The sequence below is a fragment of the Crocuta crocuta genome, unplaced genomic scaffold, assembly GCF_008692635.1.
Source record: "Crocuta crocuta isolate KB4526 unplaced genomic scaffold, BGI_CrCroc_1.0 scaffold7, whole genome shotgun sequence".
NCBI lineage: Eukaryota > Metazoa > Chordata > Mammalia > Carnivora > Hyaenidae > Crocuta > Crocuta crocuta.
Window position 1 is genome coordinate 8,579,343 of NW_027531904.1, and position 71,713 is coordinate 8,651,055.

Consider the following 71,713-nt stretch of genomic DNA (forward strand, 5'->3'; position numbering starts at 1 on the left):
TTCTATACAGACGCTTTCTTTTTGGTCTTCAGGTTCTTTCTTTGGTTCTGAAATCTTCCTTTTATTCTTAGTCTATTGAAGTATATTTGCACATTTTAACCTTTTATTTCAGACATTTCATGTTCTCTAACTTTAAGGGCCAACACATTTATTGTCTGGTTATTTCCTTTTTTCCCTAGGGTACCTCTATTGCCTATACGGACTTTTTACTTGTTTAAAGGTCTGGAATCATTTTTCTAGAGAGTGTCAGCCCATCCTCTGTGAGAGGCCCTAGCCATCATTATTACACTTGTTCATCTTCCTGAAGAAAGTTACTGAAGTACTTGTACCAGTCAGAGTTCTCCAAAGAAATGGAACCAAACAACAATGTGTATCTGATGGGGTAGAGCGGCAGGCTGGAGACTCAGAGGAGAGTTGCAGGTTGAGGCCAAAGGAAGTCTGCTGGCAGAATTCCCTCTTTCTCAGGAGAGGTCAGTCTTTGTTCTATGAAGGCCTTCAACTGATTGGATGAGGCCCACCCACATTATGGACGGTAATCTTCTTTACTCAAAGGCCAATTTAAATGTGATTTCACCACTTTCTTACACCACACACAAAAATAAACTCAAAATGGATTAAAGACCTAAGGGAGACTGAAACCACAAAACCCTAAGAGAAAACATAGGCAGTCATCTCTTGGACTTGGCCTTAGCAACAGATTTATGAATATATCTCCTGAGGCAAGGGACACAAAAGCAAAAATAAACTCTTGGGGTGACATCAAAATAAAAAGCTTCTGCACAGCAGTAGAAATCATCAACAAAACTAAAAGGCTACCTATTGAACAGGAGAAAATATTTGCAAATGGTATGTATCTGATAAGGGGTTAAAAGAAAACATGTATAAAGAACTTAAAAAATCCAACATCAAAAACCAAATAATCCAAGTAAAAATGAGCAGAGGACCTGAATAGACATTTTTTTCAAAGAAGACATCCAGATGGTCAACAGACACATGAAAAAAATGCTCTACATCACTCATGATCAGGGAAATGCAAGTTAAAACCACAGTGAGATACCACCTCACATCTGTCAGAGTGGCTAAAATCAACAACACACAAAAAACAGGTGTTGATGAGGATGTGGAGAGAGGGGGACCCTTGTGCACTGTTGGTGGGAATACAAACTGGTGCAGCCACTGTGGAAAACAGTATGGAGGATTCTCAAAAAACTAAAAGTAGAAATACCCTATCATCCGCTATTTATGCTGCTGGATATTTACCCAAAGAAAATGAAGACACTAATTCAAGAAGATACATGCACCTTTATGTTTATTGTTTATTACAGTATTATTTGCAATGGCCAAGATATGGAAGTAGACCAAGTGTCCAACAGTAAGTAAATGGATGAAGAAGATGTGGGGTGTGTGTGTGTGTGTGTGTGTGTGTGTGTGTGTGTGTAGATGACTGTGTGTGTGTATATACACACATATAGCAAATAAACAGAAACTCATAAACACATACAACAAACAAACTAGTCTTGCCAGAGGTGAGGAGACTGGGTGGACAGGTGAAATGGATGAAGGGGATTAAGAGGCACAAAGGTCCAGTTATAAAATAAGCTATGGAGATGAGAAGCGTAGGGAATATAGTCAATAATATGTAATAATGTCATATGGTGACAGACGGTGCCTACACTTATCTCAATGAGCGTTGTGTACATAGAACTGTTGAATCACAATGTTGTGCACCTGAAACTAATATAACATATGCCAAGTATGCTTAAATAATAGAAATTTTTAAAAATGTTAATCTCATCCAAAAAAATCTTCACAGAAATATCCAGAATAACGGCTGATCAAATATCTGGACACCGTGGCCCAGCTGAGCTGTCACATCAAGTTAACCATAATAGTAGTTGCCAGTATTTTCTGAATGGGTGGTGTTGAGAAAAATGGGTAACCAGAAGTGGACAAATTGTCTTCAGACGTGTAAGATGGATTTCAGGAGCCAACCGTACTTTCGAGAAGCCCAAAGCTTCTGAGGTAAATACCTGTAGACTTTAATACAGGTGGATGCAATTAGACGACATTTTATCCATTCAGGAGGATGGCAACAACGATTACCAGTGATGAATCAATAAATGAACCCACAGTTTTGGGTTCAGAAGATCAGAATTTCTTCCGAGCTATCAGAGAAAGTAGGGAACTTGCACCAGCTAATGATGAGAATAAAGCCCCATTAGAGCTCACACGGAACACACCGGATGCCCCGTTATCACTTTTGTTGATTTTCTCTTTCCCAACTTCCTTTTGCTTGAGGGTTCCCTCCTTTTGCTCCCTAGTTCTGTTCATTTCTCCTGCACCAAATCCCGCCTCTGTGGTTTAGGATCCTCTCAAATGTTGTAGCATTTGGTGTCTGTACCAGACATTTTATTCCTGCCTGTTATTTTTCCTACATATTAATCCTTCCCCTAAAGCACAACGGTACAACTTTCTCTTTTTATTTTATTTTACTTTTATTTTTATTTTTTGAGAGGGCATGAACGGGGGAAGGACGGGGGCGAGGACAGAGAATCTGAAGCAGGCTCTGTGCTGATAGCAGCAAGCCTGATGAGGGGCTCGAACTCAAAAACCATGAGCTCATGCCTTGAGCCGAAGTCGGACACTCAATGACTGAGCCACGTAGGCGCCTCAAGGGTACACTTTTCCTGAGGATTCATGTCTCATCTCTGGAGTCCAGCACACACGGTGGGTAGGTAATGAGCTGTTAACATCTGTTCAGAATGACAGTATGTGTTTTTTCTTAACACTGTATTTAGATGATGCTGTGAAAGCATAATATCTTTATATAAGGTTTCAGGGCTAAATGGCAATTTCGAGTAAAGCCAACCTACTCCTATCTAAATCCTGACAGAAATAAACAAAGGAAGAAAAAAGCCCCTGGAAACAGTCTTATCCCTTTCTATGGAAGAGGACGGTCACATGACAAAATTAATTTCTGGAAGTCACAGTGAGCTGGAACATGATCAAGAATACTAGGAATTAATTTGTAATTCCCTTCCCAAGAGAGCAGCTTGAGCTGTGTATTCTTAAATCTAAGAATATTTCCTGGGTTTTCTTCTTTTCTTTTTTTTTGTAAGGTAGAAGGAAACATTCAGTGTGGGCTAAAAGACACATAGGTAACACTCAACTCAGTACCTTCTTGCCTATGAACATCAGTAACATTTAAGGGCCTTGATTCACGGTACGGAGTTTCTACTAGACATAGAGACGATAGACCTTTGCCCACAGCTCTGGCCTCCTCCCTGCTCCCTTTGAGGGACTTGATCGTAGAATCGTAACAAGTTCTTGACCTTAAGATGTGAAGGGAGAATGCCATCAGTACCTGAGGCGTGCTTGCAATGATCTAAGAAAAATGCCGGGGGCAAATACAGGCATGGATGGAGCTCTCAGCATCCAGGTCTGAATAAATACATGCACACAGACAAAAAAGCAATTTTCTGTGACTTGAAAGGAGGCTAGCAAAGTGCTCATGAGCCAGAAAAACACATGTTGGCAGGGGACATTTTGTTTTGGGCTCTCAAAGTGCAAGAGAACTTCCAGGTATTCCTGGATGCCGGGGGCCCCCTAAACTTGTGTTTCTCCACATTTCCGCTAAAACACTGTACAGAACCACAAGATCAAAAAGAACAAATAAAACCAGCACTAACCTATGCCTTTAGCAAAGTAGAAGATGAAGAATGCTACAAATTCACATTCGCTTAACATATTAAAGTGTAGCCCTAAGACTAAAACAAAGGAGAGGGAGAAAACTATACAAAGGGGACAGTAAACTAAGTTTATGGATTGTTGTAGAGGCAATAGGAAGAAATCAGTGAATACTTTTCATAGGAGTAAAAAATACAGGACAGGGATTATTGTAAAGGGTTTAACTATTAAGGTAATAACTAACAAATATTCTATGTCTTGGCAAACCTTCCTAAGTATCAAACAAAATTAAAAAAAATTAGAACAAAGAAAACATCAAATACAGAAACACAATAAATATATATATGTAGTAATTATAAGGCAGTTAGACAGAATTGAGGCCAAATATATGAACCATATTGATAACTGTTAGAGGACTTAACTCACCTAATAAAAAGATTTTCAAGTTGGCTCATATATATATTTTCTTATGACACAAAGCAAAGTTTTTCAGAAAAGGTTTGGGGAAAAAAAAGGCAAAATAAATCAGGTAAATGGAAACAAAAAGAAAGCTAGAATTGTGATCTTGGCATCAGACAAAGTAGTATGCAAGTCAAAAAGCATTAAGCATACCAAATAAAGTTGTTAAAACCACTTTATAGTTAAGATACAATAATGAATAACTATGCACCAAATAACACAGCAACCACCTGCGGAATGACAAACTATGGAGAGGCAAGGAGGTACAGACAGAGATACACTAATAATAGGAGATTTTAACGTACCACTAAAAGTACAAGACAGGTGAAAAAAAGCAAGAATAATGACTTAAACAATATAACCAATAAGGTAGATTTCATGCATGTATAAAAGATTTACATCCTGATTATGAGAGAAACATCTTCTCAAGCACACATGGGTCATTAGCAAAAACTAGTCATCCATAAGGTCACAAAGAAAATATTATTAAACTCCATAAAGTAGAAAAATTACTAATAGTACTCTCTGGTAATGGAATTAAACTAAAAATTAATTTAAAAATTTAAAAGACCCTTCCACTTAGAAATTAAAATTTTCCATTAGGCTCAATTTTTCAATGTCTTTTGAATATCTGCAAAAACTGATTGTAAATTAGGCTACATTGAAAACCCCAATTAATTTTCCAAAGCTGAAAATGCACAGGTCACACTATCTTATCATGTTGTAATAAAGTCAGAGAGTAAAAATCCAAGATTAAACAAAAAAAATCTTATAAAACTTAGAAATAGATACAAAACACTTTTTTTTTTTTAAATGTTTTATTTATTTCTAGGAGAGAGACAGAGACAGCGTGAGCAGGGGAGGGTCAGAGAGAGAGGGAACCACAGACTCTGAAACAGGCTCCAGGCTCCGAGCTGGCAGTCAGCACAGAGCCCGACGCGGGGCCTGAACCCACAAACCGCGAGATCATGACCCAAGCGAAAGTCAGACGCCCAACCGACTAAGCCACCCAGGCGCCCCACAAAACACTTTTTTAAATTAAATCTCGGATCAAAGAAAAAATAAAAGTTAAAATCAAAGTACACAGAAAAGAATAATAACAATAATAATAATGATATTACATTTCAAAACCTCCTTAATACAAGGCAGATTCTTGGTGTGAGAATAAGGAATTGATTATTCAACTCATGAAAACAGAAAACAAGCCCAAGAGAGGCAGGGATGAGGAATGAATAAGGATAAGGTAGGGTATTAGTGAGTAGAAAAATTAAACAGTATTACTGATAAGCAAGTTGAAGGAAAAAAATAACACAGATTTCTGGCCAGATTCATCAAATAGGAGTAAAGAAAGTGCATATTTAAATTATCAAAATTGCTCAATTAAAGTATCTAACCTTACACCTAATGGAACTAGAAAAAGAAGAACAGAGAAAGCCCAAGTGAGTATAAGAAAGGAAATAAAGATCAGAACAGAAAAAATAATGTTGAGACTAAAAGAATAGAAAAAAAAGTTGATGAAACTAAGAGCTGATTCTTTGAAAAATAGAACAAAATTGACAAACCCTTAGCCAGACTCATCAAGAAGAGAGAAAGGACCCAAGTAAGTAAAATCAGAAATGAGAGAGAAGTAACAACTGATACCACTGAAATATAAAGGATTATGAGACTATCCCCAAAAATTAAATGCCAACAAACTGGACAACCTACAAGAAATGGATAAATTCCCAGATTCATATAATCTACCAAAACAAATAGGAAGAATAGAGAATCTGAAAAGACCAATTTAGAAGTAACAAAATTGAATTGGTAATAAAAAAATCTATCAGAAAATAAAAGTTCAGGACCAGACAGATTCATATGTGACCAATACCAGACACTTTAAGAAGAGTTAATACCTGTTCTCTTCAAACTATTCCAAAAGATAAAAGATGAAGGAAAGCTTCCAAGTACATTCTATACGGCCAGCATTACTCTGATACCAAAACCAGACAAAGAAACCACACACACACACACACACACACACACACACACACACACACACACGAAAAGAAAACTACAGGCCAATACCCCTGATGAACATAGATGCAAAATCCTCAACAAAATAGTAGCAAAACACATACAGCATACATTAAAAAAATCATTTACCATGATCAGGTGGGATTTAAATCCTGGGATGAAAGGAAGGACTTAATGTTCATACACCACATCAGCAAAATGATAAAAATCATATGATCATCTCAGTAGATGCAGAAAAAGCATGTGACAAGATACAACATCTGTTCGTGATAAAAACTCTCGACAAAATGGGGTAGAGGAAAAATACGCCACCACAATAAAGGCCATATATAGAACACTCACAACTAACATCATCCTCAAGGGTGAAAAACAGAGATTTCCCTCCAAGGTAAGGAACAAAACAAGAATGTCCATTCTTACCACTTTTATTCAATATAGGACTAGAAGTCCTGGCTACTGCAATCAAACAAGTAAAAGAAATAAGAGGCATCCATATTGGTAAAGAAGAAGTTAAAATGTTGCTATTTGTAGATGACAATGAGAATATACATAAAAAATCCTAAAGATTCCACCAAAAAACTTCTACAAGTAGTAAATGAATTCAGTAAAGTGACAGGATACAAAATTAATATCCAAAAATTGGTAGTATTTCTATACATTAACAATGAAGTTGCAGAAAGAGAAATAAAAAAAAAAAGCACCATTTACAATTGCACCAAAAATAAAATACCTAGGAATAAACTTAACCAAAATGGTGAAATGCCATTCTGAAAACTATAAAACACTGATGAAAGAAATTGAAGAAAACATAAACAAATGGAAAGATAGTCTATGCTCATGGATTGGAAGAATTAATATTGCCAAAATGTCTATAACTACCCAAAGCAATCTACAGATTCGATGCAATTCTTATCAAAATACCAAACAGCATTTTTCACAAAAGTATAACAAATAATACTAAAATTTGTGTGGCGCCACAGAAGACCTCAAATAGCCAAAGCAATCATGAGAATGAAGAACAAAGCTGGAGGTATCATAATTCTAGATTTCGAACTATACTACAGAGCTGTAGTAATCAAAACAGTACGGTGCTGGTACAAAAACAGACACACGGTTCATGAAACAGAATAGAGACCCCCGAAATAAGCCCACATATGTGGTCAGTTAATCTATGACAAAGGAGGCAAGAATATACATTGGGGGAAGAGACAGCCTTTTCAACAGTGTTGGGAAAACTGGACAGCTATATGCAAAAGAATGAAACTGGGCTACCTTTTAACACCATACACAAAAAAACCCTAAAAATATATTAAAGACCTAAATGTGAGACCCGAAACCATAAAAATCCTAGAAGAAAACAGAGGCAGTAATTTCTCTGACATCAGCCATGGCAACATTTTTCTAGATACATCTCCTAATACCTTAGAAACAAAAGCAACAATAAACTCTTGGGACTACATAAAAATTTAAAAAAATTTGCACAACAAAGGAAACAATCAACAAAACAAAAGATAACCTACTAACTGGGAGAAGATACTTGCAAATGACATATCTGATAATGGGCTAATATCCAAAATATATAAAGAATGTATAAAACACATCAAAACCTCAAAAATCTAATTAAAAATGGGCAGAGGACCTGAATAGACATTTTTCCAAAGAAGACACCCAGATGGCCAACAGACACATGAAAAAATGCTCAACATCACTTATCATCAGGGAAATGCAAATCAAAACCACACCTCATACCAGTCAGAATGGCTGAAATAAAAACCCCAAGAGACAACAAGTCTTGGCAAGGATGTGGAGAAAAAGAAATGCTTGCGCACTGTTGGTGGGAACGTAGATTAGCACCATGGTGGAAAACAGTACAGGAGTCCCTCCAAAAATTAAAAATGGAACTACCATGTGATCCAATAATTCCACTGTTGGGTACTGACCCAGGGGAAACGAAAACACTAATTCAAAAGGATACGTGCACCCCTATGTTAACTGCAGCGTTATTTACAATAGCCAAGACATGGAAGTAATCTAAGTGCCCATCAGTAGATGAATAGATAAGGAAAACGTGGTCTACATAGACATAGACATAGACCCAACGGAACACTGCACGGCCACGAAAAAGAAGGACCTCTTGCTGTCTGAGACAACATGGATGGACCTAGAGGGTATTATGCTAAGTGAAATAAGTCAGGGAAAGACAAACACCACTCTATTCCATGCATACATGGAATCTAAAAAACAGAATAAACAGGGCACCTGGTTGGCTCAGGCAGCAGAGTGTAGGACTCTCGACCTCGGCTTGTGAGTTCGAGCCCCACATTAGGGGTAGAGTTTACTTAAAAAATTTTTTTTGAATCAATGAACAAACAAAAAGCCGAATCAGAACTAAAGGTACAGAGAACAAACTGATGGGTGCCGGAGGGGAGGGCGGCAGGAGGTTTGGGCAAAATGGGTGAAGGGGCGAGGGAGATAAAGGCTCCCAGTTACGGGATGAGTAAGTCACAGGAATAAAAAGGAGAGCATAAGGAACACAGTCAATGATGTGGTAATAACGAGGTGGTGGGACAGCTAACGACACTTGTGCTGAGCACAGCATCGTGTGTGAACTTGTCAAATCACCAACTTGTGCACCCGAAACGAATACAACATTGTGTGCCTACTATGCTCAAATAAAAAAAAACCAAAATGGCAAAATTGGAGAGTTACTATTAAAATTTAATTGGATTGCTATTGAAATTACTATAAAATTACTATTAAAATAAAGTCATTCCCTCCCCCTTCCCCCTCCCTCTTTCAAAGCTCACCAAAAAGACTATAATTCAGACTCTGCAACAGGCATGGAGAGAGCCCAGGGCAAAGCAGTGGATTCCGTTTTCTAGAAGGCTTGCTGGGAGGGGCCTGGGTTTTGGTGGTGCGGGAGAGTTTCAGGGTATCCAGACTCAGTGACCACGGTCCCAGCTGGTGCATGGTTTTCAGAGGCAGCAGAAAGGTCTTTGCGGGGGTGACTCCTGCTGTGGGGACAGGCCAGCACTGCTTCCGGCTGGGTAGCTTTGAAACCTGATGGACTCCTCTAAAGATTCTGTGAGCTACTTACTGTCCCTTGGTACGTTCCTTTTCTGGTTAAAATTGCTACAGTGAGTTCTGTACTTACTGACCAAGAACCCTCGTCGATAGGAAGGAAGTCAGAGCCCTGAAAGTCCATTCGTTGCTTGGGGCTGTCTTCCCCCAAAATTTCTGGTGGCCACCTATTATCAGAATAAACTAGATGAACCTCAAAATGTATTACCCTCTAGCTTATATACGGATAATATGTTTATGAATCCTATAAAGGATAAAGCAGATGAAAGTATAAGTTTTAATCTGATGAGACAGAAATGGACTGAATACTTAAATAAAATAAAAATGAGTTGGTTTTATTAACAGCACATCTTCACTGATATAAAAACCCACTCTCCAAATACTTTTCTTGATAAAATCTGGCGTTTTTGTTTTTTTTTTACTTTCTGTAGGTCTGATGAGATTGCTGTAGTCTCTAGGTTGTAATGGAAAGTTCATTTCTAGCAGGAAAATGTCTGCTGTCTCTGCCTTATGGTCTTGCTTGTACTTGCTTTTGTATTGTCTTCAGCCCATAGTTTTTCTGGGGGGGGGGTGTTTTTTGTTTTACTTTGTTTTGTTTTGGCAGAGATTTCTGTGAAGTCCTTGTTCACCTTGTGCTGGGAAGCTTCAAAACTACACACTGCAACTCCTCATCCTCTGAGCTAGGTACACGTCACCGCACTATTTTATAATCTGCTGAGGGATGGGGACAGAAGCCACAGCACAGGGAAGAGGGACTCAGCCTCTGAGCCCACCTCCTGCTTGGAACAGGAGGGGAGACTTATTCCCAAGACACAGGAAATACTGGCGGGAGCCACTGTTATTTAGCTAACGTGACAGATAGTTCCAAACTCTTTCTTTTGTCACCTTCCACTGTAGAGTCAAGGGGAACTTAAATATTTGCTTTCTCTGCTCCCCTGCTGCTCAGTGTGGCCCCATGCCATGATTCTAGTCAAGCCTAGACAAGTAGATTTCTGCTAGGGCCTTCTGGGAAAATGTCTGCTTTTCTTGAGAATACAGAAAAACACATAATTGGTGCCACTCCTCTTCTCCTTTTTTCCTACTTTCAGTTCAGGTGTGATGCCTGGAGCCACAGCAGCCTTATTGTTCCCTGAGAACACGGAGGGAGAAGTCCAGCAACTTGCACAGACGATGGCCCTGACCAGGCTGGGCGCCTGAACAAATACCAGCAATTACTTGTGCCTAGATTTCTTGTTACTTAGAATACATTCTGTTTGTTTGACACTTTAAAAGATGTTTTTTTTCTGTTGTAGGCTTTGAAGCATTCCTAAGCTCTGCAGGACACCCACATTATACAGTAAAATTACAGACCATTTCCTCCACCACCCAGCCTCTCTCATGCCAACCTACTCCGCAGCATGAAGCCAGCCCCATTCACAGAGGAGAATTCATCAGAGGCAAAGCCATTCATCCAGGTTTTGTGCAAGAGAACAGCAAAAGCAAAGGCGGAAAGAATGATATGGCAATTGTAAAACATGTATCTCAAGAATTAGTCCTTTGAAACACGGAGCTATTTTGCCAAAGTAATAGAAACATGGTAACCAAAAGAAAAATTACTTAGATAAAAATGAAAAGTAAATGCTTAAACCCTCTCCCTCACTTCAACTGGAGAAAGGAAACAGGTGAAATGGTGGCAGGTTTATATGTGATATTTCCTCTTTGTCTTTAAAAAAAATTTTTTTTTACATTTATTTATTTTTTGAGAGACAGAGTGACACAGAGCATGAGTGGGGAGGGTCAGAGAGAGAAGGAGACACAGAACGTGAAACAGCTCCAGGCTCTGAGCCGTCAGCACAGAGCCTGACGTGGGCCTCGAACCCACGAACCGTGAGATCATGACCTGAGCCGAAGTGAGATCATGACCTGAGCCGAAGTCGGACGCTCAACCGACTGAGCAACCCAGGCGCCCCATCTTTGTCTTTTTTGTGTGTTTCCAACCCCCGTCCTCAACCCCCCTTGAGTCTGTATTACTTTCGCATTTAGAAAAGAACCCCAGTATTTGAGAAGAGTTAACACTATTATATCCTCAGGTCTCTACTCTGGTGGCTTGGGTTTCAGATCAGAAAGGAAGAGCCATGGGGCGCCTGGGTGGCTTAGTCGGTTAAGCGACCGACTTTGGCTCAGGTCATGATCTCGCGGTTCGTGGGTTCGAGCCCCACGTCGGGCTCTGTGCTGACTGCCAGCTCAGAGCCTGGAGCCTGTTTCAGAGTCTGTGACTCCCTCTCTCTCTGACCCTCCCCTGCTCACGCTGTCTCTCTCTCTCCTAGAAATAAAAAAAAAAAAAAGAAAGAAAGAAATAAACAGAAAGGAAGAGCCATGCCGTCCTGACTCTATGTATCCATTTCTTACCCAAGCATCGTGGTGAAGCACCTTTCCCCCCACCCCGGCCCTCCGACGCTGACCTCAGGCCAGACCAGCAGCAGCCCCAGAGCCTTCGCCGGAGCAGCTCCCAGGGGCCCAGTGGGCTCTGGGCTGCAGGCAGTGGACGCGGGACCACGTAAGGGCAGCCGGTGCCCACCGGGTGCGGCAGTGCGCCGACCTGGAGCCTCCAGCAAGCCGCAGCGGCCGGGCCTGCTGACCCGGGTCGGGAGGAGGGAGTTCGGAGTGGAGGAGGGACAGGGAAGAGCGGATCTGGAAGCAAGGACGGCAGGTGGCCGAGCGCTCTCACCCGTGTCCCTCCTTCCCCGGGCCGGAGGTCCCTGGGTAGCAGGGGGGACACCTGGCCGACTGCTGTCCCAGCTCTGTGGCCTCACCCTACGGCTTTGGGCACGTCTTTACCTGTAAAACGGAGCTGCGTCTGCGGCCCTTACGGGGATGTTGTGAAAATGAACCGTTACCTGCTCTGGTAAATTATATGGTGCTTTGCAAAAACACTTAATTATTAATCAATATAGTTTATTAATAATGATGAAACAGTGGTGTTAGCTTAGTTTACCTCTGAGCTTGTTTTGTTTTGTTTTGCCTGAAAGCCTCTCAGGTATTTAACACTGCGGTTTGGGTCTTTCAGGACTAAGACAATCGGATTTCTCCCAGCAGCTACTATGGATTCAATGAAAGAGTTTCAATAGGTATGGCAGTAACTTTAAAAAAGTTATTTTTTGGGGTGCCTGGGTGGCTCAGTTGGTTAAGCATCTGACTTCGGCTCAGGTCATGATCTCGCGGTTAGTGGGTTCGGGTGCTGCGTCGGGCTCTGTGCTGACAGCTCAGAGCCTGGAGCTGCTTCGGATTCTGTGCTTCCCTCTCTCTCTGTCCCTCTCCAGCTTATGCTCTGTCTCTTTCAAAAATAAATAAAATGTTAAAAAAAAGTAAATAAAAGTTATTTGTTTATAAACACAACAGACTTAAGTCTCCATTTTTCCAGAGAAGGAAGAAAATAGTTAATGTCCAAAATGGATGATCAAGCAATAGCTTTAGAAGCATATGGTTTTTTTTTTTTTTTAACATTTATTCATTTTTGAGAGAGAGAGAGAGAGAGAGACAGAGCGCAAGTGGGGGAGGAGCAGAGAGAGAGGGAGACACAGAATTTGAAGTAGGCTCTGGGCTCTGAGCTTCCAGCACAGAACCCGATGTGGGGCTTGAACTCACTGACTGTGAGATCATGACCTGAGCTGAAGTCAGACGCCTAACCGACTGAGCCACCCAGGTGCCCCAAAAGCATATGACTTTGAAATATAGAGGCAGATATCCTGTGTTCATGGAAGAATTGTTATTGTTCAAATGTCCACATTACCCAAAGTGATCTAGAGATTCAATGCAGTCCCCTTCAAAGTTCCAATGGTGTTTTTCACAGAAATAGAAAAACAATCCTAAAATGTGCCAAAGACCCCAAATAGCTAAAATAATCTTGAGCAAGAAGAGAAAAGCAGGTGCATCACACTTTTTGACTTGAAACTACATTACAAAGCTATAGTAATAAAAACCATATGATACTGGCATAAACCAGACACACAGACAGAATAGAAGAGAGAGCTCAGAAATAAACTCGCACATATACAGCTAACTAATTTTTGTCAAAGGTGCCAAGAATATACATTGGGGAAAAGATAGTCTTTTCAATACATCGTATTGGGAAAACCAGATAGCCACACACAAAAGAATGAAATTTGACCTTACACAATACAAAATTCAAAATGGATTAAATACTTAAATGAGAGACCTGAAACTATCAAACTCATAGAAAGAGGCACAGGATAAAACATCCTTGACATTGGTTTTGGCAATGATTTTTTGGAATTGATACCCAAAGCGCAGGAAACAAAAGCAAAAGTAGACAAGGGAGATTCAGCACAGCAAAGGGAATCAACAAAATTAAACGGCCACATATGGAATGGGAGAAAATATTTGCAAACCATCTGTCTCTTAAGGGGTTAACATCCAAAAAATGTAAGGCACTCCTAATTCAAGGGCAACAAGCAAGCAAATGAAAAACCTGATTAAAAGATGAGCCAAAGAACATTTTTCCAAAGAAGACATCCAGGTGACGAACAGACATGTGAAAAGATGCTCAACATCACGCGTCATTTGGGAAACGCAAATCAAAACCAAAGTGAGAGATCACCTCAGACCTGTTAGGATGGTTATTGTCAGAGACTCAGAAGATAACAAGGATCGGTGAGGGTGCGGGGAAAAGCGAACCCTGTGCTCGGCTGGTGGGAACGCAAACGGGTGCAGCCGCTCCGGAAAACAGCGTGGAGGCTCCTCAAATCACTAAAACTGGAACCACCCGGCGATCCAGTGCTGTCTCTTCTGGGTACAGATCTGAGGGAAACAGAATCACTCTCTCACGTTCACTGTGGCGTCTTTGGAGCAGCCTACAGCTTGGGGAACAACCCAAGATCCACCGACAGATGAATGGATCAAGAAGATGTGGTGTAGACACATACACAGTGGCATATCATTCAGCCTCAAAAAAGCAGGAAGTCCTGTCATTTGCAACAACATGGTCCCTGAAGGACAAAGTGAAATAAGCAGACACAGAAGGACAGATGCTTTATGAGCTCACTTCTCTGTGAAATCTGTGAACAGAAAAAAGAAAAAGGTGAACTCACAGTAACAGGAGAATGGTGGTTTCCAGGAGACTGGGGGAGGAGGGGGAGATTCTGATCAAAGGGCGCAGACTTCCAGTTATAAATGCTGGGCATCTAATGTAAAGCATGGTGATGGTACTTAATGATAATGTATTATACATTTGAAACTTGTATGGAGAGTAGATATCAAGTGTTCTCATCACACACACACACAACTAACAATGGAAAGGGTTACTAGTTTGATTGTGGAAATCATTTCACAACATCTACATAAATCAAAGCATACTGTATACCTTAAATGCATACAATTTTTATTTGCCAAAAAGTAAAAAAATAATTTTTAATTTTTTTAAAGCTTATTTATTTTGAGAGAGAGAGAGAGGCAGAGAGAGAGAATCTCAAGTAGGCTCTGAGCTGTCAGCAGAGGCTGTCGCGGGGCTCAATCTCATGAACCCTGAGATCATGACCTGAGCCGAAATCAAGAGTCAGATGCTTCACCAACTAAGTCACCCAGGAGCCCCTGTATATATAGTTTTAAGTAGGCTTCATGCCCAGAGTGGAGCCCAATGTGGGGCTTGAACTCACGAATCTGAGATCAAGAGCTGAGCTGAGATCAAGAGTCAGACACTTACCAGCTGAGTCACCCAGATGCCCACCAACATAAAAATATTTTTAAAAATAGAGAAAGGTATAAATACCTACAAATACCTTTATAGCATTTAAACCAAACTTCACAGGGTCTGGTATTCAGTATCAACCATTTACTCAGGCTTTTATTTTATTTATGTATTTTTTACTGAGCTTGATTTGTGCTCCATCTACATGCTGTACCTCAACAAAAGGGTTTTTTAAATGTAACTTATTGTCAGATTGGCTTACATACAATGCCCAGTGCTCATCCCAACAAGTGCCCTCCTCCATGCCCATCCCTCATCCCCCATCCCCCCCCCCTCAGTTTGCTTTCTGTATTTAAGAGTCTCTTGTGGTTTGTCGGGCTTACGTTTTAAATGTGAAACTCTGGAAAATGTACAACGGAGTGAGCCAAGGGGCCAAGTCACCAGACCTTCCGAACCAATCCCAGTGAGCTTGTTTTTACTGACCAGACGCAATGTCCTCTTTGAGGATGATGATAACTCTGGAATCTAAGTACGGAGCTTGTTGCCCCAAAACTGGTTTCAGAGGGGCCATTACCACACACACTGAGCCCTTACTTCCGGGCTGGGTGCTGTTCAGGGTGAAGAAAGAGGCCCTCAGCCCTCACCATTTTCTTTAATTCGGCGTGAGAAACGGGGCTGGGTGGCGTACAGGACACAGGGAGACTTGGGACACATCTCCTCACCGATGTCCATAGGACAGGAGTCAGAGAAAGTGCTGGAAGGACTTCAGAGATCACTTACTGCCATGATTTTCAAAAAGGAAGTCTCTCTCTCTCTCTAGAACACAAAGCCAAATACTAAGCCCTACTATATAAAAGCAGGTAGAAGTAGAATAGGCTCGGGTGACGGTACTCGCTCCTCATGTCCCCTTTGGGCTGTGAGGCTTCTATGAGGTTCCTGAACCCCCGGCCCCACACATGTGCCTCCCAGCACGTCACTCCTCCACAGGGGGGCTGGCTGGGGAGTCACAGGGACCCTGTTACAGGAGGGCTAAGTTGGGGGGTGTTGGTGGGAGGGGTCCATGTGAACCTCACCCTGACCAGCGCGGGCTTGAGAACATTCAGGAAGCACATCCTGGTTTCAGCCAGCCTTGGGGCAGGAAGACAAGATCAGTCACCAGGGGGAACTTCAAACACAGTTGCCTGGCCTGGCCGGGCTCAGCCACAATCGCAATAACCAGAAAATTCCAGCAGAGGGCACTGTTCCCCAACAATACGAAACGTGAACCAACCTCCAGGAAGGTTGGAGAACCCAGAGAGAGTCTCCCTTCCGCCCCCTGCCCGCCGCCCGAAATTCCCCGCCCTCTGCAAAGAACATAAAGAAAATGTAACAATTCAGACTAATTAGAGCTTACCAATCACACAGATTCCTAGGGTGTGGCTTTAAAAGTATCAGGTGACCAACAGACATTCAGTTCCTTAAGTATTTTGCTTGTATTCTGGCCACTTTTAACGTTTCTTTGAAAATCTGTTTTTTAGGAATAGCCAAAGATATCTGGCAAATAAGGGGCTACGGGTGAGGAGGGGAGAGCACCGGGCACTGGGCTACCTGCTCGGGACTTCATACCTGCTGTTGAGAGATCCAGACGCTTCTCTTGTGGTCAGGGAGCTGGGGATGGGGTATCGTTTGCCCAGGTGAGGAAATCCTGGCTCAAGGGCATTGTCCTATGGGGTCTCCGGCCCCAGATCCTAGGGAGAGGCTGAGAGAGCTTGCCCACGCTAGGGAACAAGTCTACTCTCCCCTTGAATGGGGTGAGTGGCAAGGCCCCTCCCCTTTAGTATGTTCTAGACCGGTGGTTATCAACTGGGAGCTATTTGGCCACTCCCCCTCCCCCCAGGGGTATTTGGCAATGTATGTAGACATTACTAGCTGCTACAGTTTTGGGGGTACCTAGCAGGCAGAGGTCAGAGAAGCAGCTAACCACCTACAATCAGAGGGCGGCTTCCCACCCAAGAAAGAATTATCTGGCTGGAAACATTAATAGTGCCAAGTCTGAGAAATCCCAGTCGAGATGCTAGATCTGGGATTCTCAAAGTGTGGTTCTCAGACCGAGTGCATCAGCATCACCTGGGGACTTGTGACACGTGGTGTGCGTCAGAGCTGCTCAGAGGCTCCAAGAACAGCCTGTGCTTTCCCGAGCCTTTCAGACGATCTGATGCGTGCACCTCTTACCTACAGATGGCACCGCCTGAGATTAAGTAGCTGACGCCGCTTCTGAGATATCGGGGTGCTTACGATCACCACGGGACTGTTAAAAGGCAGATTCTGATTCGGTGGTAGTTAGAATGTGCATTTCTTACAAGCTTCAGCTGGTGCTGCTGCCGGTGCTGGTGGGGCCCACATTTGGGGAAGAATCTTAAGATACTGGTCCCCAAACTTGCCAGATCACCAGAGACCCGAAGTGTCTGCTGAAACCTCAGATTCCCAGGCTCTCCTCCTCCACCCATCTGGGACTCTGTATTTTATTTTTTTAAATGTTAATTTATTTATCTTTGAGAGAGAAAGAGAGCAAGCAGGAAAATGGCAAGGGAGGGAGGGAGAGAGGGAGAGAGAGAGAGAGAGAGAGAGAGAGAGAGAATCTCAAGCAGGCCCCACACTGTCAGTGAGGCACCTGATGCAGGGCTTGAACCCATGAACTGCAAGATCACAGCCTGAGCTGAAATCAAGAGGTCGGACGCTTAACCAACTGAGCAATCCAGGTGCCCCTGGGACTCTGTATTTTAAAAAAGTGCCCCAGAACATTCTCATAATCAAGCAGGTCTGGAATCACTGAACTGAGAGGACAAGTTCAGGAGCTGCTGATTAATGAGGTCATCTGTGAGTCCCCCGTGCCTGTAGCAAAAATCCTCACCCCGGGCTGGGAGAGAGCCCTGGGGAGCCTCGAAAATCGCCATGCACTGGCCACAGAGCAGACTGATGATCTCAGACCGTCTGAGGGAAGGACTGGGAAGCAGTACTTTAAAAAGATGCCCAGATGATTCCAATGTGCAACTGTGCTTATGAATCAGTGCCCTTATGGGGCGTCTGGGCGGCTCAGTGGGTTAAGCGTCTGACTGGCTCAGGTCATGATCTCGCGGTTCATGAGTTTGAGCCCCGCGTTGGGCTCTGTGATGAAAGCTCAGAGCCTGGAGCTGCTTCGGATTGTGTGTCTCCCTCTCTCTCTCTGCCCCTCCCCTGCTCATGCTCTGTCTCTCAGAAATAAATTAACATTAAAAAAAAAGAATCGGTGACCTTATGGGGTGGGTGCCTTGGTGGCTCAGTCAGTTGAGCATCTGACTCTTGATTTTGGCTCAGGTCATGATCCCAGGGATGCGAGCTTAAGCTCCACTTTGGGGCCTGTGATGAGCATGAAGCCCGTTTGGGATTCTCTCTCTCTCTACCCCTCTCCCTCTTCCCCTGCCACTCCCTCCCCCCCCCATTTAAAAAAAAAGAGAATCAGTGACCTTAGAAAACAGTCTGGCATCAAACACACTTACCATATGACCCAACAATTCCACTCTTAGAGATACACCCATGTGAATAGAAAACATAGGTCCAAACAAAACTTGTATGCAGGTGTCCATGGCAGTATCATTCGTGAGAGCCCCAAAGTGGGGCATCCCAAGTGATGGGTGGGAAGACAAACTAAAACGGATGTGGTGCCTCCACACCATGGATTCATCTTTAGCTGTAAGAAGGAGTGACGTCTGTCACAACATGGATGGAGCTTGAGGACATCGTGCAAAGTGAAAGAAGCCAGACACCGAAGAGCACATAGTGTGGGATTCCATTTACAGGGCAGGTCCGTGCAAACCCGTGGAGGCAGGAGGTAGATCAGTTAGCAGACTAATGGGGAGTGACTGTTCCCGGGTACAGGGCTTTATTTGGGGTGATCGAAACGTTCTGGACTGAGGTGCACAGCCTAGTGATGGTACTAAATGCCTCTGAATTGTATATTTTATTATCTTATTTTATTTTATTAAACATTTTTTAATGTTTTATTTATTTGAGAGAGAGAGAGAAAGAGAGAGAGAGAGGGGCAGCGTGCGCAGGGGAGGGTCAGAGAGAGAGGGAGACAAAGAACCCAAAGCAGGCTCCAGGCTCTGAGCTGTCAGCACAGAACCTGTTGTGAGGCTCGAACCCATGAACCATGAGATCATGACCTGAGCCGAAGTCAGATGCTTAACTGGCTGAACCACCCAGGTGCCCCTTTATTTTTAATTTTTTAATGTTTATTTTATTTTAGAGAGAGAGAGAGAGCACTAGCAAGCGAGGGGCACGGAGAGCGGGAGACAGCTAACCTGAAGCAGGCTCTGTGCTATTAGCACAAAGCCCAACGTGGGGATTGAACTTGTGAACCATGAGATCATGACCCGAGCCGATGTTGGACACTCAACCGACTGAGCCACTCAGGCACCCCTGAATTGCACACTTTTAATAAACTTTGTGCTGTGTGAATTTTATCTCAATAAAAAAAGGAAAGAAAGAAAAAGAATCAAAGACGTATCAACTTTCCTAATCGTGGGCGATTTGAGAAATCAGACAAAATCTGGGTAGGCGTCAACTAGCCACTTAGAAAAAACACCCTAAGCTAGACCCAAAAGCCATACGTGTGGTCCCTCTGTGGTCTTTCACCCTCTGCTAGGTTAGGGAGTCTTTTTTTTTTTTTTAATGTTTTATTTATTTCTGAGAGAGAGAGAGAGGGAGAGAGAGAGAAAGAGAGAGAGAGAGAGAGAGACAGCGTGAGCAGGGGAGGGTCAGAGAGAGAGGGAGACACAGAATACAAAACAGGCTGCAGGCTCTGAGCTGGCAGTCAGCACAGAACCCTACATGGGGCTCGAACCCATGAACTGTGAGATCATGACCTGAGCCAAAGTTAGACGCTTAACTGCCTGAGCCACCCAGGCGCCCCAGTTAGGGAGTAAGTTTTGATTGGAGGAGTCGATACTGCCAGATCCCCGTGATCAGGGCAAAACAGCCCGTTTTCATCTGCTTGTTGAAGTTGTGTTGATTTGAAAGTAGGCTCTCGGAATCTGGGAGGCTTGTGTGTGCTTTTCTTCTGCTCAAAGGCTGATGGAGAAAGTGATTGCTGAGGTCAGTTCTCTTACAAGCGGGGGCGGGGAGGAGGGAAGGTCCATGTTGTTTAATTTGAATATAAACAGAAGCATGACCCCACGAAGCTGGTGGTTTAGGGATGTGCCGGCAACTGACAGTTGAGTTACATTTACGTAGCCACACTCCTGGGAGGGAGGCCCAGTCCCACCCTTGAGGGGGGTGAGGTCATGGGGAGGTCACGGCCCTGTGCCCTCAGGCCTGGCCAGGATGGGTACTAGCCAGAGAAACTAGAGATAGAGACCTCTCTTCTGGAAATCAAGCTTGCATAATTTATTTTTATTTTTTGATTTGATTATCTCTCCTCTTCATTCTAAACTCCACGAGAGGGAGCGCTGTGTCTACTGCGTGTACCAGTGAACGCTCAGGGGCGCCGGAGCATAGTACGCGGGTTCTCCGTCCATATGTTGATGGACAGCTGGAGGCCCCTTGGTGACGGCTGGGGGTGGGGTCGGGCAAATCTGTGAGCAAACCCGGACAACACAGAGGGGCCCAGAAGGTCTGGCTTTACTCCCCACTGAGAAGGAAGGAGGGGGAGGTCATGTGGGGCTTCCTGGAAGAGAGGGAACCTGAGCTGAGTCTCGGCGGTGGGGGGGACCGAGGGTTAGAAGTCTGAGATGGGCAGGAGAGAAAGTGATGTATGCAGGGCTCTGGGGGTCGACAAGCCTGGGCCTGTGGGGCCACTGCAGGGGTCAGCCCGGCTGAGGCCGGCCTGGGAGGGACCCCACCCTCACGAGGGCAGCAGGAAGCATGAGGAGGAGGAGGGACAGTCCACTCTGTGCTGTTGGAGAGCTCCCTGGGCTGCTACGGGGGTGGGCTAGAGACAGCAGGAGCCCCAGGAGGCGCTGAAGCTCTTGTGGAAGGAGGAGGAGGAAGCAGAGAGCTGCCCTGTTGAACGGACGCTGAGCAAGCAGCTCAAGAAAGGGGAAGGCTCGGAGGGCATTTCCCGGTAGGCAGATTGGGTGGGATTTGGTGACTGATGGCTGCTGCTGGGCATGAGAAGAAGGAACAGTGAGGGTAGTGACGATGACGACAATGATGATAATACAACAATGACGATGAAAACGATGATGACAATGATGACGATGATGACAACGATGAAAATGACAATGACGATGATGACAATGACGATGACGATGAAAACGATGACGACAATGATGAGGACGATGATGATGAGGACGATGATGATAATGACGATGACGATGAAAACGATGACGACAATGATGAGGACGATGATGATGATGAAAATGACAATGATGATGACAACAAAGATGATAATACAATGATGACGAAAACGATGATGACAATGATGACGATGATGACAACGATGAAAATGACAATGACGATGATGACAATGACGATGACGATAATGACGAAAATGACAATACGACGATGAGGACGATGATGAGGACGATGATGATGATGATGAAAATGACAATGACGATGACGATGAAAACGATGATGACAATGATGAGGACGATGACGATGATGAAAATGACAATGATGATGACAACAATGATGATAATACAATGATGACGACGAAAACGATGATGACAATGATGACGATGATGACGATGAAAATGACAATGACGATGATGACAATGACGATGATGACGATAATGACGAAAATGACAATACGACGATGAGGACGATGATGAGGACGATGATGACGACGACGATGATGATGAAAATGACAATATGATGATGCGCCGATGATGACAACGACAATGATGATGACCACAATGATGACGATGACGAAGAGGGAGATTACAGCAAGTGTTTGCTGGGCACTCAGGTGGCAGTGCTCACATGCACCATGCCCTTTGTGCCTCACCAGGATCCACCAAAGTAGAGACTGTTTCTATCCTCATCATATGGACGAGAAAACGGAGACCCGGAGAAGCCGTTGGGTGGCCCGAGTCACCGGCTGGCGTGTGGAACAGCCAATGACAGTCAGACGTGAAGAGCCATGCTCTTGACCACAGCTGGTATTGCTCCTGGGGTTTGGGTGTGGGCTGGCCACCGGTCCCTCACCTCGAATAAACACAAGGGGGAAAATGTTTGATTGGGGGTGTGTGGGGGGGATGAGAAACTGGGTTGAGCACCAGTTGAGTTGGACGGGGCTGCTGTGGATTATTCTGTGACATCTGCTAGTGGGCATCTGCTAGTCAACAGGGCACCTCTGGAGGTGTAGTCTCGGCAGGCATCAGCCGACAAGTCGTAGTTGGTAGACATAGGGGTGAACGAGACATTCCAGAGAGCATGAGTGTGAGGACAGGAGAGGCCAGGGAGGGACCAGGGTTCACCACAGAGCCAAACGTGTCCTTTGGATAAGGCCCTGTGGGGCATCACTGGAAGCCTGGTGAGGGTGGGGCCCTCATTCGGGTAAGAAAGAAATGCAGTGGTTGGGGGAGAGGCAAAATCTATTGTGAGGACCTTGGCTGTACAAAGAGAGGGGGGAAGAGCCATTGGAAGAGGTCAGGGCTCCAGAGAGCTATGTTTTCTCTCTTTCAATTGTTAAAACGAGAGATTTAAAAAAATGTTTATTTAAAATTTTTTTTAACGTTTATTTTTGAGACAGAGAGAGACAGAGCATGAGTGGGGGAGGGGCAGAGAGAGAGGGAGACACAGAATCCGAAGCAGCTCCAGGCTCCGAGCTGTCAGCACAGAGCCCGATGCAGGTCTTGAACTCATGGACCATGAGATCATGACCTGAGCCGAAGTCAGCTGCCCAGCCGACTGAGCCACCCAGGTGCCCCCCAAAATATTTATTTTTGAGAGAGCATAAGCAGGGGAGAGGCAGAGAGAGGGACCAAAGGCCTGAAGCAGGCTCCACACTGTCAGCGCAGATCCTGAGGCGGGGCTCGAACTCATGAACCGCGAGATCATGGCCTGCACCGAAGCCAGATGCTCGACCTCCTGAGTCCTCCAGGAGCCCCAGGATGGGAGAGATCCGCCGGAGTTCTGGGCTAGCGAGATGGGGCACCTTCCTCAAGGCAGCCGGAGGGCCGGGTGAGGGCGTCGGCCTTCAAGACGAACAGGAACTACTTCTGAGTCCAGAGGAAAATGCAGGCCTGAGTCCACCTTGAACAGGACCCAGGGGCTTAAGAAACACAGGACTTGGCCAAGGGCTCCAGGCACCGTGCTCTGAGCCCGTGGCCGCGTCTGCATGGAGGCCACACTTCCCGGGGCTGCTCACAGCCACACTGAGGGTGGCAGGGACACGGCTCTCAGGGAACCCATTCCTGATGACTGACCTGGGTCCCAGACCCCCACCTCCCCGGGGCCCCGCCCCAGCCTTCCCCAGGCTATGGCAGCCTTGGATTCTTTCACTCAACCTTCCCTCCTTCTCCCCTTCGCTCGGGGGGTCACACCAGCACGGTGTCTGCCGCCTCCCTTCCCGTCTCCTCCCTGCTAGCGTGGCCTCTCTGCACAAACCCCGGCACCTTTAGGCCCCTCGGCATCCGCTGTGGGCACGCGCGGAGACGATCAGAAAGGCTGGGCTCGGGGAACTGACGCTTCAACAAGACCACGTGGGGCTGAGCGTGGCGGCAGATTGTGGCCAGAGGAGACCCAGTGGNGTTCCCACCCCGTTCTCTGAGGGCAGGAGGTGAGGTCGGCTACCGTGGCCACCGTAAGCCGTGTGGTGGAATCCTGCGAAGTGCATGTTCAGAAGGGCGACCACGGGGGAAGGCAAAGCCCACAGAGGTCATTGTGAAAGGCGAGCGGGAAGGATGGAGAAGCCGCAGGTGTGGGGAGATGTTTTAGGACCCTGTTGACCTTGAGAAAGTCTCTGGATTGTATACTAGCTGCGGGTTCTGGGCTGGGCACACAGTGCTGGTGGCTGCTTCCTCTCCACCCACCGTGAAGCAGGGACGTGGAGCCCTCCCCTGATTGGGGGGGGGCGGGAGGGCAGAGGGGGCANAAAAAATAAATAAAAGACTAATTATAAAAACATGACTTAAAAAAAATCCTTGCATGTTTAAGAAAGAAAGAAGCTGAAATTCATTCTACTTTGAGCACAGCTGTAAGACTTCTCTGACAACACAGTGTTTTTAAGCAATCACTGTATTTAATTAAAAATTTTTTAATGGTTTATTTATTTGAGAGAGAGAGAGAGAGAGAGAGAGAGAGAGAGAGAGAGAGAGAGAGAGAGAGAGAGAGAGAGAGAGAGAGTGAGCAGGGGAGGGGGAGAGAGTAAGGGAGACACAGAATCCAAAGCAGGCTCCAGGCTCCGAGCTGTCAGCACAGAGCCCGACGCGGGGCTCAAACTTGTGAACTGCAAGACCTGAGCCGAAGTCGGACACTTAACCAATTGAGCCACCCAGGCACCCCAGGTATCAACTTATTATTAAGGAAAATACAAAAATGGAGCGTCTAACTTCAGCTCAGGTCATGATTTCATGGTTTGTGAGTTCGAGCCCCACATCAGGCTCTCTGCTATCAGCACAGAGCCCGCTTCAGGTCCTCTCTACCTCTCTCTCTGTCCCTCCCTCCACAAATAAACATTAAAAAAATAATAAATTGGTTCACAGCCTCTCATCTCTGTGAAATAACCACTGCATTTTCTTTGCAGCTCACTCNCGCTTCAGGTCCTCTCTACCTCTCTCTCTGTCCCTCCCCCCGCAAATAAACATTAAAAAAATAATAAATTGGTTCACAGCCTCTCATCTCTGTGAAATAACCACTGCATTTTCTTTGCAGCTCACTCATACCTGCACCTCCTGTTTGGATGTGGCCATGGTTACTGATACTACTACCCGTCTGCCTGCTTGCCCTGGGTTCTCAGCTCTGTAAAAGTCATAAAGTGTGTGTAAGCACGCGCGTGTGTGCGCGACTGACCACAGCACCCGTGCAACACGGCGTCCATGTGACAAAGCCAGGCTTACAAATGTTTGCCTTTTTAAACAAAAACATATGGCATATATTTTTATTAAATCATAGAAAACTCATTTGTATACAAATTGGTTCCATTTTGGGGAAACTAGAATCATAAACAGCTGGGTAACAAAACTGTGGAAAGATACATTTCACTTCACGCAGAGACCGAGTGTTGTCACGTTTATTTTTTAAAAATGTTGGAACAATCCGTTAACAGGTTGTTGGCTTTTCTCGCCCTTGTGCCGAAGGAAGAATCTCTCTCTTGGAACCTCTGCTCCTCTGAGGATGTTTTTCATTACTGAAATCAACCGTGAGTTTAAAAAGACGGTTAACCCGAAGTCTGAATACGAGGTCAATTTCTTTCCCCGCCACGGGCTTGCCGAGTACCGCAAATGTCAAATTTCGAGAGGTGGTCTCTTTTCGTAGGGACTGATTAAGCTTCCTTTCTACATCGGCACGTTTCCAAGGGTGTGGAATACATGTCAGAATAAGTTAAATATTAAGACGTACAGTGTGGTGGTGAACGCCCTATTTTTCTCCTACTGGGTGAATCGGAAAGTTCGCCCTAACCTTACAATATTTATAAAAGGGTGAGGACCGAGGGACCCAGTGATACTGAAAATGCACCACAACCATCAGAATCACGTTCTCTAAGCGCTTCGGCCGAGTATTTACAACGGGTCTTGCCAGAGTCATGCCTGCATTGCTTCCACGGGGGGCCGGATGGGCCAGACACGGAATGAAAACGGGCAGCGGATGTGAAGTTCAGGCCGATGCTCTTTGTGCCCTGGAGCAGAGACCCAGGGGCCACACCGTGACCGACGACTCACGTTAGCAAACACAAGTTAAATATTATCAAAATTACTTTAAATTAAATTGAAGACCACTATGTTTAAGTGCATGAAATCTCTCCCTCCCCTCTCCGCCCCCGAGCTTCCGGAACGCACGCAACACGGCAAGAACAGACGCCCTTGGGAATGACATCCACGTTCCTCTGTGTTGAATGCGATCTGCTTCCTCTAAGAACTGGAGGTCCATGAGACCCCTGGAGGGGACACAAATAAAAATAAAAGCAATCTTCCACTCCAAACGGAGGCATAGTCTCAAAAAGTCATTTCCCCCCAAACCTTAGTGAGTCTGCAATCCAGACTCACTAAAAGCAGGAACTAAAAGATGTGATCTTGGCCCTGGCTCCTTACCCGTGGCGGCGGTCTGCTTCCCCGGGACGCGCAACTGACCCTTAGCCCTCGTGCAAAGCCCGACCTCAAGCTGCCTCAAGGTCCCGGGCTCCTGTTGTCTATCTGCGGACCCAGAGCTCTCCCAGGGAACGTGTAAACAAACGTGGGGAAAACTGTATTTCTGCAGGTTTTTGGCAGGTCAGGGAAAAGCGTCTTGGGCTACGAGAAACAGTAGGGCCTTCGGGCTGCCCCAAGGCCGACTTCCTCCAAGGCTGGACTTTGAGCTCGCCCTGCCGTCGAAGACTCTGAAGTCAATTCCAGGACTTCTTTGCCTGGCCTGGCCCCAAGCCGTGCTAAGCAAAACTGGAGACGTTTCTTTGGACTACCTTATTCCTGACTTCTGATCCACACGCTTATCCCTGCACACCCGCTCCACCTTCCCGTTACTGCAGAGGACTTGGGGACGGGGCCAGGCTCTTGTGCAGGTTGGGGTTCTGGCTGTGCCTGTTCCGGCTGCGGACAGACGAGAACATGGTGTTGCAGCCCGGAACTTTGCACTTGTGGAGCTGGCGGAGGTGCACAGTTTTGTAGTGAGCCCTGAAGGTCCCTTTGTTACTGTATGTCTTTTGGCAGATGTGACAGGTAATGGGCAGCCCTGAAGGCAGGCTGGCGAGGCTCTGGTCGGCCTTCTCCATCAGGACGCAGATGGGGTACTCGTCTTCCCCGGGGACGAGGCTCGGCCCGTTACAGTCCTCCTCGCTGTCCTCCATGAGCACGGCGCCTTCCTCGCTCGCCCCGTCTGAGTCCCAGGAGGAATGGCTGCTGCTCTCTGACTTCATGCTCGAGGTAGTACTCAAATCCAAGATGGCGCCCTCGCTCGGCGGACCCGAGCTGTAGCCCTCCAGGCCGGCACTGTGGACTTGGGTTATTGGGTAAACCAGACTGCCCATCCGACTCGTTCCCTTGAAGATGACAGATGTCTGGGAGGCTTGCTGGGTGAAAGCCACATCCTGATAAGGTTCCTTGGCCACATCTTTCAGAAGGTAGGCTGCACGGAAATGGTCTTCGGGGCTCATCAATGCTTCTGGGCTCAACACTTTTTGGTGGAGATTTAGGTTTGAACTGTGTCTACAAGAGTGAAAATATGGTTAGCAATGGGTTGGGCTGTTGTAAAAAAACACTCAACATTCCAAGTGGAGACACGAGGTGGGTGCCACAAAACACTTATGGCACAGAAGACAATGAGGGGAGACGGGTGAAATGCGCGTCCAATGGACACTGGCCCAGTGGCGTCCACCACTCGTCAGAAGTTAGCACTGAGCCAGAAAGCTGACAGTCTGGAGTCTGGGAATACGTAGTCCTTAACTTCTACCTCGTGATGGACACATACCTTCCTGGACCTCAACTAGAAAGAATGGCTAAGCTACTTCAATTAGGTCAATTCACCCGAGACCCTGCGACCAGGGGAATCCCAGAGAAAACTGGTTCCAATGAGGAATTAAGCAGAGGACTTTATTTCAAAAAATTTTTTAATGTTTATTTAGTTTTGAGAGAGAGAGAGACAGAGCGCAAGTAGGGGAGAGGCAGAGAGAGAGGGAGACACAGAATCCGAAGCAGCTCCAGGCTCTAGGCTTTCAGCACAGAACCCGACGCGGGGCTTGAACTCACGAATCGTGAGATCCTGACCTGACCCGAAGTCGGAGGCCATCTAGAGCTGTCCTGTCTGGTATGATAGCTTGCTCCTCCATGACCACAGAGGTCCCAAAATGTGGCTGTGACATATGCAGAAATGACAGGATTTTGGATAGACTCAATGAAACAAAGTTCATCGTGAAAAGTCATTTCATCTGTGTCTTTTCATACTTTCTCAACGTGCCTACTAGAAAATTTAAAATTTTCTGTGTGGCTTGCATCATGGTCTATGGCATTCACACACCTGTCACTGCAGAAGTTCCACAGGTGAGCAAACCTGATTGGCAAGAAATTGTGTGTGTGTTAGAGAGAGAGAGAGAGAGAGAGAGAGATAATGCGAAGTTCAGTTCATATTTGCAACGTTTCACTATAAACCAGACAGGTGTTTTGCAAATGCAGCATTGAACACACCACCAACCTTCTACCCAATGATTACTCCTGAAGGGCGGATAATGAGTATCCATTATGATGACACATGCTTACTCGAACAATATCATTTAGACGTAACTTGTCAATCAAAGTCGGCCCGGCTCCGAGATCCCCTGCTAACTTCTAACTAGCAAAACCAGCCCTGACCACACGGGTACAGTCTTCAAGGTGATGGGAAAATGGTCCCAAACAGGGAAAAGAGCCTCCCTCACCGGTACGGATGGGAGTGCATGCCAGGGCCAGCCTGGGAAAAGCTCCCCGACCGCAGTAACTACGAACTGAATTTTCTCTTTGAAATCTCTGAAGATGTGGTGGTGATGGTGGTGGTGGGGACACGGGTGGAAATTGAATCCTGTTTCAAAAAAATGTATCAGATTTGCTATTCGACTCCTCCTTTCTATCCCTCACACATTCTTTTTCCGGACGCACTCAGAACTGCAGGCTCAGATCACCCGCTCCGTAAGCAAGTCTTATCAACGGCTGGGCTGCCCTGTGATTATGTCAGCAATCTGGGTGGAAGGGGCAGGTACGGGTCGGCGGAAAACCAGACACTAGATTGACACGTAGGCCCCAGGACGGAAGGCGGTTAAAAAAAAAAAGTCAGACAGACACGCTCACTGGAAGCTTGCACGGGAAGGTCCCTTCTGTCACGCTCCGTGGACGTCGGAGCGAAAGCGTGGGATCCTCCAACCTTCTCCTAAAGCCTCCGAGGGCCGCGTGCACCCCCCGGGGAGCCATGTGCCCTCCAACCAGTCACTACCACAAGTGCAAAGCCCTCCGGACCGTGTGCCAGCTTCCTGCTTCCAGGACTGTGGATGCTGCGCCTGCGGGCCGTGTGTGTGTGTGTGTGTGTGTCTACCTGACACTTCCATCCCTCCCCACCCCCCCAGGCTGGTTTCTGCCTCCTTAGACTAGCGGTTCTCAAAGTGTGGTCTGGGCCCCCCTAGTGGTACCTGAGCCCCTTTCGGGGGTACCCTGAAGTCAGAACTCATTTCATAAGGGCACTGAGACGTGATCTGTTACGACGTGATTTGTCTTTTTCACTGTCGTTCCTTCACGAGCTTACCATGGTTTCCCAGAGGCTACATGACATGTGGTCTGGGAACAGGGTGATGCAGAAGCCGATGTAAGAAGCCAGCTGTTTTCTGCTAAGCCAGACGCTACAGAGATTTGCAAAAACGTAAAAACAAAGCCACTCTTCTCACTGAGTTTTTGTTTTGGAAGTTGGACTTATCTTTCATTAAATGCCATGTATATGTTAACATATGATAGGTTTATTAAACATATAATAGGTTTATTACTTTAAGGGATGAAATTCTGGTACTTTTTCAGTTTTAATTTCTAACGCAGTAAACACTGATACTTCTACACCCAACTAGGCAACAGCTCTGGAGGGCCCCCAGGTTTTAAGAATTTGTGAAGCGGTTCTGAGACCAAACTGACTGAGAGCTGCTGCTCTCATCATGCCCCCTCTTCCAGGAAGCCTTCCCTAACTTCTCAGAGTCTAGTTAGGTGCACCCACCATGCGCCCACAGCAGCCTGTATATCTCACCTGAGAGCAGTCCCTGCAGCAAGCTGAAATTGCCTATTTACTGGTCTGTCTCCCTCATAGGCCTTTGTGAGCAGTGATTGGGTCCACAGCACCTCAGAGAAGGTTCTCGAATATTTTTTTTGGCTTCAGAAGCACCCAGGGTGCTGTTCCAGCCCCTTCCTGAGGGACCCTAGTGACTCTGCTGGTGGTGGCTCCAAGGAGGGAAGAAAGTTATTCTGACAACAGAGCTCTCGTCCCCAACCCCCAAGAGCCCACAATGCAGGTCCTAAAATGGTGCCATTTGGGGGGCTCCTGAGAGGCTCAGTCGGCTGAGCATCCTACTCTTAATTTTGGCTCAGGTCATGCTCTCAGGGTCTGTGAGATTGAGCCCCACGTGTGTGGACAGCATGGAGCCTGCTTGAGACTCTCTCTCCCTCCCTCTCTGTCTGATCCTACCCCCCCTCGCTCTCTTACTCTCTCTCAACATAAATATAAATTTTTTTAATGTTTTATTTATTTCTAGGAGAGAGAGAGAGACAGCGTGAGCAGGGGAGGGTCAGAGAGAGAGGGAGTCACAGACTGAAACAGGCTCCAGGCTCCGAGCTGGCAGTCAGCACAGAGCCCGACGCGGGGCTCGAACCCACGAACCGTGAGATCATGACCTGAGCGAAAGTCGGACGCTTAACCCACTAAGCCACCCAGGCGCCCCTCTCTCTCAAAATAAATAAATCAACATTAAAAAAATAAAATAAAACGGTGCCATTTTAATCAGATTCTAGGGAAGATGCCTTCCTGGTTCTAGACCATTGGAATTAGTAGTTTAAACTTAGAATTCAAGATGCTTCCCTGTGGGTGGCGGGGGGGACTTCTAAGGTAGTGGGCGCTGTAGGCCAGGACACGATCATAAATATCAAGGATAATCTGCCTGATAGGACTGTCTCTTCTTCGACAGAACAGCCTTTTCATGCACAAAGCCTCCTCCTGGAGGAGGCAAAGGAGGGGTCCCCTCATCAGGGGATGCTGATGCTTTGGTTCCACGTGCCAGCGACCGAAACGGAATTTTAACTTCTACCACCCATGCTCTATCCCCCTTGCTCAAGGCGAGCATGTTCCCATGAGCCGGATCAGGAGCGTGTGGGCAGTACCTGTACCCTCCCCCTCTTCAGGAAATCAGGTGTCGCGCTTTGCACGGAGGTAGCGGTGATGCTGAAATGCTTTACAGCAGGCTGTCCGAGCAGACATGGGAATGTTCTGTGAACAGCATTTCATCACAGAGTTAGTCTTCTCCTTAAAGCCTCCTGGGGTCACCTCCTGGTTACGCACAAGCTGCCCTTCACAGGCTGGGGAGGAAGGCGGTGGGAAGGGTGGTTACGGGACTCAAGCTCATGAAGAAGAGCAGACGCCTGGCAGTAATGCCAGCGCCCCATCCCGGACTGATGAGATACGCTCGGTACCTGGGCGCCTTGCAAACAGGTTGACGCTGTGTGCCACTCAGAAAACCCTGCACCCAGTGTCTCTCACTTTTCAACCAGCATCACAAACCCCGAGGCAACCTGCTAAGTGCCTTCGTTCTTTGATATCTTAATAATTAAAAAATCTTCGGGGAGCCTGGGGTGGGGGGCTCAGTCAGCGAAGTGTCTGACTCTTGATTTTGGCTCAGGTCATGATCTCACGGTTAATGACTTCGATTGAGCCCCAAGTCACCTAGGGGGCTCTCTCTTTCCCTCTCTCTCTGCCCCTTGCCTGCTCATGTGCGTTCTCTCTCTCTCAAAATAAATAAATAAACTTAAAAAAAATTAGAAACCTTCACCCAAGCAGTTATTCCTTCCTTCAGACACAGCTGGTTAAACAGACATAAAAGAAAATATTTCGTCCAATGGGCGTCATATCATAAAATGAAAAGCAGACAAGTTTGGGGAAGTTACGCTGAGGATTGTAACCCCCGCTCCTCACCACTGCCTCATGTGAGACCGGCTCACGATTCCTTACCCCAAACCATTTGGGCCAGATGGGTTTCTGAATTCAGAGCCGCTCAGACTTTAGCGAGGCAGAATGACTGCACACGCTGTAATATTTTGTTCATGTCCCCGTGATAAACACATTGGTATGTCTGCATGGAGTATAGAGTAAAAAAGTCCACACCTAGGAAGATTTAAAAAAGATCACCAACAGCCTCACATCGTTTCAGATCAGGTTTAGCACCAAGCGCTGAAAATTCAGGAACGCAGATCAACAGAACAGAGTTCCCTGCAACAGCAGGCGCTGTGATCCCCTGGGGACTCAGAGACACAGCTCTCAGGCCTCCCCCACCCCACCTGCAGAAGCAGAAATTCGATGGGCAGGGCTGAGAAGGATGTGTTTTAAGGACCCTCCAGGTGATCCGGACGCCCTGGGAAGTTTAAGACTCAGCGCCTCGGAAGACCCGCTCACAACAGGCCTCTTACCTGTCCCGGCCCCTGCGCGAGGGGAAGGTGGCTTTGCAGCCTTCCGCTGTGCACACGTGGGCTTCCCTGGCGTGCATGTTCTTGTGGTGCATCTTCACGCCGCAAGCGTTCTTAAAGGTCTTCTTGCAGATGTCGCACTGGAAGTGTTTTTCTTCCTTCTGCCTGCCTGGTGCGTGCTGACCCACGAGGTCCAGTTCTGTAGAATCTTCGAAACACGGAAAAGCCACTCCCCTGCCGGCCAGAGCGCCCAAGAGCCCGCCGGCCAGCAGGCGCTGCTGCAGCCGGAGGTGGTCGGGAAGGGGCGTGCGGGGCTCCGCCCCAGGCGCGAGGTGAAGCTCACGGCCGCTGGCGTCCGGCTCCCTCGGCGCTGCGGTCAGCACCTGCCTCTGCTCGCACTCGGCCCCCCTCTCTGAGTGCTGCATGGCCTGCTCGGGGCTTCTGCCCGTGGCTCCGCCGGCCTCGGTCCCCGAGTCTCGACGGCAGCGCCCCTCTCCTCCGGGGAGAGGCCTCCCTGGGCCTCCCGACCGTGTGCCCTGGTCCCCGGGGGCTCCTTCTGACTCAGGGCTCCAGGCCTCCGGCTCATCTCCGCTGGCCGCCCGCACGGGCCTGTCTTCATCTGAGCTGAGCGCCCGCCTCTTTTCATCAGCGAGCCCCATGGTCTCCTTCTCGATTTTGATGGGCGTGCTGGACTTGCGGGATTTCTTCTTGGGGAGGGCGTCCAGCGGCCCCTCGTTCAGAGCCAGCTGCTCCGGGATGGAGGACGACAGGAGGGGCAGGGAGGGCAGCACCCCGGGCGTGTGGGCCAGCTCTGCCGGCGTGGCCGGGCTGCGGTAGAAAGGGAGGACCGGCTGGACCGTCTTCAGGTTGGGGAAAAGCACCCCGTTTTGCCCAGTGCTCGGGAAGGCCGGCTGGCCCCCAGGGGCCTCCCCGGCGCCGGCAAAGCCGGGCAGGGGCCTGCAGTCGGCGGGGGTCACGGCGAAGCCGGGGCGTTGGTAGCCGTCGGAGGCGGCCAGGCTCAGGCTGCTGCGCAGGTCTTTGTCTCTGTTGTTTCTGTTCATGGGCATGTGCAGCCTGGGGTTGGGGTTGGCGCTGTGGCGGTTACGGCTCCGGAGGGAGCTGAAGACCATGTTGCAGCCCTCGATGGTGCACTTGTGCTTGATCTTCAGGTGGACGGCGTTGTAGTGGATCTTGAGCGTGCCCTTGTCGTAGAAGGTCTTCTCACACGCCGTGCAGAACACCCGGCCCTTCTTCGTGCCCAGGCTGTTCCTCTCGGACTTCACCTTGGCCGCGGGCGACAGCCGCGCCCTTTCCAGCTTCGTGATGACGCCGTATGTGCCCGAGTCACTCAGGTGGGCGTGGTCCTCCTTTTTCGCCACCGCGTCAGGACAGTTCAGACACGGCTCTTTCTCTGCCTGAAAGGGCGTGGAGCCGGGAGTCACGAAGCCGGGGCCGGGGAAGGGGCCGGGGATGTCCTGCTTGGGGTCCTGACTTTGGTCCTGGCCTCGTTCCAGCACATACTGCTCGGGCAGGGACCCGATCAGCGTGGGCGGCACGGGGTTGAAGAACTGGAACGGAAGCATGAAGGTCATGTTGTTGATGAGGTTCTCAAAGGGGTGCAGGCTGCTGGGGTTCCCCTTGTCCACGGCGGCGGGGAGGCCGGCCCCCCTGTGGCTGCAGCTCTCGATGAAGGCCCTGATGTCCACGTTCGCTGATGGCGGGACGATGACCGACTGCTCGTCTTTCTCTTGGATCGCCATCAGCTCCACGATGGACTTGGTCTCCCCGAAACGCAGAAACTGCTGCAAGGTGGCCACCTCTTCCTCACTGGTCATGATGCTCCAGTGATCCAGCACCTTGCCCGACGCATCCTAAACCGGAATTAAAAAGTGCAATTAATTTTACTGCTCCCCGCCTTCTTCTCTAGAAGGAGTCGTGTGGTGAGGGCCCCCATGAGGGCCGCAGGGCGCCCTGGTTCACAACAGCAGCCGAAACGCCCTCTGGATGAGCACGGGGCTCGCGGAGTCCGGCCCCACTCATACTGCTCTCCCAGGCCAGAAACTCCGGGCAGAAAATAAGCTGCGCAAATTGTAAGCAGTGGTCCAGAAGAGAGAAATAAAATTAGATTACTTGAGCCTGAGGGAAATTAGGTGATTATTTTCCATCTTATTTCAAACCAATTGGTTGTCCTGCATTAGGCATAATAATTTCCCCCTACTAAAATTAAAATATGTATCATTTGAACAACGGTAACTTCTCTATCTAAAAAGTATAGCCGGAGCAATCAGGCCTCACACAGCTCACATATTTTTTTCTGCTGCGAGTTTAATAATCTTCCCAAGCAACTCACATCAGAGAGCAAATGAACCTGTATTGATCTACTGGTCGTGTTTGCAAAGCAGAGCTTTAATTACACTGGAGTGTTGGAGATCTTTCCAACTCTAGCAAGGCCTAACTTTTCCCAAAACTACAATAAATATTTTATCACAGAACATGTATTTGATGGCCTACTGAGATTTTTCACAATGCATGGAAGAGTTTTGAAGATGATGAGGGATGTAACATCATAAATTTTTGATGCACGAGAGGTTCAAGGTAATTGATTCCATATTTTTAATCCTAACACTAGAAAGCAAGATTATTAGGATCATTAAATATTGATCTATGTCATAATGTAAGATCATAATGCTACTCTACATAAAAGGTTGCTTTGAGCCTGCTGGGGGGTCCTGTACCCCCAGACAGGAAACGTGTCTCCAGAGGAACATTGGGGGCTTCAGGGTTCGAAAGAAATGGATTCAAATCCTGGGTTGGCCATGTACCACCTGAGTGACCGTGGCCATGATTCAGAGGCACTCGGGGCTTCCGACTTTTCAACTGGAAAGTGGGGATGATTTACCTGCCTTGTGAGATTTCACTGGAAGAAAGTTCAAGTTGATAAATGGTTATGAGTGTTTGTGTTAATGAGATGGCCTGCCTGGAGGAGACTGAAGTGTATGTTGGTCTTGGAAGTATATTCATCTATTCATCGCCCAGTAAGTATATTCAATATTCACTGAAATTTTGACATTTTCTTTTTAAAAAATTTTTAAAAAATGTTTGTTTATTTTTGAGAGACAGAGAGAGACAAAGAATGAGCAAGGGAGGGGCAGAGAGAGAGGGAGACACAGAATCCGAGGCAGCTCCAGGCTCTGAGCTGTCAGCACAGAGCCCGACGCGGGGCTCAGACTCACAAACTGTGAGACATGACCTGAGCCGAAGTCAGACGCCAACCACTGAGCCACCCAGGCGGCCCTGAAATGTTGACACTTTCTAGCGCGGTGTCAAAGAAAGATAAGGGCTGCAGCTGTTTCACGGCAGAGAAATGCGATCATTCGTACCAGGAAAGATGTCCTTTGCTCGTGGATATGAAACGTGAGGTCTACCTCCATGACCTGGCGGAGAAGGAGGCAAGACTACTCTGCAAAATAACAAAAAGGGGGACGGGGTGGAGGACATGGCAGAGAGATGGAATGCCGGGTGAGGCCACAGGGAGCCGAGGAGCGAGAGGATGAGCAGGAGCCGGAAGCAGACACACCACGGATGACAGCACCCGAAGGAGGGCCCGCAGTGGGCAGCACGGACCCGCAGCGGTCTGCCTTTCTCGCCCCCACACCCTCAGAGAAATCGGCACAGGCAGCGCCTCGTGTCCCTAGGTGCCTGTGGACGTGGAGCAAATGCTTTATCGTGGAGCTGGCTTGGCAGAATGCGAGTCAGAGAACATGTAATTGCCCCCACATCCGGAAGTTTCACAGAGATCTAGGGGAAAGCACCGTGTTTCCCCCAGAACACGAGGTGGGGGCTTAAGCCATTAGAAAAAATATTTAAAAATTTTTTCTTAAGTTTATTTATTTTGAGAAAGATAGAGACAGGGTGAGCGGGGGAGGGGGGAGGCGCAGAGAGAAAGGGAGAGGAGAGAATCCCAAGCAGGCTCCGCACTGTCGGTGCAGAGCCCAATGTGCGGCTTGAACTCACAAAACCGTTAAGATCGTGACCTGAGCTGAAACCAAGAGTCAGATGTGTAACCAATGGAGCCACCCAGGCGCCCCAGGAAAAGTATTTAGGGAAGGATGCCCATCAATGGCTGGAGCACTGTGGGCAACCGGCTTCCACCAGTCACTGGGCCACGGATTTGGGAAGAGGCCGCGGGAGAACAGGGCCACGCTCACCATACCTGCAGCACGTAGCCCCGGATGTAATCCTGAAGGGTCCAGTCCAAGGCGTGGAGGATCTGGACAACCTCATCTTGCTTCAACACGCTGAAGAGCCGGTCCAGTAGGATCTTGAGGCGAACAGGGATGGCCTGCGTCCCGTAGAGCATGAGGCTGCTGATATCAAACACCACGTTGGACTGGACGATCTCCACCTGGCTTGTGGGGTGCACGGGGGGGATCCTCAGCTTGCTGAGGGCTGAAAAATCAAGTCGAAGAAGAGGAAAAAAATCCCCCAGTGATATGCAAATGATTAACATCTTTTTTTAAAAAGTTAACTTATTTTGAGAGAGAGTGTGGGTTCAGGGGAGGGGCAGAGAGAGAGAGAGGGGGAGAGAGAGAATCCCAAGCAAGCGCCGAGCTGTTAGCATGGANATTCAGGGGAGGGGCAGAGAGAGACAGAGGGGGAGAGAGAGAATCCCAAGCAAGCGCCGAGCTGTTAGCATGGAGCCCGATGTGGGGCCCAAACTCACGAACTGTGAGATAATGACCTGAGCCCAAATTAAGAGTCAGATGCTTAACCGACTGAGCCACACAGGCGCCCCTTGATTAACAATCTTAATAGTTATCAGGCTCTAAATTATTCATAGGAACTTCTAAAATAAAATGGACTGGCTTGAGACTCTCCCTTCTTCCCTTTGGCATCTCTAAAGAGTACGAAATAGCCCCAACGAGGGCAGGTGCAAGGAAAAGGGGTAAAGCCATCTGTATGTGGCAGGTGCATAATCAAAAGATGGAAAAATCAGGAAGAACAAGATCTACTGGTGAAGAGCCCAGGCTTGGGGATCTGACAGATCTGGGTTCGTGCTCTCCTCCGTCACTTCTGTCATCAGGCTCTGCTGATTTCAGCCACCAGAATCTGTGCCGTCCAATGTGACAGTCTTCAGCTACACATGGCTGCTTAAACTTATTACATTTTTAATTTTATTGAATTATTTTTACCTTATTAAGCTATTTCGCTCTTTGAATTTGATCAAATTGGAAATCCGAGTTTTCAGCCACACCAGTCACATTCCAAGCACTCAGCAACTGCATAGGGCTAGGGTGGGATTCTGGGTCCGGCAAACCGAAATACAGGATGCCCACTTAAATCCGAACGTAAATCTCCCACAAACAGGGAGTGAGCGGGACAGGCTTGTACGAAAAATATTCACCAGGACATATTGAAGCTTAAGTTGTTGTTTCTCTGAAATTCAAATTTAACCGAGCATTCTGGGTTTTATCTGGCAATCCTGGAGGCCGCTGCGTTAGACGGCACAGGACACTGCCATCACTGCAGAATGACAGACCACGCCCGTCACACAGAGTTGTTACGTTCAGAGGGATCGTGTAGAAAGCTCTCAGCCTGTTAGCCAGTGGGGGGAGGAACACACAAGGGCTCGTCGTCTGGGAATGGATTCAATGTCATCCCCGGGCAGATGACAGACCGCGGGGAGAGGAGACATAGTTACCGTGGGCCACCCATCCGTGTCTGCACTGCTCACACTGGCGGTGGTTGATCTTCCCCGGCTTGAAACTCTGGCAGCTACAGTTGAGAGTGCAGCCGATAGCCTGCGGGAGCGAACACAGGCCCGCGGGCACGTGAGTGACGTGCAGGGCTCTGCTGGGCGACATTCGCTGAGCAGCGTGTGCCCAACATGCCCCAGGCCCAGGCGGGCACACGGTGATGAGGAGCGGGCCCGGGAGGCAGGGACCATGTCACACAGCTGCCCTGAGCGTGAGATCGGGCTGGGAACCCCGACCGCGGTCCATGGGAGAAAACGGGGTGCTTGTTAGTGAGAGCACATAAGGGGGGGCAGTCAGACCTCCACCATGTCTACATCCAGCGAAGCAGTCGCCCCTGGAGGTGACACAGGGGCCGCCTTGGATGATCTGGAAGAGTGTGATCTGAAAGGAGAATCACCCAAACGTGGCTGTGGTTATTCGCCAGTGTGTGGCATAGGCGGAAAGTCCACTGGATGGCGGGTGTGATATGGCCAATCACACCGAGGACGACCCGACTGCACCCTCTGGGCTGTGGGGCTGCTGAACCCAAATAGGCTGACAGCCCTGTGCACACGCCCACCTGGCACGTCCAAGTGCTGCATGTGAGGTGGGGGTGCCTGGTGTGCAGTGAGGGTGTGTAGTGGGAGTGTGCGGTGGGGGTGTGTGGTGAGGGTGTGCAGTTGGGGTATGCAGTGGGGGTGTGTGGTGTGCAGTGAGGGTGTGCAGTGACGGTATGTGGTGGGGTGTGCAGTGTGTGGTAGGGTGTGCAGTGAGTCTGTGGTGGGGTGTGCAGTGAGGGTGACGGTATGTGGTGGGGTGTGCAGTGTGTGGTGGAGGTGTGCAGTGAGGGTGTGTAGTGAGGGTGTGCAGTGGGGTGTGTGTGGAGTTTAGGGCGGGTGTGCAGTGGTGTGTGCAGTGAGGGTGTGCAGTGGGGGTGCACACTGGGGGCGTGTGGTGTGCAGACACACGGCTGAAAGAGAAGACAGGGAGGTACATGTCCACTAAGTTCTAGCATTAAGAACAGGCTTCCCACGTGGTTTTAAGATGAATTTCTCTAAAAGGGATGGAGGCCTGATGAACGTAACGTATTATTCAAGACAGAAAGCTCTCACGGGAGCCTCGTCACTGAGGCTCCCGGGAAGAAAGAGTCGCTGGATGGAATCCACACGATTCAGGAGAGCCCTGAAATGGGGAGTGCGTGTACGTTTGGGGGGACCTCCATCTTCGAATTAAGGGTGTATGCGGCTCCTCGTGGGGACAGGGAAGGGAAGAATCCATCCCAGAACTCGGGATGGTTTAAAGAGCGTGTCACTCGTCTTCACTTAGAAATCAGTTGCCGCTGGGATTGTAGAAACAGCGCAGCCACTCGGAAGCAGTCTGGCAGCTCCTCCAAACGTTACACTCGGGGCTCCCGTATGACCCAGCAATGCCCCCCTAGGTGTGCGTCCAAGAGAAATGCAAATACAGACCCACATAACGCCTGGTACCCGACGCTTCACAACAGCATTACTTATAACAACGCAATGAGCGTCCGTCAACTGACGAACGGGGACACAGTGGAGCATCATTAGGCCGTGGAAAGGGACAAAGTGCTAACACGTGCTGCAGCGCGCAGAAAACATGCTGAGAGGAACAAACCAAGAACAAAAAGTCACGGCTTGTAGGATTCCATTCACATGAAATATCAGGAAGAGGCCAATCTCTTGACGTTACCAGGGGCTTCGAGGGTGGGTAGGGGTGAGGAGGGACAGTTAATGGGTGGCAGCAAGGCGGGAGGGGATACTATTCTTTTTTTGTTTGTTCTTGTCTTTTTACTTAGTTTATTTTATATATTTTTAAAAGTTTATTTATTTATTTTGAGAGAGAGTGTGAGAGGGAGAGACGGAATCCCAAGCAGACTGTGATGTCAGCAAAGAGCCTGGTGGGGCTCAATCTCATGAATCGCGATTTTGTGACCCAAGCCGAAACCGAGAGTTGGAAGCTTAACTGACTGAGCCACCCAGCCGCCCCTGTTCTCATCTTTTTAAAACCAGCTTTAAATTCAGATAGAATCCGGGCACCCGGGTGGCTCAGTTGGTTAAGCATCCGACTTCAGCTCAGGTCATGATCTCAAGGTTTGTGGGTTCGAGCCCCGCGTCGGGCTCTGTGCTGACAGCTCAGAGCCTGGAGCTGCTTCAGATTCTGTATCTCTCTCTCTCCCTGACCTTCCCCTGCTCATGCTCTCTCTCTCTCTCTCTGAAATAAAAAAGAGAGATAGAATCCACATATCCTACAATGCACCCACTTAAAGTGCACGCCTTTCTGATTTTTAGCATAAGCACAGGGTCATGCAGACATCATGATCTCCTTTCAGAACATTCCCAGCACCCCCAGAAGGAGCCCAGGGTACAACCTGATGGTGGACATACGTATTCACTTCCGCTTCTTCCAGGCATATTCCTAGGAGTGGAATTGCTGTATTGTGTAGTAATTCTGTTTAACTTTTTAAGAAGCCTTCAAGTGGTTTTACAGAGTGGCTGCACCACTCTTCATCCCCACCAGCGATGTAGGAGGGTTTTCCAGGGTCTCCACACCCTCCCCAACACTCGTTCTCGTCTACCTTTTTTGGAACAGCCATCCCACTGGCTGCGAAGCAGTCTCTTAGTGCGGTTTTCATTTGTATTTCCTTGGTGACTGATGGCATTGAGCATCTCTGCGGCAGCTCATTGCCCATTTATTTGTAGATCCTCCCTAGGGACACATCTATTTGGATCCTGTGCTCATTTTTCAATTGGGTTGTCTTTTAGTACTGAATTATAAGAGTTCTTTATATATTCTTGGTACAAGTCCCTTAACAGGTTAGGATTTGCAAGTATTTCCTCCTGCCCTCGGATTATCTTTTCACTGTTCCTCACGGTGTCCTTTGAAGCATAGATATTTTAAATTTTGACCACAGGTGCTTTTTTAAGGTGAGGAAGATGTTCTAAAATTGCATAGTCGTGATGTTTGCACAGCTCTGGGAATACAGTGAAACCACTCTGTTGTATACTTCATAAGGGTGAGTTTTATGGTAAGTAAATTATGTTTTAGTAAAAATATTGCCGAGAAAACCAGTCTACCACACACCTATGAGAACGGCTGAAGTCCAGAACGCTGACAATACCAAGTGTTCACGAGCAGCAGAGACTCTCGCTCACTGCTGGTGGGAAAGCAAAATGGCGCAGCCACTCTGGAAGGCAGTTTGGTGGTTTCTTACCAAAGCAAACATACTCTCACCATATGACCCAGCAATCGTGTTCCCTGGAGCTGAAAACATATGTCCCCACGAAAACCTGCACGTTAATGTTTATAGCAGTAGCTTTAGTCATAACTGCTAAAACTTGGGAGCAACCGAGGCATCCTTCAGGTGGTAAATGGATACATGAACTGTGGTCCATCCATACGATGGAATATCGCTCAGTGCTTAAAAGACATGAGCTATGTAAAGCCATGAAGAGACACAGAGGAACCTTAAATACATATTGCTAAGTGAGAGAAGGCAGTCTGAAAAGGCCACACATTATATGATTCCAACTCCATGAACCTTCTGGAAACGGCAAAACTATGAAAACAGTAAGAAGATCAGTGCTTTCCCAGAGTTAGGTGAGGGCAGCGGGCTGTGAAGAGGCAGAACATGGAGAGTATCTGTGCAGTGAGAATACTCCGTACGATATACTATAATGATGGATATGCGTCGTTACACACTTGTCTACGCCCAGATGGTGTACCACACCAAGAGTGAATTCTAACATAAACTGGACTCCAGATGATAATGATGTGTCAAAGTGGGTTCATCAATTGTCACAAAGGTACCCGCTGGTGGGGGATGTGGATAAGAGGGTGTGGGCACAGGGCGTACATGGGACATCTCAGTACTTTCAATTTTGCTGTGAACCTGAACGTGTTCTAAAAAATAAAGTCTTATTTTTTATTAAAACATTTTTAATGTTTACTTTTGAGAGAGAGAGAGAGACAGAGCATGAGCAGGGGAGGGGCAGAGAGAGAGAGAGAGAGAGAGAGAGACACGGAATCGGAAGCAGCTCCAGACTCCGAACTGTCAGCACAGAGCCCGACACGGGGCTCGAACCCATGAACCGTGAGATCATGACCTGAGCCGAAGTCAGACGCTCAACCGGCTGAGTCGGCCCAGGCGCCCCAAAATAAAGTCTTTTAAAAAAAATCAGTGAGCTGGCTTGCATACAGGTCATAATCTCCCTGAGTTGACTGGTATCTACGACTCTTTCTGGATTACAATGGGCCTGAGCAGAGCAACTGGACGAGAGCTTTTCAGGCAAAGGAACAGGGCTTCTCATAACGGAGGTATGCAGCCCACAGCGGCCGTGTTACCCGGTCCCTCCCGGAGGCTGTCAGGAAACAGAAGTCGTGTTTGCTCTTTGTAAAGCCATCCAGTGTCCTACGAAGAACTCCCCGTGATCACATCGCCCTCTAACTGTAGTAATTCAGGCCTTCTCCTCCGGGCTGATACCACCCCAAGGCGGTGAGCACTGGCCTTGCGGGGAGGTATACGTATAAGCCACACACACACACACAACGGTACGTGGTATAATATAAAACTTCCCTGGGGGAGGCACGATTAGGAAAAAAAAATCTAGTCTCCTCGGGTATACGGGGAGTAATGAAAAAAAGATTGAGAAATACTGCTTTACTGCCCGAAATTATCTTACCTTTGGGTATAGAGATTCTACTCTATAAACGGATGTGAAGGGATGGGTGAAATACACGAACACATACGTCCATATTTCTATACGTTATCTTTTTTTTTTTTTAATTTATTTCTAGGAGAGAGAGAGAGACAGCGTGAGCAGGGGAGGGTCAGAGAGAGAGCGAGTCACAGACTGAAACAGGCTCCAGGCTCTGAGCTGGCAGTCAGCACAGAGCCCGACGCGGGGCTCGAACCCACGAACCTCGAGATCATGACCTGAGCGAAAGTCGGATGCTCAACCGACTAAGCCACCCAGGCGCCCCTCTACACATGTTATCTTGACTGGGGGGATAAAGATGGGGACCGGCCTGACGTCCATTACACACAGTCCCAAGAACTGGAAAGGCACCCCTACTTCTGTGTGTAGCACACCTAACATGCTGTCCGGATTCTCAAACACCCCTGTGGCTCCGAACGCCAGCCGACCGAGGAACCAGCCGTCTCTACAGCTGCCAGAATACTGTGTGCTAAGCCCCGCACTATTTCACAACCCACCTTCCCACCGACAGGGCTGTTTCAAAGGAAGTTTTTTTTAAAAGCAGAAACATTCTTATTTGGGGATTCTTCTTTGTCCCTCAAGATGCCATTCATTCTTTGCCAGCAAGACGCTGAGAACAGACACAGTAAATTCACAGTCATTTATGCAGAAAGTATGACCCTGCTTCAATCAGAGGAAAAAGACGTGCTTGAGCACACACTTCCTCTCCTTCCTGAAGATTCTGCTTAAAAGGCTCTCACTCAGGCAAAGTCCCAGGACCCTCTGAGGGACCCCACCTCAGGCCCCGCGCGATAAAACTTCAGACGAAACAACTCCAGGCACGTTTCATAGCCTGAGACTCAAACTCACTTTTTCTGTGACATCTGACTCAGGGTATTTCAACTGCAGTGTTACTGACATTTTGAGTTGAATAATCGTGGCGGTGGCTGTCCTGGGCGCCGTCGGATGACACATACGTCCCCGGGCTCTACCCACCTGATGCCGTAGAAATGTGTCTCCCTCTTTTGGTTGTGAAAACCCCAAATCTCCCCAGACTGCAATTGAGACCCATTGACCTACCCTGACTATTCGATTTTAGCAGCTTCTAGTTCAGGGACAGAATTTTGAGCAGTTTTATCTATAAATCCAGTGTATGAATGCTGTTTTATAAGAAGTATTCATGTGGCTCTATAGGAACCTATTTGAATAAGGCTTAATAAAGCTCATTATGCATCCAGGGAGGTAAATCTCAGAGGAATTATTTATGAGCTAAAAAAAAGCTAATTACAGTGTCTAAGAAAACTTCCAATATTAAAGCCCCGGAGTTTCCCCACCCGTATCAGAATTCCATGATGTGGCAAAAATTATAGCACCATTATCTACAGACAAATTAAAACTTCTAAAATGAAATCAAACCCGAAAATTCTAATTACAGGACGAAAAGTACTCATGTAAATCAATACGGAAAACTCTTCAAACCTACATCCTTTCCTTAGGAATCCTAAGACTCGTTCCATTCTTCGGAAACATAAAGCAGATGTTTACAACATTCTGAACTCATCAAGACATGATGATTGCTTCTTACGCCCTCATTTTAATCAGACTATTTCCGAATTGTTATTAGTCACTTTGATGTGCCACGAATCAGCATCTCAAGTTCTGGCGCGTTTGGCTGTAACTGTCGCCTGTGCTCCAGAAGTCACCCACGCACCTAGCGTGTGATGGACGAGCTGGAAAGCCGGGACCTCGTTTTTAGGTTCGGTTTGAGGGTCTGTCTGTCCCCCGCTGCTGTCTGTCCCTGCTCTACCTGCAGTTTGGGGAGACGCTGCCCCCCGGGCGTCTGGTCAGGAGAGGCAGTGTGTCCCCGCACACACCCCCACTGCCGGGCGGTGACGGCCTCCGACGGGGTCTGAATGACTGAGCCTGAGAATAACAAAGTCCACTTCAAAGCGGATTTCGTCTCCAGTCCATGGAGAGGCTTTCCTATCACTGAAGATAAGGACTTCAGGGGGAGAGTCCGAGGGACAGACTACAAGGAACAAATAGACAGCCAGACTCTTGGGGGTTTCCAGATCCGAGGGGTTGACTCTTGGAGGGGAGCCGTCTGCAAAGCCGTGTGGACACCCGATCGAACTGCGTACCGGCCGGGCAGCTCTGGGGGCTCACGGTGTCTACTCCGCCCTGTCCAACATGGCGGCCACTAGCTACCATCTGAGTCATTCAAATAGCCAAATTTTAACGTGGCTGTTTTTAAATTAATTACAATAAAACAGAATTAAAAGTTCAATCCTCTGGTGACACTAGCCACATTTCTTTTTTTTTTTAATCTTTATTTATTTTTGAGAGTGAGACAGAGAGAGACAGAGTGTGAGCAGGAGAGAAGCAGACACAGAATCTGAAGTAGGCTCCAGGCTCCGAGCTGTCGGCACAGAGCCCGACGCGGGGCTCGAACCCCGAAACCGTGAGATCATGACCTGAGCCGAAGTCAGAGGCTTAACCGACTGAGCCCCCACCCCCACCCCAGGCACCCTGACACTAGCCACATTTCAAGTGCTCGGCAGATACATGTGATTTAGCAGCCATCATACTGGTCGGTGGAGACACAGAACACACCCATCATCACGGAAAGTTCTACCAGACACTTCTTCTGAGTCCAGCGGTGAGACTGGACGTCCTTCTGGCGTCTGCCCTTCCGCGTCGTGCTGTGACTGAATAGGTGTTCTCACGTAACCCTCCCTACGTCGCTGTGAGGAGGGAATCATTTTCAGGAAACTTGTATGTATGGAAGATCAGTGATTTTCCCAAAGTCACACAGTTGGTGAGCTTTCCCGAGCACTTCGCTGCACTAAGCATGGCCACCTACTGTCCCAATTCTTTCTCACAGCCTCCCTGGGGGGTGGGGAATACTCTCCCCATCTTATGGCTGAGGACGTTGAGGAACTTACAGATTATGGTCTCCAATCTGGATGGTGGAGGCGGAGGATACCCTGAAATATCAATTATTTGGGGCTAACTGCATCTACATTTAAGGTTTCATTTAATCCCTACAGCAACTCGGAGAGTCAGGCATTATCACCCTGCAGATAAAGACATTAAAGTTTCACACTATAAAGAAGCTTCATAATAAATGAATAAATGGTTACTGAACATTAATGAGCTAGGAACTGTTTGCTGTAAACTCTGGGGGTTAAAGTGTTGAACAAGACGGACAAGGTCCCTGCCCTCCAGGGGTTCATAAACCAGAGAGGACAGAAAATAAACAAGTAAATAAGCAGCACCATTTCACAGTAAGGTGGTGCTATGGGAAAACGCAACAGAATGCTATGCCGGCGATTTTACTGGGTGGCACGGAGGGGGGGGGGTATGAGGAAGTGCCTTTTCAACATCTTTAAAATTTATTACTTTTTAGAGAGAGAGAGAGGGCAGGGGTGAGGGGCAGAGGGAAAGAGCATCCCAAGCAGGCTCCATGCCACGAACCTGGGATCGTGACCTGAGCCGAAACCAAGAGTCGGACACTCAGCCAGCCGAGCCACCCAGGCGCCCCAGTTCGTGCCTTTTAGGTAAAGTCATCATTGAAGACGTTTGAAGTGGTGACATTTGAACCGAATCCAAGGGACGGCAAGGAGCCAGTGAAGACCTGGAGAGGGAGGAAGTGTTTTAGGACTGAAGGCATGGCAAGTGCAAAGGCCCTGAGGCACAAAAGAGGCTGAGTCCTCAGGGAACAGAAAAGGAGCCGGAATCTGTGTAGACAGAGTGAGTAAGGTTAATGGTAGGAAATGTGGGTCGGAGAGGTGGTAGAGAACACTCCGCAGAGGACCTTCAGGGGCAGGCTGCGGAGTCTGGATTCTGTTCTGAGCAGTCTTTTGAAGAAAGCAATCTGATTTGCCTGCTGAAACGATGACCTCTGGACGCAGAGGTGGGGAGCCTGTGCTCCTCGCCCCTCACCACAATGAGCCCCGTTCCCTGGGAGGGGGTAAAATGTACAGCTGCCTTCAGGTGACTTAGGTCTTACTAACCATTAAACCACAAAACTTTCAGGGGCGCCTGGGTGGCTTAGTCAGTTAAGCGTCTGACTTTCCCTTAGGTCATGATCTCGCGGTTCGAGGGGTCGAGCCCCGCGTGGGCTCTGTGCTGACTGTCAGCTCAGAGCCTGGAGCCTGTTTCAGTCTGTGACTCCCTCTCTCTCTGACCCTCCCCTGCTCACGCTGTCTCTCTCTCTTTCCTAGAAATAAATAAAACATTAAAAAAAAATGTAAAAAACCCCCACAAAACCTTCAGCTCCATGCCCTGGCGCTCTCACTGAAACGGGCTGATACCTGTTTCTACCCACCTCGGAGTCCTATCAGCTGTGTTAACGCGGATACGCAGGCGGGAATCGGAAAGACCAACCAGTACAATCAGAGTGTCGAATCGCGGCAAGGTCCGTGGGTCCTCTGGTGGCCTGACTCTCCCCCGACACAGCCACCAAAAACACCCGTTATAACACCTTTCCTAAAAGCTGCTGCACAATGAATCGCTCCAAACAGAGACAAGGAACCAGCGGAAACCCCAGACCAACACCCAGAGGCTAGCGGGGGGCTGACGCTTGGCAAGCCCTGCGCTGGTGTTACCCGAGAGAGTAAGAATGAATCGGGGAGACCGCGGCACCGTGCTTCCCGATTACAGACGCCCACCCCGTAGCCTTGTATCTCATCTTCCTTTCTGAGTCTGACCTTCTGAGAGTCTTACGTCCTCTCTGAAAGAATCATACTTTTTGAGTATCTGCTGGGGGCCAGGTGACTAAGTACTGGCCGATGGTATCCAAGTGGATGTTGCAGGTGGAACTTTACAGAAAGCTCCTTTGTAAACGGGAGCTGACTCAGCCGAGAGACTTCTCTGCTGTTCTCCTCCTTCCTTCCTGGAATAAGAATGTGATGGTTGGACTTTAGATGCCACTTTGTGACCATGAGGCAATTCTGTGGTCATGCCCTGGGGATGGCCGCACAGAAAGGATGGCGACTGTCATTTAGGAGCCTTTACTAGCAGCCAAAAGTAGTTGCTAATTTACACACGGGCTGTCAGCTGGCGATGGAGAGGGCCACATAAAAATTGTGTGAGCCCGAAAAACAAACAATCCAGTGAAGAAATGGGCAGAAGATATGAACACACACTTCTCCAAAGAGGACATCCACATGGCTAAGAGACACATGAAACGATGCTCAGTGTCCCTCCTCATCAGGGAAATACAAATCAAAACCACACTGAGATACCACCTCACGCCAGTCAGAGTGGCTAAAATGAGCAAATCAGAGAACTCTAGATGCNGAAACCAACACGACAATAAACTATTAAAAAAATAAAAGGACCAAAAAAAAAATCGTGTGAAAAACGCCTAACAGGTAGAAACCACCAAGGGCAAGTTTAGAGTCTGTGCCAGATCGTCAGTGATAAGAATCATAAAAACAAAGGACCCAATCTGCTAAATCACAAATCACTTTTCAAGTCCTCGAGCTTTAGAATAAAACCACTTCAAGTTTTTCCAAGTTGTGTTTTTAAGTGTTGATACAGACAAGTGTTCATGTTTGAGTCCCGGAAGGCTCTGGAGCAGATCAAATCGTGCCAGTCAGGATCTCTAACCCGACACATCTTCTAAGGCAGCCGGACCCCCCTCGGCTTGTGGGGAGGGGACCTGGCTTCTCTTCACTTGCAGCGGAACTGTCACCCCATTCTCTCTGCGGCTGCAGGGGCAGCGTTTGGGGTTCTGGAAACTCCATCATTCAAGGGTGAGGGAGGTCTCCACTTCTTACACACATCCTGTATGTCTGTCTTCTTTTGTGAGAATTGGCTTTTGTGTTTTTTTTTTTTTTGGCTCCCTACTGCCTCTCCTCAGATTTTTCTCTAACTTCTTTCAATTTTTGAGTTTTCCACCGTTTCCCTTACACATATGAACCCGCAGAGGCACAGTCAGGATTCTGAACACTGTATCATCGTTTGCTAGACGGGCTACAAGGACAGCTGGGAGGAAGGGAAGAGAAAGGCCAGGTGGGCTTCTCGTAGGAGGCAGCTGGCGGCACCGGATGGAAGCCCAGCTGGGGAGAGACACAAGACCAGACGTTTGTGCCATCTTCCCGCGTGAGTAGCTAACGAGGTGATACGATTTTATTTAACCAACTATTCTTGTTGCCCGTGGTGGTTCTCCTTTGTTTTTAGAGCATCTACTATGTGCTGGGAATTCTAGGGAGCCTCCCTGGGGCTGCAAAGCAGAGAACCTCCAGCGTCTGTCCCGGCGGGTGTATGTGTTCATCAGGGAAGGAAGTCACACAGCTCGACTGGTCAAGAATAGTAGAGCCGAGAATAAGTGTTTTGAATTTGTCAAAAATGCATGTGAGTCACTGACTATATTCAAATCTAGAAAGTCAAAAGATACTAAAGACAAGTGAAAAAAATCACTGGCTGCCTTTAGGGAATGCTAGGGACCAGTTAATTGGTCCAAAAACTGGTCCATAAAGGGAAAGATCAAGTATATATCCTTAAAAAAATTTTTTTAACGTTTATTTATTTTTGAGAGAGAGAGAAAGACAGAGTTCGAGCGGGGGAGGAGCAGAGAAGGCTCCAGGCTCCGAGCTGTCAGCACAGAGCCCGATGTGGGACTCAAACCCAGGAACCGTGGGATCATGACCTGAGCCGAAGTCGGGCACTTAACCCACTGAGCCACCCAGGCGCCCCAAGTATACATCCTTCTTTAAAAAGTTTTTATTTGGGGCGCCTGGGTGGCTTAGTCGGTTAAGCGTCCGACTTTCGCTCAGGTCATGATCTCGCGGTTCGTGGGTTCGAGCCCCGCGTCGGGCTCTGTGCTGACTGTCAGCTCAGAGTCTGGAGCCTGTTTCAGAGTCTGTGACTCCCTCTCTCTATGACCCTCCCCTGCTCACGCTGTCTCTCTCTCTCTCCTAGAAATAAATTAAAAAAAAAAAGTTTTTATTTATTGTGAGTGAGAGACAGCACTTGTGAGCTGAGGAGGGACAGAAAGAGAGGGAGAGAGAGAAAATCCCAAGCAGGCTCCACGCTGTCAGTGTAGAGCCTGACACAGGACTCAATCCCACGAATCGTGAGATCATGACCTGAGCTGAAATCAGGAGTCGGGAACTCAACCACCTGCACCACTTAGGTGCCCCAAGTGTATATCCTTTTTTATACAAATTATACTTCAGGGAAACCAAACCACTGATGGGACATTCCCTTTACAGAAGCACCTAGTGAATAAATAAATGAAGAATTAGAATAGCACCATTCTGCAACCCTTCATGCAACAGCTGACAGCCAGGTCAGCTGCCTCTGATTGGAAAGATACGTTTTTCTACAGATGGGGCAAAAAAAGTTCAGATCTGGGTGTCTGGGAGGCTCAGCTGGGTAAGCGTCCGGCTTCAGCTCAGGTCACCATCTTGTGGTTCGTGAGTTTGAGCCCCGCATTGGGCTCTGCTGACAGCTGCAAGCCCGGAGCCTGCTTCAGATTCTGTCTCCCCCTCTCTCTCTGCCCCTCCCCTGCTGGCAATCTGTCTTTCTCTCTTCCTCAAAATAAATAAACATTAAAAAATAAAAAAAAGAAAAAAGTTCAGATCTGAATCAGACCAAGCGCCTGGGTCAACTCCAGGGAACAGAAGATGCAGGGGACGGGGTGTGGGGGGCGGTGCATTCTACTGGACGAATGACTCAGCTTTTTCAACAACAGATAAACTGCAAGGAAAAAGTGAAGTGTAAACCTACAGATTATGAGAGATGACATATGGACCTTATTTGGATCCTGATAACACACCAATGGTAAAATTGGGTTTACCAGACCACTGAGGCCATGTGAACACGGGCTGGAAACGTACTGAGCTTAAAGAGTTAGTTAACTTTTTCAGGGGCTACATGAGGCCCGAGGAGGCCTCCCCGCAAGGCAGCAGGTGCGCCCCCCCTCGCTGCGTGCAGGAAATGCCACGGTCCTAGGCTCGTTCTGTGCATGAGCGTGAAACCCAGGAGGCCAGGCCACAGAGCGGAGGTGGCGAGAGCAAACCACCTCTGAGGNTGACATCACTGTCACCAGGAGCACAGTTGAAAAGAGGGACGGAGGGAGGCATCATCTGCAATATGAAAACACCACAGCCGACTGGACGGAATCTGCCTTCTCCCTGCAAGCAGGGGGGTGGGGGGGGGATGAAAAGAAGAGGCAGGGGCTGGAGCGGGGTCTGGCAGGTGGGAGAAGGCTCCCAACAGATGTTGGGCCAAGTCTACCTGTGCGGAGACAGCACGCGCGACGCCCTTGCCGCGTTCCTCGTTGCTACTCTTCAAAGAGGATGGCGGGGAAAATACTCGTTCTTTTGATCTCTATGAATCAAAGTATAAACTCTGTGCCAAAATCATTTAACAGCTGTGCCCTTTTTTCTGAAAATTATTAGTTCTGAAAACAGAAAATATAAAAAGTAGAAAGAGATGCAAATGTTGCTTTATGAACCTAACCGATTATTTCTTCATTAAAAAAAAAAAAACATAACAACAACCTAAGTGGAAATATAAATGAGATGGACACTTTTTTTCCCCTTTATAACCTAAATTTGGGAGGACTTCCGAGGCAGTCTTCAGGAACCTTTGATAACAAAAAACGGAGGGATGTTCTAGGTGTAGGGAACTTTTGAACGTAACAGAGACAGCTCTGGGGGAAAACACACAAAAACCAACACAGAAAAAGGACACTTGGGCTTCAGGATAATTTTCACTAAAGTAGCCAGTTATACAAGCACTGCAACTTCATGTCCGCTGCTGCAACGTAACAATGAAACAGTGAACGTTTCTAGGTAAAAGTTTGCAGATATTTCTTTTCAGGGCTGAACCGGAACTGGATTTTAAGAACTGAGTATTAAAAAAAAAAAAAAGCGACCTTAGATTTTCAAGATGAAATTTTGAAAAAGAAAAGACCAGAGTTCACTAATTAGCCATCCTCATCACTGTCTTCAAAGCCAGCATGGAGTCGTCCGCAGAAAAATTTTATCTTCGTAACGAGTAATGCAAGAAACAAACCGAGGGCTATAGAACCAGGTCGGTGCTTCTAGAAGCTGGAGCATAGATACAAAATACTTTTGATGTTTGTTTGGGTGTGTGTACGGAAGGAGCCTTCAAATAAGAGTCTGTGAGAGGAGACAGACTAACACAACCATATGCAAGAAAAAGTAGCCTGAATTAAAGTTTACCTTCGCGGAGACAGTCATTTCCCTGCACATCGGCTGCTGGGACCTGGCCTTTACATTTTATTTCTCCATCTCTCTTTGCCCTCACATGAGCTTCGTGAGATTATCATCTCCCTCAAGGCAACCTTCTCCCATGATTTGTTAGGCTGGTTTGTAGTGATGAGCTCAGGCGTGGAGAACGGCGATGGCCTTTTTCCCCACGACACCCAAAGTTTGAGAAGGCCTATGATCCGAGCATAGCAGAGAGGGTCTGCTCTTTCTTTTGATCCACTGTTGTTTTTTTTTTTTAAATTTTGGCTTTTTTTTGGTTCTTTGTTCTTTTTTGTATAAAAACAGGCATGTGTCCATGTAGAGAAAGGGAGCCACACTGGAAACTGAGGATTTCCAGAATTAGGAGAAAGGGCTTCAAAGGATGACAAGAAAACAGAAAATAAGGTTTTTCGGGTGGAAACCAATTTAAAAGGAAAAAAAAAAACCCACGCATAGAACTTTCCAGATGTCTCTTCTGCACAGAACTCAGTTATCTTTAACATCGCTCAGATAAGGCATCAAAAATATGGGAGGTAAATAAATAAATAAAAAAGGTGCAATAGGATATTTGGAGGAAGATAATTAAAAAATACATATTGCTCTCCAAATCTTGGTATTAGTTATCAAAAAAAAAAAAAAAAAGGTGGCTCAGCACTGAGATTTCATCTTACCTCGGGTATTTCTAGTACTTAAACAGGGCTGTTTTCTGGCAAAAGTAAGTCACTCTAAATGCCATCTGTAGAGGTGAAAATTCACCCGGGGGTAGAGCTCGCTCCTGCAAGTAATTTACCTTGGGGAACCTTCAGGGCAACTCTCTTCGTGGCCACTGTCAAAATAACTTCTACAGCCATACACAAAAGGTCAAACACGCTTCTGCCCTTCACCCTGTATGCAGCAATTTAACTTCACCAACAAACTGAACTTTTAAAATGTTTATGTTTATCCCTAGGCTTTCATCAACGATAACGGTCTGCTTAAAGAACCACTGTGATTTGTTCCTCAGGGAAACTTCCATGGCTTTTCTCACCCAATGGGGTGGATCGTCCTTTCCAAGCCGAGGATTCTCAGATATAGAACACGGGCCTGTGAGGCCAGCCTAACGGCCGCACGAGAGAATCATAAAAAGAAACAAATAAAAATGACGCTCTATGCAAACCTTCCGCGTCCACAGGAATGATTTCATGTCGGTTAATATTTCTGATGTGAATTATTACCAGAGCAAACATGATGGATCCCCACATGCATCAAGGGCCAGATAACCCCTCCTAACTCGCCACTTTCTGACCAGAGGAGGGGCATCTGGCTAAATCTTTACTAGTCTGAATGGAACAGCATTTATGGGTACGGAGGGCTTTCCAAATTAAATTATGCAGAGGTCTGAACATAATTATGAGTTCCCAACGCGTGAGCTGCGCTTGAGCTCAGAGATTTCACCACCTTTTCTTGGCCTTGAACTAGAACCGGAGCACATTCAACCAACAGTTGAGTTCAAATAGTAATACTTTCCTGGTGAAATTAAAGTTAGCAGATCTATCGGATGAGAAATCAAATGATGACTCACAGAATACTGTTTTTGGAAAGCCGGAAAGGATAAAGTTATTATCAATATTTACCATAGTAAAAGCGATGTCTGTCTCTTCACACCCATTTAAAGCGAAAATCAAAATCCTGGCCAATTGTTCATGTTTGATTAATTTTTTTTACATGACATCTGAAAATTTTATTTTGACATATTACATTTTAAATGAGGTTTCAATACTATATATCAACGGATTCAGGAAGGGACACTTTGAGAAGCCAATATATTTATCACTGTGCAGAAGTTTTAACATATAAGCACCTATGTGTACGCTAAGAGTCTAAGGGACCTTAGGAAAAGATCCCATGAAACGTAACAGCAAATTAAAACGAGAAGCAAAGAATGAAAAGGCACCGGAAAGAAAGGAAAAAGATCATCTGCCCAACGCTGTGTTTCGATTCACTTACTGTCAAGCCAAAAATCTTTGTCACTTTGATGAAAACATATTAAAATTTTTTTCTGTTGCTCGATCTGCTGTGTGGGCCCAGGCCTTGCAGGGAACACATGTTTTCCCCTGCGTGCGCGCGCGCGCACACACACGCACGCACACACACTCACTGACAAGGATTCCCAGGAAACCACTGGGGCCTTTTTTTTAAGGCCCCTTAAGTGTTAACAGCAGAGGCCTGGCTGCGACCAGGCGTCTGGCCCGATTTAAATGCCCTGTCTTCAGGAGACCTGCGGCGAGCACGGCCATAAACCTGGGGGACATAACTGAACCTTAGAGTGTCTGACACNACGCACACACTCACACTCACTGACAAGGATTCCCAGGAAACCACTGGGGCCTTTTTTTTAAGGCCCCTTAAGTGTTAACAGCAGAGGCCTGGCTGCGACCAGGCGTCTGGCCCGATTTAAATGCCCTGTCTTCAGGAGACCTGCGGCGAGCACGGCCATAAACCTGGGGGACATAACTGAACCTTAGAGTGTCTGACACTCACCTCCAACCCCCCCCCCCAACAACACGCACACACAATTTTACTCCAACAATTAAGGCTGCTAGTTGGCATTCCATTTAACTGTCAAACGGTGACCGGTGGCAGCCTCACAGCCACAAAGAGATGCCTTAAATGAGAAGAGCATGTTTCTACACCGCGTTTGGGAAAGTTTGGCTCCGAGCTATGCACTGATTAACATCAGATCTCCTCCTTCCCTCGCCTCTCCGCAATCTTGTCACATCTGGCTGACAAATCCGTAGGGGCTGATGCAAAGCCAGGCGGCCGGCGGCGGGGCTGGGGTCTGGCGGGGGCCGGGCGGCGCCCCCCACNGCGGAGACACAGACGTGTCCGTGTTTGCCTCTCCGGGGAAGGGCGCAGCGCGCTCTGAAGCTCCCCGGCTCCCGTCAGGGGGGATGGCTCTGCCGCCCTACCTGCCCCGGGGCGCCCTCGGGGTCCCGCCGCGGCCAAGGCGGGCGCTGCGCCACCCTCGCCGCCGGGAAGTTTCCTTCCAGAGGAAGTGGGGGTGCGCGGCCCGGGAGGTGGAGAGACGGGGTCCCAGGGGCCTCGGAGGACTCAAAAACCACCCCTCCCCTTCTCCCTTCGCGCCCCGATTCACAGCCCCGGCTTTACCACGCTCCCGGGACAAGTGACTTGGCTCTCTGAGCCTCAGTTCCCCCCACTGTAAAATGGGATACTATTTCCACCTCTCCTGTTGGGCGCTAAAGATAAAGGGAAATGAAATGTCCCGGAAAACCAAACGGGGGCTTGGCCCCCAGGAACAGGGAGGGAGGAGCCTTTGGGAGAACCGGCTTCCCGGGCCTGAGAGCAGAGAGCGCGTCACCCCAGGCTGCTGACAGAGACGGCCCCCAGCTGCTGCAGCCCGGCCGGCCAGGAGGACCCAGGGCCCGAGGGGGATCAGGCCTTCGGGTCCCTCTCCCTTTTCGGTTCCCTCAAAGGACCCTCTGAAGGCCCGGCTTGGGGGTGGGGGGCAGGGGGTGTCCGACTTCCTCACCCTACCCTGTATTTTACCTCCCTTGCTGCTGGTGTCCATCGTTGGGCCGGGAAACAAAACCTGTCCTTACTCTCAGGCTGGGGGAGAAGATGCGAGATGAAAGGGAAAAGCGAGTCAGGCAGACAGAAAGAAGGTGCCAGGTTCCGGCTTGGGAAGGCGCAGACCCCAGGGGAGAAAGACAAAGGAAGGTGGCAGACAGGGTGTATGTGGACGAAAGTGTGGGTACCTGGGCTCCTGGGGGTCCCGGGGGCCGTGCTGCCCCTCCACAGGCTGGACGCACACCTGGCCTTCTGGCCACCGCAGTGTCCTGGTCTGCAGCACATGCCCTTCCTGGGAGGTCTGAGGTCACGGCCCTTACAGGTGTTGGGGAGATTCGCACTTTCTCCCATTGGCTAACTGCAGCGTGAGGCTCTGCTTTGTGAATTCCAAACCCAAACTGGTCACCTTCCATTTTCCTGCGGACCCCCCCCCCCCTTCCCTGCCGGGTTCAGCGCTTAGACCTTCCCGCTCCTCCCTTCTCTGCCTGTCGCGACACAGCGCGTCCTTCAAGGCCCTCCTCAAACGTCCCTGCTTCTCGGAAGCCTGCCCTGACCCGCCAACCCCTTCCCTGCATGTGCTTCTGTCCCGTTCTGACCCCCAGCCGCTTGCATCTGCCTCTCTTCCTGTGCTTCCGGCTCTCTCTAGCCTGGCTGGGAGGCAGCCTCGTCCTGACTTCTTTGGTCACTGCTCATCTCAGGGCTTCCGGGCCGTGAGCTGCTGTAGCCGATGAGGCTCAGGGCCTGGAGTTAGAGGGACCCAGGTGTAGCCAGTTTCCGGCAACTGGAAACCGGCCGAGGAAGTCCGCTTTCGTGGCCTCACTGTCCTAGTCTGTAAGAGTAGGTATGAAGCCCCGTCCCCGGCCGGACTGGTGGGCCAAACAGGATGGTCTGTTCTGCCAACGCCGCTCTCTGCCTTTCCTTTATGCTGCCCATAAAGCTGGGTTTTGAATTAACTCAAGTCTGTTACCAGAGGAGTCCTGGTTAGAATTATTGAACGGCCATCGATGCTTAGTATAAGTCAACCGAAAGATGTCTAAGTCCCAGGCAGTGGCCCACGTGAGCACTTGTAATCTGTCCGGTGGAAGAGTTTTGGTCAGCATCTTCGTGTCGTTTGCAACTGAATTATACTGATCTTCGTAGAATTTCCCACCGGAACAAATAGTAGGATCCGCCTGTTTGTTTCCGGTTAAAAACACAAGGAGGATTTGGGCAATACGTAATTTGCAAACCTCCCAATGCCCACCATCAGGATCGACAGACAAGTGTCCTCGAATATGACAAACTTGACCCGTCTACGGGGCATCGGTAGGTCTGGAAGTGCTAATTCATCTTCTGCAGGTTCGCTTAGCACCGTGTATGTGATGCGACCGTGCGACTTCCGAAATCGGTCCTCACATTTGTTTCCAGCTCTGACGGGCTTCTCTGCCACTTCTTGGAAACGCGTAAGCGGAAGCTCGGACCGCGAGAGCACCCCCTTCACATAACCGGGCGAAGGCTGCTCGGATCACGCGTCTGTTCTCTGCTGCTCAGTAGTGCGGCCTGGGCATGCCCTTCCCCTTCTCTAGGTCTTGACCTCTTCATCTGGCAAATGGGGGCATCCGCGGGGCGCTCCTCCCACCCCCGCCTGCTCTCAGAGTCTTCCCGTTGTTTCTGGGCCCGATCTGGCCATTTCCCTTTTGTGCTCAGTTCCTTGCCTTCGCGAGCACTAAAACCAGACTATGTCCCCTCACTTTACTTTACCAGGGATTTAAAAAAAAAAGTCTTTACTGAAAAGAGGAAAAGTTGGGGGTGCCTGGGGGCTCAGGCAGTTAAGCAGCCTACTCTTGATCTCCGCTCAGGTCACTATCTCACGGTTTTGTGGGTTCTAGCCCTGTGTTGGGCTCCGCACTGACAGCACGGAGTCTGCTTGGGATTCTCTCTCTCTGTCTCTCTCAAAATAAATAAACATTAAACAATTTTAAAAAAGAGATGAGAAGTTGAGAAGACACAAAGAAAAATCCCTGTGACCTGTTCTTGCGGAGGCAGGAGGTGGCTCTTCCTAACTGCCCGAGCTGGGGCTGCTCTGTCCCTGAGTCCCCTGTTCCTGAGCGTGGGTGAGCTGAGACGGTGCACCCCGGGAAGCGCCCCAGGGCGGGTTAAGTGGGAGGGAGGCAGGGCAGGTGCGGGGCTGTGTGAACTGAGACCAGTGCCCGTCTGAGGTCACTCGGCTTGCCTTCAGCCGGGAACGTGAGCTTGGTTTTGCCAGATTTCCTGAGTTTTTTCAAGAGACGCGGGGGATATTCTGATATTTAAAAGTTGGCAACAAATTCAAATTTTTGATAAATACGGTGTGAGTCACGCAAAATATGTTTGCAGGCTGAACCTGGCCAACGTGCTGTTCGTCTGCACTTACTGTTCCATGCACTGATGTCTTCTGGAGGTCTGGGCTTTGCGCGCAGTAGGTGTGGGACCAACTTCCGTAGCGGGCGAATCACTCTGGAGGGAAAGCGGCTCACAGCCTGTCTGAACTTAACCTTGAATTGTCAAAAACCACACAGAGATCAACAACAGCCATTTTGTGTTGCCTACCAGGTCCACTAACAGGCTACAAAGCTTTTTCAACATTTACACTCTGGGAAGTCTTCCTCTAGTTGTTAATAATTCTGTTAAATGCAGGATAGCTTTCTCTTGGGAAGCTGATTCTCACAAGAAAATTTTCCCCAGTGGCGACAAACAAATTTGAAAAAAGGATTTTTTTTCAATTAAGAAAAGGCATTTAAAAAATGTTTACTTTTTGAGAGAGAGAGAGAGAGAATGTGAGCAGGGGAGGGGCACAGAGAGAGGGAGACACAGAATCTGAAGCCGCTCCAGGCTCCGAGCTGTCAGCACAGATCCCGACGCGGGGCTTGAACCCATGAACCTGAGCCGAAGTCGGATGCTTAACCGACTGAACCGTGCAGGCGCCCCCAAGAAAGGCATTTTAAATCATGGGATCGTTGTATTAAAGAGAAAAGCAGCGCCTTTAGCAGGGAGGTTTGGGAACGAATGTTGGAAACCGCAGGTTACAGGAGTGCAGGTGGGTCAGCTGCCTGCGACCCGAGCCCACCCCGGTCCGGGCGAGGAGCCAGCCCTGGCGGCGTGGGCCGGACGGCGTGAGGGTCACGGAGGGCGTGCAGGCGGTCTTTTGACGCTGCAGCGTGGCCAGAGGGCCGCGGCTCTGTCGGGCTCTCCGCGGAGGCCTGGCCTGGGTCCTGCACATTCCTCTGAGGACGGTGTTGGGAAACAGCAGGAGGCAGGAGTCACATTTGTGCCGTCACCTCCCGGCCCAGACGCAGACACCTGGCGGCGGCAGGTCCGGGCACATCCGCAGCTCAGCTCCGCATGGGAGCCTGACTAAGCAGCGCTCGGGCCGAGCTGCCTGCTGGGGGGCAGGCCTGGCTCAGGTGTCGCAAGCCGCCTCCTCCAGTCCCCGGGCTCACCCTACTGGGGGGGTGGGGGGGAAGCCGTTCCAAACGTGGCACAGGGTTTTGGCTGCCGAGAACCGATCCCCTTCCTCCATCTGCCACGCAAGGTGAGGGGCCGAAGGGACCGAAACAGCCTGCCGGGCCTGTTCACAGCCGGGAATGTGCTTTCGGCCTTCGAGAGCCAAGGCTACCAGGTCCCAGGAGGCGCTGTCCGAGCCGAAGAGTGATAAATACAATCGTAAATTCCAGGCTCAAAACAAACGCAGGCCTGACTCTACCCAGGGGCCTCCCTGGAGGCGGGTGCCTGGGGTCTGCGACCTGGGGGCATCTGGGAGCCCTCGGCAATCGGGAGGGGAGAGTCGCTTCCCACACGTATGATGATGGGTTTTCCAAGTGTGGGTCTCAGGGAAGACGCTGCAGATCTGGCTACGGCTGTTTCGGTGGGTCCGCGGCGTGGGAAGCTAGCCCGTCCTCCGTGGCCTGACGGCAGCCACACGGAGCCTGTGACCTGCTCTCTGAACGGCTCGTTCTGTCCTCGCCAAGGCAGCGGGAGGGACGAATCACAGGCAGACTCCTCCCTGGGCACTTCGTTTACTACTCCAATTATATCCCTGAACTTAAGGGGCTCTGTATCTTTTTTTAAATATAAATATAAAAAATATAAAATATACGTAAAAAATTTAAAAATATTTATTTTGAGAGAGAGACAGAGAGGGAGAGAGAGAAGAGGGAGAGAGGATCCCAAGCAGGCTCTGAGCTGTCAGTGCAGAGGCCTGATGCGGGGCTCTGACCCATGAACCGTGAGACCATGACCTGAGCCGAAACCAAGAGCCGTACGCCTATTCACCGAAGCCACCCAGATGCCTGAGGGGCGCTCTTTCTAACCGAAGTGGAGAAGAAATGCTTAGTTATAGAAAAGCCCTGCATCTGGCACTTTGCATACTGAGTTGATGAATTTGGGGGGAGTTTTACGAGGGCGGGACAGGCATGGCTTTGATAAGTTTTCCAGAGGCTGGTGAACATGCATCAGAAGAAAAGTTTTAAGGCTCAGCATAGCTTGGAACAAAGCATCTTCTGCACATTTAGTAACCCCTTATCCAAACTGCAGGAGAAACTATTAGGGCTTCTGTAGGCGAGAATTCCAAATCAGCTTCCTATTGCTTTTTGGGAGTTACGGAAGATGGGCTATATAAGGGCAGATTTAAAATGATTCTCAATTACTCACGTACACCCAACTTTAAAAACATTTCTTTGGGGTTTTCAGTGAATTCTTCAGGGAATAGAGAGCTATGAAAAAACACACTCAGAGTCACCCTATTCTGTTACTTTTTTTTTTTTTTAATGTTTTATTTATTTCTAGGAGAGAGAGAGAGACAGCGTGAGCAGGGGAGGGTCAGAGAGAGAGGGGGATACAGAATCTGAAGCAGGCTCCAGGCTCTGAGCTGGCAGTCAGCACAGAGCCCGACGCGGGGCCCGAACCCACGAACCGCGAGATCATGACCTAAGCGAAAGTCGGGCGCTTAACCGACTAAGCCACCCAGGCGCCCCTGTTACGTTTTTGAAAAAGGTAAAAGCCATCTTTAAATATCCGACTTAGCAAGTTTAGAGAGGAAATCGATTTCTCTTTACAGAGCTTGTATCTGATATTGAATAAAAATCAGTTATCGATCAAGAGTCTGTGGATGAGAAAGGATTGTAGCAGATACTAACTATGCGAGAATTGCCTTCTCAATCTCCATGTCAGCTCTCCCCTAGCAGGGGAGGTTGGGGACCCAACCTCAATCCCACAGCCAACCCGAGGAGGTAACACGCATAAGCCAGCACCCAGGTATTTTTCTGTCCACAGGGATTGGCTCCAGAATGGCCCAATCAGCCCAGAGCTCAGGACTTTTGTCTGATGGTCATGAGAAGTCAAGTTCTTCTTTTCCTATAGTTTTGAAGAAAAAAATCCCCCATGTGATTCCATTGTTGCTGGCAGCATCTTGTCATAATAAAGGAAAATCAGAAGGGGAACAACACTCACACATGGAGTTGAGTAGAGTTGAGGGAAATTGGGGGTAGAGTCACCTGAAGCCCTGATCAAACCATGCCTGCAGCCTTTGGTCTTTTCAATTTGCAGATAGTTAAATCACTTTTATCATTTTAAGCCAATTTGAGACTTTTGTTTGTGTTTTCAGTAGAAAGCTTCTCAGCTGATCCGGAAACTGAATTCAGTTTTACCAGAGGAACAGTTTGGGATGAGGGTAAGTGAAATGCCAGTGTCCTCTGCAATGGCAGTCTTCATTGCCTTTCAGGTGACATTGCTGACCCACAAGCCCTGGGCCAAGTAAGGAAGTTCTAATCAGAGCACTGAGGCTCTGGTCATGATCTTCTCCTTGATCTTAAGCATTTTCCAGAAATGAACTGGCCACATCTTTTAATTTTTGAAGAGACCTGTCTTCGTGGCTTTTGGAAGACTTTGGAGAGGAGGGTCTGCTGATTTTCAGCACAGCTAGCACTTCTGTACCAGCAGATGCCTCATAAATGTGGGCTTTAACCCATCCGTGTATAGATGAAGAGATTTAAAAACACATTCCTGACTTGTAGCTGCTTAAAAGTACCTTCTTGTAAATGGCATAATTGAGGACTGCTACAAATGTAATTGCTAACTGCACTTGGAAATCCACTTTGTCAAACTGTGGCTTCTAACACCTTGTCTTCGACACCGAGTCAACTTTGATACTGATGTTTCCCAGAGGTGTGGCTTCTAATCCTCAAATTACAACACAAGTTTCAACAGGCCGTTGTGTCTTTTTTCCCCCGCTGTCACCAGGAGTTTTGTAATGAACAGAAGGCCCCAGCACTAATGGTTTATCCAAAGGCCAGTAAGCGAGGAAGAGCCCTTACGCAGGAAACAGACCTGGTGTGCCCACTGAAGGAACCCCTCTACGGAGCACCCGGTGACGGGTCACGCTCAATTCGGGCCCACTCCCTGAAGTTCAATGTAAGGCCACAAACAAGGAGCCAAAAGCCAGCCCTGGGCATAGATCCTATACGTGAACAAAATCTAGTGACCTTCCTAATGACCATTCTGGACTCACACACCCTCCAGTCATTTTCACAGCCACGGGTGTTTTGCAACAGGCTTCTGCTCTACACGCCTTCATAAAAGCTAGTGGTTTTCCCGGGAGTCTGAAGCAGGGCGCAGAACAGCCGGTGAGTAACCCGCAAGTAATGCCCGCGGTGGCAATTTTGCTTTGTTCTGCTGGAGTGTGAGAAGCCGAGTCAGGACACGGGTCGTCCTTCATGAGTGCTGGGAAAGAAAGCAAAGTCTGCACGCTCAAAGCGGGGAATGTTCTATGTGAGGTGCCTGCCAAGTCTTAAACACTAAAACGTGGAGGTGCACTGAGGAAAGAGAGGCACTGACATGTCAAAGATAGCCCGACAGAAGGAAGGAAAGAAGAGGGACTCGGGTGTTTGGCGGATATGTGCATTTACCCCCGGCCAGGTAACCTTTTTCAGAGCCTCCATGTCCTCAGATCCCGACGGGAAGGTCCACGCACATCCCCATTCTTCCATTTCTGCTGAGCAGGCTTTCTGCTTGAGCCTCGCCTCTCACTTTCTCTCTTCAGGACACCCCTAATGGATTGCAGATGTCCCATTTGGTTAGAAGCACGTTCCAGATACATCTGCCCTTCTTGCTTTCATGCAAGAAACACCTGCAAATCTTTATCTCTGGTTAGATTTACCACACATTGGAAGCTTTGAAATTTCGGTCCAGTGGGAACGGGGAGCATGTCACCACCCTCCTTCGTTAAGTTGGATTCCATAACGGACGATAGCCTTTGGGGAGATGTTTTCATTTTTCTTTAAGGAAACGAGGGAGGCTTTAAGAGCCTCAGACCTGCTCAGCTGAAGGCTAATTAATTTCTTTAATCCTACAGAGTCTGTGGAAAAAAGTCTGCGGTGACCATAGGTGGACAGCAATCGTGTGTGTGTGTTTCTCTCTGATTTTCTGAGTCTTAACAAAGAAGATGAGACGGAAGAAGAGAGAACAACAGACGTTGGCGAGCTGGCGAGGATTTGGTTACGGGACCAGCTTCCTTAGATGTGCCTTGAAAATACATGTGATGTATTTCCAATAAGTGAGTAAATCCCTCTAAGGCCTCAAGGAAGGTTTTTTTTTTTTTTTTTTAAACCACTCCCTTTATTCATTCGACTTCAGGATATTCCATCCCAGCACCCAAGGAACGACAAATGCCATTTAAATAGTTTTGAGGTAATAAAGTCATGAGCTGCCTCTGGGAGGGCTGAGCAGGAAATCCACATCCAGGGCAATTTCATACAGAGGAAGGGAGCTCTGGCCAGCCGAACACATGCTGTGTGACTTTGAGCCATACGTTTCACCTTTTGGAGCCTCAGTTTTCTCATCTGTAAGCTGGAGATGCAAGTCATTGGTTTATTCCACAAATACTATGACTGCTGAGTGCCTCAGATGTGCCGGTCACTCCAGAGATGCCTGGGGACACCACAGACCCAGCCTCTGCTCTTGTGAACAGCCCCTTGGCAGGGCTGTCCCTGCCCGGCCACCTCCCTGCCTTCACTGCTGCCACAGGGACCAGCTTAGAACTTTGCGCCCCACCTGGACCTTCACTAAACTCCTGGATTTCAGTGTCCATGGGGTCTGCCCATCCCATAATCCAGCCCTATAATTTCTGGACCCCCTTGGGCTTCACCTTCTCTTTCTCACATCTCCAGCCATTCTAGAGTATATTTTGAACCCATAGAGACCTCCAGATTCCTGACTCAGCTTCCTCTATCAGTCTTCTCTTGGCTTCTCTTTCTTACCTGTAGACTCAGAACCCTGTTTCTGTCCAGATAACTCTCTCCAGTAACCCTCAGTTCCCTGGCATCAGCATCCTCCCGCAGCGCCCTACAGCCAAATTCCCTATTTGGATCAATACTATATATAGTCAGCCTCCTTGGCTTCAACATGCACGCTGAGTGTGGATGGAGGAGCAAGATGGCGGTAGAGTCGGTGTTAGCACAAACGCCAACTCTCTACCCTGGCGCCACGTTTCCACAGACCAGTCCCCCTTTAAGTCCCCTCAGTGATTTAACCAAAACTTCTTTCTCCAGTCTCAGATGATGGCGTTCCTCTCCCTGCCCCCACCAAACGCACCCTCCAGGACCCTATTAGTAAGAATCTCTGCTGTATCTTCAATGTCTCCTTTTCAATTAGTTTGGGCTCTGCCTATAAACATTTTTAACTCTCTCCCACGTTAAGGGATAAAACACCCTGACAATGGACTATTATATTCACAGATCCCCAGCTCTCCCCGGATGCACACCCTTGGGTCATCCCAGGTGGACTCTAGGCTTGACCATGTAATTTGCTTAGGCTAAAAGGACATTAGCAGGTGTGGTGCAAGGAGAGCCTTGGCAAGTGCGTGCACACTGAGCTTAGCTCTCCTGGATGATTCCCTTTTAGAGCCCAGCCACCATGTTGTAAGAAGTCTAGACTGTTCTGCTAAAGAGAATGGTCACGTGGAGGCCCTGGCACATGAGCGACCACTCTGGGAGAGAGGTCCTGAGACCACATGGAGAAGCCACGTGTCCCCATCCTCCCAAGCAGATGACCCACCAGCTGCATACAGCTCCAAGAGTGACCAGCAGGGGAGTTGGCACATTCATTCCCAGAATCCTGAGAAATAACAAATCCTTGTTTTAAGTCAAAAGTTTTAGGGGCGCCTGGGTGGCTCAGTCGGTTAAGCGTCCGGCTTTGGCTCAGGTCACGATCCCGTGATTCGTGGGTTCGAGCCCCGCCTCCAGCTCTGTGCTGACAGTTCAGAGCCTGGAGCTGCTTCAGATTCCGTGTCTCCCTCTCTTTCTGCCCCTCTCATGCTCCCGCTCTGTCTCTCTCTCTCCTTCAAAAATAAATAAACCTTAGGGGCGCCTGGGTGGCTTAGTCGGTTGAGCGTCCAACTTTCGCTTAGGTCATGATCTCGCGGTTCGTGGGTTCGAGCCCCGCGTCGGGCTCTGTGCTGACTGCCAGCTCAGAGCCTGGAGCCTGTTTCAGTCTGTGACTCCCTCTCTCTCTGACCCTCCCCTGCTCACGCTGTCTCTCTCTCTCTCCTAGAAATAAATAAAACATTAAAAAAATTTAAAAAAAATATTTAAAAAAAGTTCTAGAGTGGTTAGGTACGCAGCAGCAAATATCTGAAACAACCTTGAAAGCCAAAACCAGACCACACCCGTGATCACATACCTCCTCCACTTTCTCTTCTCTGTGCCCAGACTTTTCCCGCTCGTCCACACCTGCGGTCTCCATCTTCGACTTCTGATCTAATGGGTCTTCCTCAGTTTCTCGTGTCACCTGCCTCCCGCCCACCGGTCTCTGTGGGCCACAGTCTCCCGCACGCTGTGACATCCTGGGTTCTTGGCTCTCTTTGTTCCTCTCTCACCAGGTATTCTCCATGTCCTTCGGGGGCTCCTCTTCCTCCACCTGCCCTTCCCATGCCCCCCAGGTTCTGTCCACAGCCACCTGCTTTCTTCATGCTTCACACTCTGCCTCCTTTGGTTTCGAGCCGATGACTACAACACGAGACATGGGAGGCTCAGTCGTGGGCAGCACGGCCGCCTCCTCTCCTCGCCCCCCACGCACTCAGATGGAACATCGCTCCCCACACCTCCCTTCCGGTTCTTTGGGACTTCACTCAAGCACACTGTCCTCTGCGGAGCCTGTGCTGAGAGCCCCGTTTTCCCTTTTCACGCCGGGGCAGAGGCCCCCCCACTCCTTGCTGCGCTCTGAGAATACGCTGGAGGTCCTGGATGCCAAGGGTCAGAACTTACTCACAGAATATTCCCCAGGGTTCAGCGCGGTGCTTGGGAGGCGCACCTGTGCCCAGTAGCAGGCCCTCGAGGAGTGGCTATTGAGGGGCTAAACTGTGGAGTTCAGTGTCCCGTGGCCTTCTAGCCCATCTTAGGTTTTTGTATCCATGTTTATAAAGGAGATTGGCCTATACCACGTAAGTCAAAGAAGCCTGGACTCCATGGACACGTTTATTTTATACAATCAATTGGTAGCTTCCCACTTTTCCCAGTGCCACGGAAGAGGTTTTCTGGGGCACCTGGGTGGCTCAGTTGGTTAGGCGTCCATCTCGTGATTTCAGCTCAGGTCTTAGTCTCAGGGTCGTGAGTTTGAGCCCCACACTGGGCTCCACGCTGGGTGTGAGGTCTACTTAAAAAAATTAAAAATAAAAAAATTTTCTAACACAGCAATTTCTGCGTTTCTAAGATTTGATAGGATTCACCTTTATATTCACTTATTCCCGATGTCTGGTGACAGATATCGTTTTGTTTTTATATGTATTTTTTCTATTCATATTCTTCTAAGTGTTCTGTTTCTTTTATTTCAATTATTTATTTAGGGAGCAATGTCCATCTAATTGCTATTTTAAAATTCAATAGCACATAGATTTGTACAATTACATAATCACTTAAAAATATATTATCGCTTTTATTATGTTGACTTTCTCAATCCTAATTTTGCCTTTTTTCTTTCTTAATTGGATTTGCTACTATCTTGTCGATGTTATTTGTTCAAAGAATCAGCTTCTTTTGGCTTTATTATTTCCTTCCTCCCATTTTTCTTAGAATTTCTCTTATTTTAAGTTTATTCATTTTTGAGAGAAAGAGAGCTGGGGCTCACACCTGAGGGGGGTGTGCAGAGAGAGAGAGAGAAAGAGAATCCCAAGCAGGCTCCATGCTATCTTTGAGAAGCCTGATGCAGGGCTTGATCTCACAAACTGTGAAATCATGACCTGAGATAAAATCAAGAGTTGGACACCTAACCCACTGGGTCACGTAGGTGCCCCATGGACTTCTTTTTTGTTCTATTTTTGGAAGGTCAAGTTGAAGGCTAAATTTTTTCAAAAAATTAATTTCATTCTGTGAGTTCAACATATATCATTACTCCCATTTCCTATGTCTTCTTGTGTAATATTTCCATAAGCATTTTTTCTAAACCGTCTCTTTTTATACTATTTTTCTTTGAGCCAGATAATATATAAGGCTTTTCAGTTAATCAATGGCTTTTTCTGTCTTTAACTTACGATTTATCACTTTATGACACATGACCAGAGATTATGGCTGATGTAATTCCTACTCGTTTGAACCTATTGAAGGGGATTAGTCAAAAATAACTGTTTCTGCTTACAAAATGTCATCTACTAATTCTACCTTGACATTGCATTATCCATATTCTCTATTCTATAATTCTTCTTTGGTGCATACTCTATTTATTTAATCTGTCACAACCTAGTAATAGAGAATTAAAAATTTTCGTTGCAGTCGTGTGTGTGTGTGTGTGTGTGTTAGGGTTAGGGAATCTTGGAAGGCTACTTGGAGGAAGGTGCTGAGATGTGGATTGTTCCAAACAGAAACAGTTAACAATACCAAGATGGAAAGAGTCACATCAATCAAATTTTCTCATGTCCGGTACTCTCCTGGTGGCTGCACTTTCAATTCTGTGTTGCAATTACCTGTTTGTCTTCACTATTAGAAGGAGTCCGCCCGGCTCACCGGGCATCCCAGGAGGCGCTCAATAGATGCTTGTCTGTGGAATAAGTCAATATTTTTGGGTTCTCTTTTTTTAAACCAACCCGAGACTCTTGGTTCTTTAAACTAGTACTCGATCTAAATGTTACCTTCATTCTGCCATTAGAGATCTCATTTCCTGCTTTCTTAGTGTTTCTTTTCTGTTTATTGTGCCGATACATGAAAGTGGCCCTATTTACTTTTGGCTGCTTGGAAGTCCATCACTATATCGTTCACCCTCGTAATAATTTTCGTGAAACATGTTGTAAACCTCTGTCCTCTATCAAAGCTGGTTTCTTCTGACTCCCCTTCATGGAACAAAGAAATGTGAAGCCCTTCTGAGCCTTTCTCTTCTTTCCTCACTTTTCCTGTTCTTCTAAACTCAAAGAGTGAATCAGATAATAGGCATATACTGCCACGTAACAAATTATCCTAAAATGTAGCGGCTGAAGGCAACGAACTTTTAGTCTCAGGACGTAAGCAAGATGGAAGCCAGAGTCCTTCCATCACCGAATCTTGGAAGAAACAGCCCATCACTTCTGCTGTACTTCGGTCGAAGCATATCATCAGGCCCAGTTCATGCTACAGGGTAAGAGATTCCACAAAGACCCGAAACCCTGGAGGAAGAGCTCTACGGGGCCCTCTTAGAAGCTGCATACCGCAATACAAAATGCCTGCTTTTTATTCTTTTAAGATGTTTTTTCCTTTTGTTCCAATATCTGCATCAGTTATTTAGGTATCGGTAACACTTTCCCCCCATTAATGGTAAAAACCTACTGTCAATTTTTACACTTCACTCCATCACTTAATTTCAGTAACAATCACTATTTTTTCCACCGTCACTTTGCAATGAATGATTGTCTCCCCAATGTGGACCACAATGATTTGGACACTCTTGAAGAATATCTCCGTAAGCAGCACTAAGCTTATCATGTTTTCAAGTCCCTGCAAATCTTCAAATGTTTTCTATTTCCCTTAGATATGAATGACGTGTGACTAGAAATGAAATCCTCATGGGTCATAGCTACATCCTAGTGGACTATAGGCATGTCTCCTCTCTCTTTTTACGTGGGCCATTTTAGAAGAGATGTATAAAACAAGCTTGATTTTAACCCCTTTGACCTTTCCACTTCTCCAGCTGATGATCTGATTAAATGTACATTTTCCCCCTTGAGGGTTAAAAATGTATGAGGATATGTGTTAATACTGTTCCCTTTTAATTGATCTTATCCGGGATATGGCAAATTGTACTGATCTCCAAGTTTAATCCCCTCCAACCCACCCCCTGCTAAATTCTGGGAACTTTTATAACCTATTCTTAGCCAGCTGTTCCTTCTTTATTAAGAATGTTCTATTCACAGTGTGGCTGTCAGGTTGCTGTCCTGTACTTAGCTATTGTCTTCCTTTGCCTCATTTGAAATATTTCGTATTGACTTATCTGGCTCTTGGTATATAATTTTTGGCATTATTATCTATTTGGATGAATAGATTCTCTGTAGTTTTCATTCTGCTCTTACTGCTTTTTTTTTTTTTTTAAAGTAGTGGAGCCTGACACATGGGCTTGAACCCATGACCCTGAGATCAAGACCTGGGCTGAGATCAAAAGTCGGATGCTTAACCAACTGAACCACCCAGGTTTAATGAAGGTGCCCCCTGCGCTTTAATGAAGACCCACTTTCAGCTATTATGGGTTTCATTTTGTTGCATTCTCTTTTTATACTGTCCTGTTGATTGATATAGTGAATTCCTTTAGCTCACTGGAAACAGAAAACAGTCTTATCTTGAGGTTAACTTATTTGAGGAAGATTTTCCTTTGGGGTCTTACATGTTCGTTGGTGCCACAGAAGTTTTCACAGGTCCCATGCTCCTTTGTGTTTCTCTAGAAGTCTTTAGTGTGTTTGTCCAGAAGACTAGAGGGACTGGCTTGCTAAATAACCCCACATGCCATGATTCATTTGAACATGGAGGGCTCTCCCTGGGATTAGTGCCAAAGGTTCAATCAAAAGGCTGCCAGTGACCCCCTGGGGAAGCGCCTAGATCTGAACATGAAGGACAGACCAGGAAGAGCTGCAAGCCAGCAAACCTGAATCTTTCCTGGCATAAGACTGGAGTATAAATCAATCAATAGGTGCGGGTCACTCATCCCTCCTCTGCCGGACGGTTGAACAAAGATCTCGAGCAGACCAAGTATTTTCTTCTTTACACTGGTGAATTCTTTCTTTGTTTTGGCTCGTGTTTCAACATTTCCTCCTTATCTGAAGCATCTTCAAGGTAATTTCTCACCCAGATTTACAGTCCACAGTGAATCTACCAATATATCCTCTCCCTTCCCCCGATAGAGCCTCCTTTGTTCACACACCATTTTAGCCCCTGGTGTTCACTTCTCTTCTTGCTGAAGTAGGTCCTTTGGTAGTCTTTTCAGCGAGGATCTGTGAACAGCAAATACCCGGAGACTTTGCAGATCTGAAAAGATTGTATTTTGGCCTTACTCGTGAATGATAGTTAAGCTGTATGAAGAATTTTGAATGGTATTTTTTTTTCCCTTTTGGCACATGGACCATGTTTTTCCATGAGAAGTTTCCTGGCTTCTGAGACCGCGGATGAGTGAGTGAGTGGTCCAGTGTTGATCTAACATTCTGTTGCAAAAACCTATCTTGCTTCTGATGTAGCTTTGAGTTTTTTTCTTTTTACTCTTGATTTTCTGCAGCTTCCTAATGGCGGTTCTAGGGGTGACTTATTTTCAGGTATCTGGCTCAGTATTTGGTGTGTTTATTCTTTCAATATGAGGAAAAGTTCTCAGCCAACATTTCTAACTATCATCCACCCTCATCTTCTATATTCTCGTCCTCCAGACTACTGTTAGACCCCCCGGGGACCAGCTGGAACCTTTCTCTCCAGCACCTGGGTTCTTGAACTCTCTTAGTTATCTATTTTTATTTTGCTGTGTTCGCTTCTGGGTAAATTACTGGTGCTATCTCTCAATTTGCTACTTTTTCTTTTGTGTCCAATACAGAAGAACAGTTTTTTTTTTTCTTACCCTAGTGAATTTATTTTTCAATTCTACAATTTATTACAGGTTCTTTTTCATATTCCCCTGTTCTTGTTTAATGTCTGCCTATTTTGTTCCATAGCTTTTTTTAATGCTTTTATAGATTCATTAATTTATCCCTTTGAAGACCCTCAAATAGTCATTTAAAGTCATTTTTAGGCAGCTGCCTCAATGTCACGTCGGCTGGAATGAATTCACCTACTCACTGTGGATTTAACACTTAATGCAAGAGTCATCACTGGATCTAAGATCACTGTATAAAAACCGAGACTGAAGTGGGACTCCCTTCCCCATTAAAGAAGGCTGAAGAATAAAATACGGCCTTTCTGGTGGTAACAACCTTCCCATGAGAACACGCCCTTCGTGAAGGACCTCCTCCACCCGTCCCCAGGAGGGGAGAAGGGAAGCACCAGGAGCGAGCGCCTGGTGCAGAGCCCTAACTCCTGCTTCGTGGATGTGAAGAGCCCAGGATGCTCTGAAATCATCACTAACAGTAGTTTTGTGTGCTGGCTGCTCCTCCGTCTGTGGCCAGCCTTACAGGAGAAGAGCGAGGCTCACAGAAGGACGCTCCTTCAGACGGAAGTAGCACTAAAAGCACCCTGAGCCAGGGTGGGTGGGAGATCACTCCGTTAAACACATTTTGGATAAAACAGATATGCTAAGACTGTCACCTGGACCACATATCTGTGGAGGTGGGAGAGATTCCACCCAATATCCAGAGACTGCGAGAAGCCACCTCATTGCTCAGGGTTTGAATCTGTGCAGCTTTGCAGTGATCCTGGTTTTTGGTTTTCTCTCTCCCATGGAGTACTCTGAACCCGTCCGAAGTTGATACATTTATAGTCCATGGAGGTACTTCTTTCTTTCTTTTTTGAGTTTGGCTATATATTTTTATATTTTTATTTTTAAAGCTTATTTATTTGAGAGAAAGCGTGCACATTCAAGTGGGGAAGGGGCAGAGAGAGAGGGAGAGAGAGAGACAGAGAAAGACAGAGAGAATCGCAAGCAGGCTCTGCATTGTCAATGCGGAGCCTGACGCGGAGCTCAAACTCACAAGCCATGAAATCATGACCTGAGCTGAAATCAGAGTCAGATGCTTAACCAACTGAGCCCCCCAGGCATTCTAAGCTTGGCTATATATTTCTAGTGTTCTGTTTTTATGCTTTATCTATCATTGTCACCGGTA

The 71,713-nt window shown here is 47.7% G+C and overlaps 1 protein-coding gene and 1 pseudogene across 1 annotated transcript; one reads left to right on the top strand and one right to left on the bottom strand.

The window, feature by feature from the left end:
• Positions 1–25,928: 25,928 nt before the first annotated feature.
• Positions 25,929–55,459, bottom strand: BNC1 (basonuclin zinc finger protein 1). The gene is made up of 7 exons (XM_077774278.1): positions 55,438–55,459; positions 54,840–54,913; positions 54,491–54,589; positions 37,910–38,009; positions 36,422–36,657; positions 32,212–34,079; positions 25,929–27,243 (listed from the first exon to the last, which is right to left on the bottom strand). The coding sequence occupies exons 1-7, from the start codon at positions 55,457–55,459 to the stop codon at positions 26,559–26,561; spliced, it is 3,084 nt and encodes a 1,027-aa protein (XP_077630404.1). The 3' UTR covers positions 25,929–26,558.
• A 10,419-nt stretch (positions 55,460–65,878) lies between these two features.
• LOC144240038 (small ribosomal subunit protein eS27 pseudogene) lies at positions 65,879–71,113 on the top strand (annotated as a pseudogene).
• The last annotated feature ends 600 nt before the right edge of the window (positions 71,114–71,713 follow it).

Bases quoted from the DNA above. Each gene is read 5' to 3' on its own strand.
- BNC1 (XM_077774278.1), bottom strand. From the start codon at position 55,459: ATGGACACCAGCAGCAAGGGAG. The intron at 34,080-36,421 runs GTATGGTGAGCG...ATTCCGGTTTAG, and splicing joins TCCGGGGCTACGTGCTGCAG to GATGCGTCGGGCAAGGTGCT. The intron at 27,244-32,211 runs GTAAGAGGCCTG...TCACTCTTGTAG, and splicing joins TCGCGCAGGGGCCGGGACAG to ACACAGTTCAAACCTAAATC.